The 72,089-nt window shown below is 37.8% G+C and overlaps 1 protein-coding gene across 2 annotated transcripts; it reads right to left on the reverse strand.

The window, feature by feature from the left end:
- Positions 1-12,487: 12,487 nt before the first annotated feature.
- On the reverse strand, positions 12,488-36,832 carry LOC131237362 (uncharacterized). 2 transcript variants are annotated; one of them, XM_058235080.1, is made up of 5 exons: positions 36,680-36,803; positions 35,617-35,732; positions 31,451-31,627; positions 14,925-16,328; positions 12,488-13,039 (listed from the first exon to the last, which is right to left on the reverse strand). In XM_058235080.1, the coding sequence occupies exons 3-5, from the start codon at positions 31,622-31,624 to the stop codon at positions 13,010-13,012; spliced, it is 1,608 nt and encodes a 535-aa protein (XP_058091063.1). In that variant the 5' UTR covers positions 31,625-31,627; positions 35,617-35,732; positions 36,680-36,803; the 3' UTR covers positions 12,488-13,009. The 2 variants fall into 2 exon arrangements, with proteins under 2 accessions (XP_058091063.1, XP_058091062.1); XM_058235079.1 differs by lacking the exon at positions 35,617-35,732 and having other exon boundaries at positions 36,680-36,832.
- Between the last annotated feature and the right edge of the window lie 35,257 nt (positions 36,833-72,089).

The following is a 72,089-nucleotide window of genomic DNA, read 5'->3' on the forward strand; positions in this document are numbered from 1 at the left end:
AGATCTAGCCCATTAAATTATCATTAAGTATGATAAAATAAATTTTAACTGTTAAAATAAAATTTTAATAGTTAAAAATCTTTTAAAAGCCCATTAAAACCTTGTAAGTGCTAATCTAGTCCTATATGTTCTTATTCAATATTACTCGCTTTCAATTGTATTTAAGTAGTATTATAAAGTGAGCCAAAGCTACCTAGTCAAGATCCAGGACCCATGCAGGCCCTCAAGTCTAACGTTTGATAATCTTTTGTGCACTATTAAGTCCTGAACTACGTGATGATAGTGCAAGCTAAAGGGCCCAAGCTAATTTGCACATGATAATCCTCCAATATAAATGTTCAAATATCCTTATCTATGAACTTAAATCCATATCACACCCACATCCACTTACACAATAAGAATAAAAGGCATAGTTGACGCTAACTTTTAGACTCATGTCCTACCATGAGCTTGCAATATTGATGTATAGAGTGGATGTTACACATAACCATTGTAAGCCCCATGTATCTTCCTCCAACAGGAACTTCAAGTTGCTGGTGGTGTCATATTTCAAAATCATAGCTATTAAACACCTCTATCCATCTGATACATCCAATGCATCACTAGATGGGTCAACCGATTGAGGTCCATCCACCAACATGAGGCACGTTGTATAAATAATTTTAATCATACAAATATGGATCCAATCCATCTTGACCATTCAATTTGTATAATGGTGGTATGGTTATACGGCACATTGTCCTTAATAGGAAATAATCACACAGGTTGCATGTGAACTTTCACGTACAATCTTTTTTTCCATAAAAAGGTGAGTCACATGATGATACACTCATTAGGTGAATCACACTAGCAGCTGTCCACCAATTCGGACATTTGGTCCTGCTTGATGAGTGGATATAACTGATATCCTTCATGTCATGATGATGCCGTTGAAATCTCTTTAAAATCACATCTACTGAATGGATTAGAGGGAATATAAGAAAAGGTGAGCCAGACACAATTAAAATGTTTTACAATGATGAGAGTAACCATCTAGCTATTCTTTGTGGTGTGGCCCACCTGTTTTCTAGATCAGCTTGATTCTCGGCTCCAACGATAAAACAGTGGGCCCACATGATAGATGGTTGAGATGCTATTAAAAACATCACAGTTAGCACCACATGTCAAATTGTAGATTGTACTTGTAGTGGATCCAGCATCATGTAACAAAAGGACTCACCGAAAGAGAAGAAAAAGAAAGAGTTTTTGACATATACCACCTTGCCTTTTTACAATAAGCCAAGAAACAGCACCCTTTCTTATGACTTGTCTTTGCAGAGTGGAAAATTCTCATTTTTGGCCAGGGCCCCAATATGGCCATGTGATCTAGACCACCCAATATCCATGAGTTGATTTAAATTGCCTAAATGGTGGATCAAATCCATCCAAACACTACACAAAATAGGTGGGAAATGCGCGCGCGCGCGCACACACACACACACACACATATATATATATATATATCTAGAGAGAGAGAGAGAGAGAGAGAGAGGAGGAGGATTAAAACCATAAAATCCAAACAAAAACCATTGGAATAGATCAGAAAACAAAAGCATAAATCCTACTACAGCCAAACCCCACTACTAAAACCCAAAAGCCATGCATGCACCGAAAAACAAAAGAAATAAGATCCTAAAACACCAACTGACGACACATCATCTCATCCAACACTTAAAAAACCAAAGACCCCACAAAAACAAAAGACTCCCATTTCAATCCTAGTAATTTCTAGAGCTTTTGTTATCATACTTCACGCTAGAATATTTCTTCTCCTCATAGTGGTGTCCAGAAAAACCACTCTGTTTGTTACCAAAGTTGTGTGTAAAAGTAAGCTTCTGCTCTTCTTTCAATCCTGACCATCTAGTGCTTTTGTCCACCACCTCCTTTGAACTCAAATTGGCCCTTGTGGTCACATGGCTGTAGTCACTTGTGATTTTTGTTGTATTTTGTTTTAAAATAATACTAAAATTTGATTTTCAAATTTTTGGTTTCCCTCCTCTATTTTTGGAATTGTTGATATTTTTGAGTTGTGGGTTTTTATCCCTCGGATTTGACAAAAAAATTCTTTTGTATATAAGATAGGCTTTTTGCCTTGGGCTTGAGCCCCTTTCAGGGGCATGTGAATTTGGTCCTGGGGAATTTATGCCAATAGCTGCCAAGCTGAGTCTTGCCGTGCCGAGCCGAGTCCGTGTGTGCGTGCCCGTCGGGACGGGCTGGGCGTGGGCGCGGGTGCGGTGTGAGTATACTCGCGTGGGTGTGTATGTGTATTGATACTCGCGGGACTTTATTTGCGAGAGTATACTCGCACTTACGCCTTTTCGTTTTAAACCAGAGATATGCATCAGTTCCGGTTGGTCGCACTTGTTGGGTTTAAACCTAACGGACCTAACCTTGTTTACGCACTACTTTGGAGTCTATATAAAGACTATCGATTCTATTTTCAAATATTCGAAAATATTATCTCTCTTATAAAACTCTCTCTGATACGGTTTTAAGAATTTTACTGAGTTTATCGCTGAATCAACTCAGTACTTTTGGGTTAAACTGCAAGTGGTTCGAGCCCTTGTATAGTGAGTGCACCGTTGGGACCGGGTCATAGTCGTTGTATCCTAGAGGTCGATTGCTCTGGAAACCTGTTACACTTGGGACGCTGTCGAAGGGGAGCAAATTCGATTTCAAGCTGAGTGACTCAGTCATGCTTTGACTCAATTCAATAAGTTCTCTTTCTCAAAAATTTTATTTTCTTTTTTGGTTCTTGATTTTAATAGTTTATTTAATTCAACCAAATATCCAACAATCTTGAAATCAAATTTGTTGAATTACATAGACTATGGTTACAGTAACAGTAAATGCTTCTATTGAGTTAGTCAAAATCGAACCATTCGCTGGACAATGCTTTAAATGCTAGAAACAGAAACTGATGTTCGCACTGACCACCCTTAAAGTTTCATACATTTTATCTGAATCATTTACTATAGATCCAGCAAATTAAACTGAAGTAACAGATGAAAATAATTGTAAAAACTATATTTTAAACTTTTTATCTAATGAACTATATGATGTGTATGCTTCTTACGTGTCTGCTAAATACATATGGTCTACTTTGAAAAAGAAATACATATTGGAAGATGCATGCATAAGAAACATGCAATCGCTAGTTTCCATCATTATGAAATGACAGACGATAAACCTGTCATAAATCAAATTCATGATTTTCAAAATCTAGTTCACGAACTGTCAACTGAAGGAATTAAGTTGGATGAAGTGTTTCTGTCAGGAGCACTAATAGAAAAGCTACCGCCCTCCTGGAAAGAATATAAGAATAGAATGAAACATAAAAAAGAACGGTGTTTCTTTGGAAACCACTATCGTACACATACGATAGAGGAAGCTAATAGAATTAGGGACCAAAAAGAAAATGGAAATGAGATAGATTCAAAGGCGAATCTTGTGGAATCAAGTTGGAAAAATAATAAGAAAAAGAAAAATTGCTACAACTGTGGAAAGCCTGGGCATCATGTTAAAACCTGCAGGCTTAAGAAAAACAAAGATAAACCGCAGGTTAATCTTACAGAAATAGGCAATGAGTCTGACATGGTAGTAGCTATAGTGTCAGAAGTCTTTCTTGTAAATAATTTGGAGTGGGTACTAGACATTGGTGCAACTAGGCACGTGTACAAGGATCGTAGTATGTTTATCTCCTACCAAGTATCAGGAGATGATGAACATGTATTCATAGGTAATGCTAGAACATCTCCAGTTGTAGGAAAAAAGAAAGTACTTCTGAAACTCACTTCTGGAAAGACTCTAATATTGAATGATGTCCTACATGTGCCCGACATTAGAAGAAACTTGGTCTCTGGTTCGCTCCTCAATAAGGCTAGTGTCAAGTTAGTATTTGATTCAGATAAGTTTGTAATGACTAAGAATAGAACTTTTGTTAATAAGGGATATTGTAGTGATGGTTTATTCATTGTAAATGTATCCAATGATAATAATAATAAGACATTTAATTCTGTTTATGTTGTTGAACCTTTTTATCTATAGCATAGTAGATTAGGTCATGTGAATATAATATTTTTGAAGAAAATGAAAAGATTAGGTTTATTACCTAATATATCTAATGAAGAATTCGATAAATGTGAAACATGTGTAGAATCAAAATTCATTAGAAAAACTTTTAAACGAATAGAACGATCCTCTGTTCTATTAAAATTGATACACATTGAGTGATTTTAGAAATCACATGTTTAGAGGTGGAAAAAGATATTACATAACTTTTGTAGATGACTACTCTAGGTTCACTGGGGTCTATCTGTTAAGAAACAAAGATAAAGCTTTAGATGCTTTTTCTAAATGCAAAATTGAATTTGAAAATTAATTAAATATAAAAATTAAAAGACTTAGAACAGATAGATGAGGTGAATATGAATATTCTCACTTTAGAGAATTATGTGAAAAGAGTGGAATAGTTCACGAAACTACAACTCCTTATACACCAGAACATAACAGAATAGCAGAACGTAAGAGTAGAACTCTAAAAGAGATGATGAATGCTATGTTAAATAGTTCAGGCTTACCCTCAAATATGTGGGGAGAAGCAATTCTGTCTGCTTGTTATATCCTAAATAGAATTCCTTCTAAATCTTCTAAACAAATATCTTATGAACTTTGGAAGAATCATGTTCCTAGTTATAAATATATTAAAGTGTGAGGATGTTTTGTTAAAGTAGGATTACTTAAAACTAAGGAAAGAAAATTAGGCCCTAAAACGACCGACTGTGTATTTATAGGATACGCACAAAACAGTGCCACTACAAAAAAAAGAGTTTTTACTGACGAAACTTTTAGCGACAAAATTTTTTTTCATCGGTAAAAGTTTACTTTTAGCAATGAATTTTTTTCCGTCACTAAAAGTAACTTTTAGCGATAAAAATTTTCATCGCTAAAGTGTGTTTTGAATTTTTGAAAAAAAAAAAGTCGAGAAGTTTCCTTTTAGCAACGAAATTAATTTCGTAGCTAAAAGTGGCTTTCAGCGATGAAAATATTCGTTGCTAAAAGCCACCTTTAGCGATGAAAATTTTCGTTACTAAAGGGTGTTTTGAAATTTCGAAAAGACAAAAATCGAGAAGTTTCCTTTTAGGGCCGAAATTAATTTCGTGGCTTTTAGCGACGAAAATATTCATCGCAAAAGGGTGTTTTGATTTTTTGAAAAGATAAAAAATCGAGAAGTTTCCTTTTAGCGACGAAATTAATTTCGTAGCTAAAGGTGGCTTTTAGCGATGAAAATATTCATCGCTAAAGGGTGTTATGAATTTTTGAAAAGATAAAAAAATCGAGAAGTTTCCTTTTGGCGACGAAATTAATTTCGTAGCTAAAGGTAGCTTTTAGCGACTAAAGGGTGTTTTAAATTTTTGAAAAAAGCAAAATAGTCGAGAAGTTTCCTTTTAGCGACGAAATTAATTTCATAGCTAAAAAACCACCTGTAGCGACGAAAACTTTCGTTGCCAAACGGTGTTTTGAATTTTAACAAAAAAAAATTCACGATGTCTTGGAAATGTTCGCGGTAAGACTTTTACCGATGAAAATTTTCGTCGATAAAAGTGTTTTTCCTAAATCTTTTTCCCGACGGCTAAAAACCGTCGGTAATAATGTAAAAATGTGTGTGTGTGTGTATATATATAGTTTTTATATCATATGAGTGGAAATTTTTTTGAAAAAATTAAAATATGAGAAATTTTTTGAGATTTTGAAAATAAAAATTCACAATTTGTATTTTAAATATTTTTTGAAATATTTTTTAATAAAAATAATATTTTGTTAAAAGAGAAAAAATATAAATTTTGGAAAAAAAATGTTATTTTTAAAAAGAAATTGAAATTTATCTGTGAAAAATAAAATTACTAAATTATTATGCACATCCACTAATTGAACGTTTAACTGTTTTTGGACAATCTGATTAATCTAGATTGAAGAGTAAATAACTTCAGATGTTTAAATCAAAATTCACTCAAATTGTTGATCAATTTTGTTTGCCCAATATCTTTCTCATATGTAGCATGATCGGGGCGAGTAACTAGTCAAATTGAGGGTAATGATCAATAAAATAGAGTGAATGGACCAGACATGTAAAATGGGTCAAATATTTTGGTCAAAATTGTAACCCAACTTATTGACCTCATGAGAACCTAAGAATTGATGTTAGTAAGTTTTGTGGGCCTCATCATGATGTGTATCAAACATCAACACCGTGAATTTGATGTGTCCCCTTTAGGTTATGAGATATCTCAAAAATCATCGGTAAACGAAACTCAAGTGGGCCATACCATCTAAAACTAATTGAAGACATCCTTAAAAATATATAAGCACTTGGTGGGGCCCACATGAGTCTTGGATGCAGTTGAAACTTGGTCTAACCCCTCAACCAAGTGGGACACATATAATGAGTGGGTTGGATATGTGAATTACATTTAGGCAGGCCCAATATATGATTATGAATGTTTTAAGGAAACCCCTCTCCATTATATTATGTGGTGTAGCCCACATTTAGGCTGATGTTTGTGTTTTCCTTTCATTCATATCTTTCTGATATTATGAACATGTTGGATGACAAATAAACATTACTATGGGCCCAAGGAAGGTATCAACAGTGGAAATTATTATTCCACACTGTTTTGTGTAGCATGGTCCACTTGAGTTTTGGATTTACCAAAAATGGGATAAACCCACACCGTTCATCCATTTTTCAAGATCATTTTATAGAATTATCCAAAAAATGAATCATATCCAAAGATTAAATGGACCACACCATAAATAAGGGGAACAGATCGGCTCTCCCCCCTACACCATCTAACGGCTGGTGGTTGGTGCTGTGTGGGCCCCACCATGATGTATGTGTTTAATCCATGCCATCCATCTATTTTTAAAGATTATTTTATGGCATGAGACAAAAAATAAAATTACGAAATTATTAGGCACATCCACTAATTGAACCTTTAATCATTTTTAGACAATCTAATCAGTTCTGATTGAAGAGTAAATAACTTAGATGTTTAAATCAAATTTCACTGAAATTGTTGATCAATCTTGTTTGCCCAATATCTTTCTCATATGTAGTATGATCGATGCGAGTAACTAGTCAAATTGAGGGTAATGATTAGTAAAATAGAGTGAATGGACCAGACATGTAAAATGGGCGAAATATTCTAGTCAAAATTGTGACCCAACTTATTGACACCCTGAGATCCTAAGAATTAATGTAAGTTTTGTGGGGCCCATCATGATGTGTGTCGAACATCAATATCGTGCATTTGTTGTCTCCCCTTTAGCTTATGAGATATGTTAAAAATCATCCGTCTACGAAACTCGGGTGGGCCATACCATCTAAAACTATGTGAAGACATCTAAAAATATATAAACAGTACAATATTGGATGTCATACCATTTTGGGGCCACAAAAGTTTTGGATCAAGCTGATTTTTGTTTTTTCCCTTCATCTGGCCCTATATGACCTAATCAACATATTGGATGTCAAATAAACAGTACAGTGAGTCTTAGGAGGATTTTAATGATGGATATCCAATTACTATTATTTTCATGTGGTGTAGTGCACCTGAGATTTCTATGGTGGGGTCTACTACAGATTTTTATCTGTCTCATTCTTTGGCTCATGACTTAAAATGATATCTCAAAATAGATGGACGGTGTGGATATAACAAATACATCATAGTGGGGCCCACAAAACTTGGTGTCGTTACCATATGGCGTCTAAGAGGGAAATGAATTGGCTACTCCCCTTGACACCAGACCCATGGCTGGTGCCGTGCTGAGCCGAGCTGAGTCCGAGTTTGAGTCCGTGCGTGCATGCGCGACGAGACGGGACGGGACAGGCTGGGCGCTGGCGCGAGCGCGGGTGCGGTGTGAGTATATTCGCGTGGGTGTGTGTATATGGATACTCACGGGACTTTATTTGTGAGAGTGTACTCACACTTGCGCCTTTTCGTTTTAAACCAGAGAGATGCATCCGTTCTGGTTGATCGCACCTGTTGGGTTTAAACTACCAACGGACCTAATATTATTTATGTACCACTTCGAAGTCTATATAAAGACTACCGATTCCAATTTCAAATATACGAAAATATTTTTTCTCTTATAAAACTCTCTCTAATATGGTTTTAAGAATTTTACTAAGTTCATCGCTGAGTCAACTCAGTACTTTCGGGTTAAACTGCAAGTGGTTCGAGCTCACATACAGTAAGTGCACCGCTGAGACCAAGTCATAGTCGTTGTATCTTGGAGGTCGATTGCTCTGGAAACCTGTTGCACTTGGGATGCTGTCCAAAGGGAGCAAATTCGATTTCAAGCCAAGTGACTCAGTTATGCCTGGACTCAATTCAATAAGTTCTCTTTCTCAAAAATTTAATTTTCTTTCTTGGTTCTTGATTTTAATAGTTTATTTAATTCAACCAAATATTCCAACAATTTTGTCCTCATAACGGCTCCTTTCTACCCACTTATTTTCACTATTATAGTTGGAGTTTTTACCTCCTGAGAAGAAGATGAGGTTAGCCTCTGGTTTCATAATTTCTACTGAAACTAGAAAGATGAACGAATGATAGAATGTGATGTTGCTTTACGTGGGTGCCCACATTTATTTATAGATTTCTAAGTGAGGAGATGGACCATCTTCACCGTACACGTGTCATTTATCTATGTATATAAATCAGCAGAGAGAGATGGGGGCCGTGGATTGATGTTTGTGAGAAATCCACCCCGTCCATCCGTTTTTTCAGATCTTGTTAGCATATGAGCTCGAAAACGAGGCAGATCCAAAGCTCAAGTGGGCCACACGACAGAAAAAGGTGGGGAGGGAAATGACTACCGTTGAAAACATTCATAGGGCTACGGAAGTTTTGGATTCCACTGGGAATGACCTTATGAACGTTTTGGATGGCATGAAAACATCACGGTGGACCCCCCAAAGGTTTCAACGGCAGACATTTCACTCGCTCAGATTAGGTGTTACCTACCGTAAGGGTAACAGATTAGTGGGAGTTACCCTGACCATAAGGCCCACCTTGATCATATGTTGTAGATCCACTCCGTCCATCCGTTTTTACTGCTCATTTTAAAACAAGGTCCCAAAAATAAAGCATACCCAAATCTCAGGTGGACCACACCACAAGAAAAAGTGATGATGGAATGCTCACCATTAAAAACTTCTCAAAACCTACCGTAAGCAGATCCGTAATTTTTATTTGCCATCCAACCCATTGATAAGGTCAACCATAACTTCTTTGGCCTAAAAAAGATTTTAACGGTCATTCACCACTTTTTCCAGTGGTGTGGTCCACCAGAGGTTTCGATATTCTTAACTTTTTGGATAACGTCTTTAAATGAGCTGAAAACCAGGATAGATGGCGTGGATATGAAATACATTTATCAAGGTGGGCCTCACACGGTAAAGTTAACACCCACGCCAAGCTATTACCCGGGTAACAACTAATCCGCAACGGATTCCGTGAGACCCGGTCTCACCCAAGACGTTACCCGCCCTTACCGTGGGGTTTCCGTTACCCTACCCGCAACGGATTAGGTGAGACCCGGCCTCACCCAAGATGGTGTGGCCCTTGGAATCGGATTGCGTAGTGAGTAACTCTGTGGGGTCCATAGATTCATCCACTCCTTTCATCCATTTTACCATATACTTTTAGGGACTAAATAAAAAACTGAAGGATATCCAAAGATTTAATGGACCACACCACAGGAAACAGTGTGAATTGGAAAATTTACCGTTGAGGGCCACAAAAGTTTTGGATCAAGCTTATATTTGTGTTTTACTTTCATCCATGTTTTTGTGATCTTATGAACAGGTGGGATGATAAATAAACATCACTGTAGGGCCTAGCAAGGTTTCAACGGTGGAAATCATTATTCCCACTGTTTCCTGTGGATTGATCGACTCGAAGCTTTTTATATGCTTCAATTTTGGGCTCAACCCCTTAAATGATCTGAAAGAACGGATGGACGGCGTGGATAAACCACATACATTCACGGTGGACGAGTTTACTCAGTACAAAAAGAGTGTAGACTGAGTAACTCAGTACGCAATCCGATTTCACTTACCGTGGGGTTACCGTTGGGCCCACCTTGATTTGGGTTCAAATAAAGGCACGTGCATAAATTGCAATGGGAGGTCCCTGCTAAAGCAAGGGGGTTTGCCACGTGTCGGGCAATAGTTAGACCGCCACTCAAGGCACAGGTTTCCTCCTATTTTGGAAGGTTGGGATCTTTGGGTATTGTGATGTTTAATTGTTATCTGAGCTGCGAATCTTTATTGGGCCTATGGGTTTGAACTTTTAAACTTGGTCTTGAGCTTGTTTAAGACTTTGGGTTGACTAGGTGAGTTGGCTGAGTTCTGGATCGACGAGTTGACTCGGAATGACTTAGTGAGTTGATTCAGTGGGTTAACTTAGTTAAACCTAGTTTCAGAAGTACTAGGGTTTGAGTCAAGGTTTAGGGCCCATTTGGCTGGGTGGATTGGATGGTATTGGAAGGGATTGGAAGTTAAATCCCGGAATTGGCCAGGCGTGCCAAACAGAGTGGGTGATCTGATCCCGGGATATAGCAATCCCATGGATCTTAAGACAATCCATTGACAACACCATCATTACCTTTAAATCCCATCCAATCCACCCTAATCCGTTCAAATTTGCCTGGGATGTGTTTGGTTCGAGGGATTGGAAGGGATGGGAAGGTTTAATCCCAGGATTGGCCGGGCGTGCCAAACAAACTCGATATAGCAATCCCATTGATCTTGAGACAATCCACTGACAACACCATCATTACCTTGAAATCCATGCCATCCACCCTAATACCATTCAATCCACCCGGCCAAACGGGCCCTTAGAGTTTGGATTGGGGTTTGGATTTGGGTTTGAATTTGTTAGTCCATCATGAGCGTCCAATTTCATCAGCTTGGGATGGGGTGCCTACACTAGGCAATTCCATTCAAGCCTGGGATGGGGCATCTACACTATAGGCAATTCCATTCAAAGTATTATCTCATGAAATCGGAATTCCTTAGGAATTTTGCCATAAAAATTCCTTTAAATAACTCTTGCCACGAAAACCTAAAACCCAACAAGATTTTGAGAATCTTAGTATTATCAAGTAGCATTGCTTGATCAATTTTCCATGAAAACATAGCAAGATAGTAAAAATAGAATCTCAGCCGTGTTTGTTAAGATGCCAGTAGCGCGGAGAACATATCAGGCACCTGCCCACTATCGAATTTAACCTGGTGCATGACTCGGTTCAAGTCATGTTGAGTTGACCGAGTAGTCCTATCATCTCGACGGGTTATACCAAGTCTGGATCGAGTCAAGCTCTGCAGTGAGTTTCATTGAGACCCTACCGATTTCTCATTGAGTCGAGTTGACTCAGCCAGGTTTCAAGTCAAGTCATCGAGTTTTAGAACCATGGTTGGGAGGTTGATGGGAAGTGGCACTGAATTCAAAGTGTGAGAGCAGGTAGCAACGGTTTCAAAATATTAGCAAGTGCAAACAACTAGGAAGCAGGAGGAGCAAGACTGCATGAATGCAAGTAGCCGGCAGAAGGCTCGCATTCTCAAGCTTAATTCTCTTCTACCACTGCTACATCTACAATGAATATGGAAACAAACCATCCAAATACTCAAAGGGCAAAGTAGCAACTCCAAAGCATAGTTTGCAAAAGACCATAAGTAATCCACTTTTTATTTATTTTATTTATTTATTTATTTTATTTTTAATGAAACATAAAAAGATGGGAACACCAAAAAGTGGGAAAATGAAAAGTTGCAGTTTAATATGGCTTTTGAGTTGAGGAAAGGAGTTAAGAACAGCTAATCACATACGTGCTAATGTCAATTGAAACGGGTACTATCTTGGGTGCATCCTAAGGTAAAGAAGTTAAAACATGACTACATCGAGCACACTAGGCAAGAAAGGGTTTGTATTGGAAGATCGGACCTGTTTTTTAATGGACAATTAGGATGAAAATAGTCAGATGTCCATCTGATTGTGGACCTATTACCCATCTAATGTGATTACCGCTGTTTGGTTTTTGGTACATGCAAGCCACATTACGGTGGTTTGAGTGCATGTTTATGACTCACATATTCCAGTAGCATATCTACCTTCAGAGGCCTTACTTTTTGGTAGAGAAGAAACAATAGATAGACAGTCCACACTTACCAGGAAAGGAAAACAGAGTGACAATCCACACAGCATACACTGTACAAGCTGTATACGCTTAATTGATGGAGGAACTCAGTTACTGAATCAAATCAGCAGTATATCGAGTCACCGAGTCTCAGAATAATGCATCAGACTCAGAAAGTCAGAGAGAATGTTGAAGGGAAAGATGTATATGGTGGGTCTGTAGAATACATGAAAAGCAGGAGCAATGGTCATCATGAAAGAAAGGAAAACTTGGAATGTAATGGAATCTTAATCCGCCGCCACAACATGCATGAAGTTTCTCATGTCAATGCTTGAAAATAGTAGGATCAGCCAGTTAAGAAACCAAAGTCTACAAGAAACACTCCTCAAAGGTTGAATAAAAAGAGCCACCTCTCGTAACTTCTTTGTGCATACATTACAGACGGAATAACTCAGCAAAATCATTGGATGAAAAGGATAAACAGTTTGACAACAACACATATGGGTGACGCGGATGATACCATGCATTATTTCTGAAGAAGTAACCAAGTTCTCGATCTCCACATCATAGTCCGAAGTCAGCTTTTATCGGGTATTGGAATGAACATGCGAACCTTGGCTGAAAGGATGGGTTGTCATTCATCAGGCTGTAGCAGTAGCAGTTGAAAGCAGAATGAGTTTTATGTCAATGAAAATCAAGTTCTAGAGTTGGTTGTCCTTCAAGTTCAACTTCACTTCCCATTCGATATAAGAAAGCCGAAAATCTCCTACCATCTTTTCCCAGAAAGAGAAATGAGCTGCAAAAAGAAAAGAACGTATAAGAAAATCATTCAAGATCTATTAGGAAAGGAAACTTCCATCCTGTGGCATAACAAGTCTCAACGGGCCAACATGTTCAAAGAATAGAATACTTAGGTAAAGTCATCAAACAAGCACGCAGCTCTGTACTATGGCACAGAGGTACAATATTCAGACCGCTTGTTTGTTAGGCCTGCTGTAGATGACCCCTGACCTAAAAAAATTCACAATGTTCAGCTCATCCTAACTGCTGATTGGCAAATCTTCAACCATGATGTCGACCATTATCTAGGTTATTTGTTTTCACAGTCCATTTCCAATCACCAAGGTTCTTCTAATTGGCAGATGGGAACATCCAGCTGGTGTGATCTTTGGGGTAGGTCCATCTATGACAGGGCCCAGCAGATGAACAATCAGGATCCTGTTTATGTATGCCACATATACAAAGATAAAAGAGCGCTCCATAACTAAGAGGCAGTGGTACTTGATACTCTCTTTTCATATGCAAGAACAAATAGAATGGCTATGTATTTCAATTCGGGGTCGCAATGGGTCAGGTTGGGCTAGGTTCGGGTCATAACAAGGATAAGTCCAACCCAAACCCAATCAATTTATTAAATGGGTTGAAAATCTCAACCCCACCCCAAACCACTTAACCCATTTAGTTTTAATTTTTTTAAAAAAAAAAATACATTGTCATTCTATATATATAATATCAACTTCATAAGTAGAACTCTTAATTAATATAAAATCAGACTTTTATTATGACCATTATAACCAAGTTCAAAAAAATTTAAACTTATAATATGTTATAATACAGTTATAATACACATGTAGTTTGCAATTTAGCGAGGCAAGGGGTAGACCATATTCATGACCCACCAGGTCTGGCATACCCATTGTTCGAATTATCACCGATATTATTGAAATATCCCTGATATTATCTCTATCTCTAGCTAAGCGATACCGATAACACTAGTGGCAATACCAATAACACCAGTAGTATAAAAAATTCCAGGTATCGGCGATGTATCACTAAGTATCGCCAATGTATCACCAATATTTTCAACTGTAAATTCCAGGTGTCGCTTGTATTGCCAATGTATCAATGTCTCCAATGTATTGTCAATATTTTTTACTATGTAAATTCTAGGTGTAGCTTGTATCGCCATGGTATCAGTGATATTTCAATAACATCGCCAATGCATCAATGTTGCCAAAAATCTATTTATTAAAAAAAATCCATTTCAATTTTTTATGGGCGATGTCGAGACTACATTCTTTAGTCTCCTTTTCAATTGTCGATGATTTCTCAACAAAATATTGTGTTGTCGATATTCTAAAATACCGATGGATGTTTGGATGGAAGGTATGATGGTTGGATGAATAGATGTGATTGATGGGATGGTTGGACTAATTTCTTACGTCAACACATGCTTTTAAGCCGGCCATCAAATGGAAACTTATTTTATATGAATTCCTCTGGCATTTTTTTGATTCCTAAGTATGCAAATATATGTATTTTAGCATCTCCTGAAGTTTCACTAAAAATTTTCATCGTTTTCCCATGTTTCCCTGCATTTCTAGTTATCAACGATATCGATATTGTTTCCTTATCCTCGGCAACAAAACTTGTAACGATATTGATACTTCAAACACTGGGCATACCAAACCCAAACACAACCAGTTTAAGTTCAGGTTCACAAAACACAACTCAAATCCAACCCATATGGGAAATGAGTTGGACCCAAACCCTAACTTTCCAGGTTGGGTCCAGGTCCAGTCAAGTTTTGCCGCCCCTAATCTCAATACTACAACTGTTTGCAGTTATATATCGATGATTGGCAAGAGTGTCAACAATAGGAATTATGAAAATACACTAACCTGGCGAGCAACCTGCACCAGTCGGCGACTGTCTCGTGATGAACCCATCACTTGGGTAGGTTTTTGTGTCTCCAGCACGGCAGTTCTCTTATCCGCTGTCCTTCTCTTCGAAGGGTTCTTCTTTTCAATGACAATCTCATCCTTGTGGATCCCCAAAGGTTCCCTCTTGCGCTTCCGCCGGAATGTATACTTGAGAAGCCTATCATTTGCAGCTTGAGTAGGAGCTCCAACTATTTTGCATAGTTTTTCATCTTTCAAATCAGAATTCATCAATGGCACATCAACCGTCTCAAGGTTCACTTTACAAACAGAAACATCTGAAGCATCTGCAACTTTGGAATCCTGTCTTGTTAACAAGGATTCCTCGGTCAATAATTTTAATTTATCTGTAGCATTCTCAACACTCCCTGTCACAATAATCTCACCATCACTTCTGTTTTGTGAGTTTTTGCTGTCTTCGGGAGCAAAATGGGAGTCAAAGCCATTATGGGCCTCTTCCCGAGTCATGCTCGATAGGTTTGCTTCAAATTCAGTCGCATTACCTTGTGAACATGGAGAACTTTCAGAACAAGAGTAAACATTTGACAGTTCACGGTTTTCCATGACCTGAGCAGGTAGAGTTCCCCAGGTGGTTGTAGCCTCAATTTGATTACATCTAGACCGTTGCTTTCTCAAAGAGGATCTGCGGAAGAACGTGACAACTCGGCCTCTGTCACTGCTGCTATCATGTTGCACCATTTCTTTCGACCCAGTTGAGTTCTCGACCAGAACCTCTGCATTCTCAACCTTAGGTGAATCCACGGTGCAAATCTTTTTGGCTGTTCCATCCTCTCCAACTACCGATTCACATCTATCATTGGTTTGCCCAGGAGGAGGTAGTTTCCCTGAAAGCAGGTTCTGTTCTGATGCATGAATTCTCTGGGTAAATCCATTTTTGTACGACTCAGCAGGTTCTTTGCTTCTCATAATTATGGATGGCAAATCAGGGTTGCTAGCACAATAATCCTTTGAGGGTGATGCAGCATTCGAGGGTTCAGTATGTGTTGTTGCATCTTCAAAAGGAGGCATGCGACGACAATCATCTGCACTTGACCAATTTTGCGATGTATCCCTGCTGTCGAAAGTTGACACAAGTTTGGGTCTTGAAACAAGACCACACATGATTGAATCATAAGTATACATTTTCTTCCCCCGGCATGCATTGTCGCGGACATCACAATGGCACTTCGCAGTTTCTTCGTCCATTGGCTTTGCCAGGTTATTTTTCATGCTCTCCAGTTCATCATGCACTATTTTTAGCTCGGTTCTGAGGTCTTTTACTGTCTCTTCTGCTTTGTTGAGGTGAACTTCAAGCTCTTGAACCTTTCTTTTCTGACATAAGCATTCCCTTTCCACCTCAGCAATCTAAAAAATGGTCAGTCAAACACGTTACTATATTCCACATGCCAAACTAAGGAACAGAAGCTTAACAAAACTAAAGAATAGAATCTTCACCACATTGAAAAAGACTAGATATAACCATTGTTCAGAGTATCCTTGCATGTATTGATGACCAAGGATACGGAATCATGTATCGGTATCGCCAATATTATTGCCGATACACAAAAAATAAAAAATAAAAAATAAAAAATAAAAAATAAAAAATAAAAAATAAAAAACAAAAAATAAAAAATAAAAATAAAAATAAAAATAGAAATCTTCGTCTGAGGGATACATTGGGAAAAAAGTGGAATTTTTCAGTGAAACTTCAGGAGATGTTAAAAGATCACATGTTTACACACTAACAAATCAAAATATTGCAAAGAACAATTACACGATAAGTTCCATTTTATAAGGGCCTAAACCATGTGTTGTCGAAGAAAATCAGTACAAAATAAATATATAAAATTTGTAGACAATCAATAGATTGGCCCACTCGTCAATATATAAAATTTCCATATTCATTAATAGAGAAAAACACATTTTCCAATAATTCGAAAAATAAATAAAAAGGATTTCCCTCATTTTTCACTTAATGTTAATTTTTTTAGCCACAAATCCATGTCAATGCATGAGAATCGTGTATTCATATGGATTTTCATTGTAGTCCATATTAACATTTAGTGGAAAAAAGAAAAAGGAAAAAAAAAAGATGTTTCTATAGATTTTCTATCACCTGAGTTCTGGTCTGTCTCCGCTTCAAGCCGAGATTTCTCTCCCAAATCCAAATTTTGATTCAATAAAAACCAAGAGTGATCAAAATCATCTAAAAAACAAAATTCTTTATATAAAAATAAATAAATAAATAAATAAAATAACCTTAACATGGAGATTTTTTGGATTTTTTCCCCAAATTCTGTCGATTTTTTGATAATATTGCCTATATTTGGAACACTGATTCATATTACAGACCGACTATTGAAAAGCAACCAAATTATATGGGAGATGATTCGGTGCTTTAAAGCCGTGGAGTATCATGCCTCTATGCCACCACTCCTTGTGGCATAAATGGACGAGATTGGAATGGTTCATGATACGTCCAAATGATTGCACATACAAAATAAATCACACTGTTTAGACAATCCTCACCATTTAATCTGTGAATTGACACTAAAAGATGAAAATCAGCAACAATTTACATTCAGTGAGAAAACTTTCATTTACTAGAAAGCAAGGATAGTCTGATCAAGGCAATTTTTTGGTGGTCACCAATCAATGGTAGATCATGCAGGATATATAGTTTAGATCATCATATGCGTGGGCCACTTAACGGTACACAATATCGCAGCACAAAAATTTCATGCCTAGAGCCATTGCGATCTCTTCCTTTATTATTTAGCTTATATAACATGACATACCAATAAAGATTCCAACCCAGTCTGAGCATGGAAAGCTCACCAGAAACTATTATCATTTATATACTAAACACCACAGAAAACTTGCAAAAACCAAAATTTGGAGGTTACTAGAATTTCTTGATGTACTTACAAAATCTCAAATTTGGATTTAAGAAATGCTCAGTGAAGGAATACTGTATACCATTCTCAAAGGAAATTGCATGCATATTTCAAGAACTATCCAGATCTATCATGAACTGTACCACACAACTGAATCATTTCTAGAGGGAACTGTTTCAATATTCCAGTGAAAGAATACTGTATACCATAAATGGATTGATATTATGCAACTTTATACTACCTAGTGAGATCAAAGGTCAGCCGAAACTATGCAAGCTACTGTATAGCAAATTATATGGGGACGCCAACATGAAATATACATGGACATGCCATGTAGCCAACCCAATACACCCACACCTAGGCATATGTATGAATGCATGTTACCATAATGAAAACAATCAAAATTCAAAGCGTAACAAAAGTCCTGAAAGTGCAACACGATTAAACCTGAGAAATGCCCACATCGAACCGGATGGATGATAAGCTACTATCCACCCAGCAGATAACTTCCAATTTATCATATGGGTGTGGCATCCACCATGTCCAATAGGTTGGCCCCAACATGAGGATCAGCTTTGTGAAAATCATCCTCATCAACACAACAGGCAGAACACACTTGTATTTGTTATTTATCAGTGGCTATACATTATTTTCAATGGTGTGACCCACCTGATGGGTAGATGGAAGTAATTTTTGCAGTGATCCTCATCATTGGATCAACCAATTGGACAGGGAGGATGTTGCACACACATGATAGGTTGGAAGTTAATCATTGGGTGTATGGTAACTTATCATCCAACTGGTTGGATGTGAGCATCTCTCACTAAACCTCGACTCATTGCCATAGCGTGGCAACCACGCACAAGTAAAAAAATATTAATCCTGAAAATTGAAGTTTAAGCAAGCAAAAGAGGGTCTACAAGCTTTTTAACATTTTTTTTTTCATCTGCCATTAATCAAAAGCTTTGGGTAATAAAAAGCTTTCGTAAAGCATCTCTATGGAAAACAAAGAATCTGAACCTATCGTTTCCCTCCAATATAACATGCTCGTTTCTCTGTCTAGCCATACGGGACTTTTAACGTGTATGTTTGTCAGAAAATCTTCCTAGAAACCCACCATTTACATATAGAGTCCAATCCTGCTGAGATTCACTATATATCTGCCGGAATTCCATATATATCACCTATAGGCCTCTATAGACACACATGATCTGCAATACAAATTCCTGACTAGAATATGGCTGCTACATATAGCCTGCACATCCCCCATAAAACATGAATCTTTGGCGATTATCTAATTAAGTTTCCTAATAGCAGGAATGATATTATACATCATGCATAATACTTGTCCCTACAATGGGCAGTATAATTCATGTAAATAACAAAATAATCATACATGGGTGTATAAACTGATTTGGAATTACTCCTGTCACATGAATGACCCATCTGGACCTCATGATGTCAACCAACTGATTTTGTCCATTAAATTTGGATTGCTGACCACTTTCCTTTCAACTGTCCATTTGATAGCCTCCCATTGGATGGTTAAGATCAGCTCAACAATATGATTTTCAAGCTATGCTCCATCCACAATGGGGGGACAATGTTTTATGTACCAGTATTGGACTAAGTGGACAATGTTTTATGTATCAGTATGGCAATATGTATTGCACCCTTGGATGTGGAAACATCACATGTACCACTTAATGTGAAACTTCAAAAGACACAAGACACACGATGGCACACTTGAGGGAGGGAGGGAGAGAGGGAGATGCCTAAAGATTTGTTTCCATTATTTAGGGGAAAGCTGTTTAGTCAGCCATAAATGATGCAAATATATCCAAAATGAGTTCATAACATTCCAATGCCATGCAATACAAGGAATGAGAGACAAACAATACAATCAAAGACTAAAAAGAACCAATAACCTAATCATTGAAACTAAGCGTGTTAAGGATGCCTGGTTGGAGTATTAAGGGCTGGATTTTATTGGTGACTGCGGACCTAAGATTTGAGTGTGAAAAGCTAGGATGTAGGATTGTTTTAGGCTTTATATGTGTACACATATGACTGAAGGGACATACAGTTGAGAAACATGGACAGATTTGACATAGGAGCCTATATCGAAGGTTTCGGCAACAGATGGTTTAGATTTTTGGGGTGAAGGGCAGCATCTAGGATTTTACAGGCTTAGGGTTGTGGGAAGGGAAACGAAAACGAAAAGAAAAGAAAATGAGGAAGGAGGAGAAGAGAAGAAATCAATACCCCAAGACCAGAACTTTCTCTGATACCAATTTAACACAAGGGGTACAGGCCATGGTTATCCAAGCCATGTTTTGTATAGATCTGGATCTGAAAGTGGTGTCAATAACCAAGATAGGTAAAACCAAGATTGTGGGAATGATTCCCAACAGTCTCTTGTCAAAACTAGTGATCAATTACCCCCTCTTATACCATATGCAATGCATTCCCAAAGGGAAAAATACATGCTCCAACCTAGGAAAAACTCCAACTCAATTTTCATTCAAACATAACAAAATGGACTATCAGAAGCAAGGAGGCCTTTACATAGACATGACAACTAAAAACCCTAATATAATATAAATGAACCAAAATGCCCTTGAATCTCGTGACAACTACTGTAAATTGGCCATAACTCACTCAAAAGACATTGTAATTGCATGATCTTAGACTTGTTTGAATGCTCACTCGAGAGGTTTTCAAATGGAATCAATTTTGCATCCCTCTTACATTGTTGCATGCCCAAAATGTGTCTCACTAAAAAAGTGATAAGATACCAAAGGGAAATTTGTTGAATCAATCATGATTTACTCTAACCCAAACAATTAATTAAAATAAATAAATCATACAAATTTGAGGAACAGTTGATTGATCCCATGTAATATGACTATTAATCTCAACAAATTTATCATCAAACCATAGATTTGGTCCAGATCATGGTTCTGAATATCAGTAGCATATCAGCCGATATGCCCATATCATATTGGTATCAGGCTAGTACAATGTGTGACACAAGGTTGTATGAGTATCAGCCCGATCTTTAAAATAAAAAATTTTAAAAATTTAAATAAATAAATTTTTTTTTTAAAAATTGCACCGTATCAGCTTGTATCAGTACTGATATTTGGTATACCTATCGGTCATACTGATACACATCTCTTCATGGGCTCCTCAAAACTCCCATTTTTCCTTCTTTTTTTGAGTTTTTTCCACCTGACTGTTGTAGGATCATTTTCAACTAAAACCCTTTAAGAATTGAAAATCAAAACATCTTTATTTGGATCAAATCAAGGAATGAAGCACCGGATGCAATTTTTAGAAACTCAAAAACAAAGTGAAAATCGCCATTTTTTTGATAAATCCTATTGTAAGGGTGTCGAATCAAGCTCATAACCCCAAATTGACCATTTCTTATTTGATTTGGGATTTTTCTTCATTTTTTAAATTTTCATACATTTTTTTTTTCAATTTTTCAGTGATATTCCTTAATTATTTTAGTTTTCTTCAATTTTTTTTACAAATCAAACATGAATAACATGTTCCAAGTCTAGATCTACAGATTCACACATATGAACAACAACAAAAAAGAAAAAAGAAGAAAAAAAAATCGCGTATTTTCAGGCCATTTTTTGCCATTTATTAGGCAAAATTTCCTTCTTTTTCCAGAATTTCTTTGGGGGATTGATAGATTTATATTGTTTAAACATAGATCTATGTTCTTTGAACAAAGATCTAAATTTCATATGCTGTAAATTTATTTTTAACGTATTTCTGGTCTTTTTTGCCATTAAAAAAAAAAAAAAAAATCCCCATTGAAGAAAATGATAATTTTATGTTGTTTGAACTTAGATTTATGCTCTTTAAACATGTATCTGTCATCCCATGTGCTGTAAAAAAAATAATGTATCTACTTCTAGTAATTTTCGAAAAATAAAAATAAAAAATCGAATAGGGGAAATGAGTTTGAACATAAATCTCCGTCGTTTGAACATGGATCCACCATCTATGAGCTATAATTTTTTAATGTAATTCCAACCATTTTTAAATTTTTTATATTTTCTTCAAAAATCAAGTTGGAAAACGGACATATGGACAAAATGGTAAGTCGATACATTCATTTTCACCTTTTTTTTATATCATCTTTTGAAATTTTTTGTTGTTTTCTAATTTTTATTTTAGTTGGATATTATCATTGTATTTATTTTATTTATTTTATTATTTTAATTCCTTTGTGAGCTTATGTGTTTAGTTAATTTGTTTATTAAGCAAATCTGTAACACACTATCTTTATTTGTCACTTCTAAACCTTGGTAACAGTAGAATCGTAAATTTGTAGTTGGTAGTACTCTTACATTCTTACTTTTGTCTCCTAATCTAAATCTAATAATCTTTGCCTAATTGTTGAACTGTATATGTTATTTATTCTACTAATTTTATGCACAAATTATTAAAGATAATCGCTTAATAGATGATAGATAATCATATTAATAATATACCATATCAATTTATGACATATCATGATATCAACAATTTATAGTCTAAAGACACACACACACACACACACACACACACACACAATGGTGCAGCATGTGAACAAGTTAGAGGTGATGTGGTAGACAAGTTCAAGAAACTTTGGAGGCGCCAACAGTTACCCACAACATTCATATAGTAACGTTAGGGAATAAGAGTCCAAGTCTTCTTGGCATGAAGAGCATGCATCTCCTCCATCATAGCTTGATGCCAATGAGGAGATCTAGAAGCAGTAGCGTATGAATAAGGTTCGGATTTATCTTGAAGAGAGATAAGAATAGCACAATGGGCCTTCAACGACGAAGAATGAGTGATAGGATGAATAGGAAGAGAAGACTGCATTTCAAGCACGCATGCGAGTGATCATGGGATGAAGTGAAGATGAGGAAGGTGGAAGGAAATAGTCTTGGGCTGGCAATGATATACTTTAAGAGGATAGGATGGAGAAGGCAAAGGACACTAAAGAAGGATCTCCACTGATCAGGGAGGAAGCAGGAGATTCTCCCCTTGAAGTGGAGGAAGAAGGAAGGGGCAATGAAGTTAAAAACAGGATAGAAACATGCTAACTAAAGTTGCAGTTCACCCTAAGATGCAAGAGTATGAAGAATAAAGACCATCAACATAATAGGAAAGCGGGCCTCATCAAACACAACATGAATTGAGATGAATAGTCACCCAGAGTTTGTAGAAGAAAATGATGAACTTTGTGGTAATCAATGTACCTGAAGAAAAACATAAGGAAGAGACTTAGGATTGAGTTTGGTTCATGGAAAAGGTGTTAGACTAGGTAAGCAAAGGCACCGCATAGGAATAATCAGTAACAATCACTTAAGAATAGGAAGTAATCCAAAGGAAAGAGGGAGCTTTAAGAAAAGCAAGTGTTAACCCCATCTTGGTGACATGCCGATGTTGGACTCTGAAATACCATTTTGTTGAGTATGGAGACATGGCACATGACAGAATCCCATGAGCAGATAGATGTTATAGAAAGGTTGTGGAAGATTACTCACCAGCACCATCACATCGAAAGATTTTAATGGGATTCTGATTCATGCTTCAAAGGATGAAATGTCTTTCCAGACAAATGCAATTAGTGGTCGCACGTGGGACCTTTTCGCACTTTATATTCCTCCCAATCCCTCATCTTTCGGAAGGCCGAAGGTCCCTGAAGGCGAGAGATCTCTCTGCTGCTGTGACTCACAAGCAGAGTTCGAAGCTTTCTCTGATGGTGTGAGCCCGAAAATCACTGAAGCAAGTGCAAGCCAAATTGATGAATCACACTATGGGGAAGATCACTGGGACAAGCAATCAGTCATTGATGGTGAATTGATTCTTGATGAAATGCTGTAAGAGGTTAACAAGGAGTCTCTAGGATGGAAGCTGTGAATCCTGAGGGTTGTCTATTGGAGGATGCTCTAAGAGTCACCCCACTGTGTGCAACAAAACGTTTGAACGAATCCAATGTTGTCTCTAAGACAAAAATAGCAGAGAACCTTCAGGAAATTTCAATCTCTCTGAGGCTCAGATTCAATGGTCCAAGGATGTCCTCGAGAGAGTTGGAGGGATGGTTTGCCTGTCTTTTAGTGCCAAAGAAGAAGATTACGATTTTCTCCATTTTACCAAGGGTAAAGGAGCTCAAAGGCTTCACAAAGATCACCTGTTGAAGATTAGAAAATCTCCCAAGAGCTGGAGAGAAATCTTCTGAGCTTAAGAGTGCTCGATTAATTATGATTCATTAAGCAAGTCAACCGGCAGCAAAAGGGTAAGAATCGGCAGAACAGGTGATCAATGTTAGTTCTTTCCTGGAACGTCAAAGGGTTGGGCTGCAAGCAGAAGACGCCCAAGTGCGAAAGATATGCAGGAAGTCAAGGCAAAAATTGTAGCTTTGCAAGAGACGAAGCTTTAGACAGTTGATAGAGGTATGTTGAATTCTATTTGGGGCATCTAGAATTCTGATTGGGTTGCTTTGGATGCTTCTGGTTCTGTGGGGGGAATTATCGTTGCCTAGAATACACATGTCTGGAAACTGGAGAACAGTATTTATGGCTCTTTTTCAGTGTTTGTTGTCCTTCAGGATTGTGTTTTTTATTTCTTTTGGGTTCTCTTCGGTCTATGGCCCTTGCTCACCTTCTTTGTGTGATCAGCTGTGGGCTAAGCTTTCCTCCGTTAGACAGAGGTGAGATCTTCCGTGGTGCATTGGACGTGACTTTAATGTTGTGCGTTTTCCTTACAAAAATCTAACGGGAGTCGGGTTACTAGCAGTATGCAGAAATTTTTGGATTGCGTTGCTTTTCATGACTTGATCGATCTTCCTTTAGGGGGTGCTAGATTCACCCGATCTAACAATCAGTCAGAAGTTATTCACTCGCGGCTTGACAGATTCCTTGTTTAGCAAGATTGAATTGAGAAATTCCCCCTACTTAACCAAAAGAGTCTGCCAAGGCTGATATCTGACCATATGCCATTGTTTTGGAAGCGAATGATGAAAATTGGGGCCCAAGACCATTCAAATTTGAGTTAGCATGGTTGGAAATAGAAGGTTTCAAGAATCTGGTTACAAAATGGTGTCCTCTTTCAAAGTAGTGAGAAATGCATGGTTTAGATTAGGCTGCAAGCTCAGGTTGTTAAAAGAAAAAAAATTAAAATCTAGAAGAAAGAAGGGTATATATTTATTTTTTTTTGAAAGGTAGAAGAAAGAGGTTTTGGGTGTTAGAGAAACAGAATTTGAGTCTATTCTGGCAAAGATTCATGATTTTGACATGAAAGAAGAAACAAGCCATTTGTCAGAGGAAGATAGGGTTGAAAGATTAGCTTTACCTACAAAGTACACCTCTTTTTCGAAAGAAGCAGAAACTAGGTGGCGTCAACATTCTAGAGCTTTGTGGTTGGGATAAGAACACGCGATTCTTTCATAATATGGCTAGTGCTCGAGCTCAGGTTAACAGAATTAGCAACTTGGTGGTAGACGGTGTTAGAACCTCGAAAAGGGGTCAAATTTGTGACTCCATTATCTAGGTTTACAAAATTTGTTATCTTGTGATCGATAGAGGAGGCTGAGACTAGATAGCCTTCATTTTCCTCGCCTATCTGTGGAGGAAGAAGACTCACTTGAGAAGCATTTTTCGAAAGAAGTTAAATTTGCCCTTGATTCAATGCGTGGAGATGTTCTTTTAGAAGTTTTGGTTGGTCAAGATTAGTAGATATGTGATGGACTTTATATATATATTCGCCTTTCTAACAACTTGGAGTCACCTTCGTAGCCCTTATTCCAAAAATTGAAGGAGCATAATTGTTGAAAGATTTTAGACCTATAAGCCTTATTGGAAGCCCATATAAGATCTTAGTCAAAGTGCTAGCCTTAATATTTAAAGGTGTTTTATCTAAGATCATATTGGAAAATCAAGGTGCCTTCATTGTAGACAGCATTTAAAGTATCGGTATCGCTACAAGTTTCGTTGGCCAGGGATACAGGAACAATATCGATATCGCTGATAATATCACTGATAACTAAAAATACGGAGAAACATGGGAAAAACGGTGGTATTTTCAACGAAACTTCAGAATATGTTAAAATGTATATATTTGCATATTTAGAAATTTAAAAAATGCAAAAAAATAAAAATAAAAATGCATATATAACAAGTTTCCATTTAATGGAGCCTCAAAAGAATGTGTTGTTGTTGTAAGAAATCAGTCCAACCATCCCATCCAGCCTATTTAACCATCCAACCTTTCATCCAAACATCCATCAATATTGCAAAATATCAACAACACCTGATATTCACGAAGAAATCATCAACAATTGGAAAGGAAACAAAATATTGTGGTCTCAATATCGCGCATATCGTGATATCAATAATATCGAGATATTATTAATATTATCAATGACAAATCGAACACTACATACAACAATGTGCCCATGAAAAAAAAAAATGAAATTAATTTTTTTCTAATAAATAAAATTCTGATTATATCAATACGTTATCAATATGTTGGCGATATCATTGAAAGATCGTTGATACATATTGACGATTACATTAGCGATATTGATACGTTGGCGAAACTTAGCGATACATTGCAAATACCAGGAATTTCTGATACTACCAGCGTTATCAGTATTGCTACCAGTGTTATCGGTATCGCTGAGCTGGAGATCAAGATAATATCGGAGATAATTCGAACACTGATTGTATGTAGTAGACAGATTGTGGATAGCACCCTCATAGCTCACGAATGCATCAACCTCAGGCATAGGGAAGGGAAGAGTGGATTAGTTTGCAATCTTAATATACAGAAGGCCTATGATCTCCTCCAACATCAAAGCATCCCACCTGGTGAATAACCTGGATCTCACATGCAAGTGCCACGAGGGTAAACTACGAAACTCAGCCATTAAATTTCTCTCCAAATTCAGATAAACTCTGAAACACAAGTAGTCATCCAAAATTGTGACCGAGCATGACTTTCGTGGCAAATGGAGTACAGCTATTAGCAATGCATCATATGAGCCCCAATGCAGATGGCCCACAGCGCAAAATAAGATGATTATGTGCAACGTTTGGAACCATTCATCGTCTGAGGCACTTCAACAGATAGTACTGAAAACATTCTGACAATATTAACAATCTGTTTTGTGGCCTGAAAATGGACCATTTAAACAATCATTTGCCATTGGGATTTTGGGTTCCCCTGATTCACAGCTTAATATCATATTGAGGACCTATAACACATGACTTGGTATCAACCATTATAATATGTATCCACTGATAAATGGAACTATGGTTAAGGCACTTCATAAACATGTACTAGGAAAAAAAAATGTAGACTGTAGAAGCATGGGTTAAAGAACTTCATAAACATATAAAGACAACTAGCTAATCCATGATATTTATTTATATTGTTACTGATGAAAACACCAACAAAACAAAATTTCCCTGGCCTATTCCTTTTTTCTTAGATTGGATTTAGATTAGAAAATTAATATCTTAGGCTAAGCATCATCCCCACCCACAACAATTTGGGACATTGGTATGAAGCAGCCCGACATGGTAATGATAATTTATTCAACAGAGACAAAAGACGTTATTTACAACATCGCCCAAGAGAAGGACAACAAATCAAAATCTTTAAAACCTTTTATATTTGCAGCCCAATCAATTACATCAAATTTGGCCCTCCAAAACACATCTATGGACCTCGAACTTCTATTCCATAAACATCCATTGTTCCACTCTCCCCGCAAAGCCCAAATTCTGGCCAAAAGCACTAATCTATTTTGCAGCTCAAAACATCTATTGTGCAGCCCTTCTTTTAATAATAGTATAGACAAAAAATAGCGAAAAACATAGAAACCACTTCTTTAGGAAATAAAATTATTTTTCCAAAAGAAAATCCTTTTAAATTTAGCAGTTTCAAAAAAAAAAAAAAAAAAACAAGACTAGACTCGGTCAAGTTTTTTTGAGTCACTTCAAGTCTTTCAAGTCGATTCGAGTCCTAACCAAGTAAAACTGAGTCTCTGCTAAAGTTGAGTTTTTGGTAGAGTTGACTCGGAGTATGACTATGATCATGTCGAGTTTTATTGAACTATGGAGACTATAAATATGGACCCTAGAGTTCACTCAACCATAAGATATCCAGAATTTCAGTATCCATAATATCAACTAACTTCAAATAAAATAGCTCTAGTTACTACCAAAAGAAAGGCCTAAAGTCATTAGTGCCTCAGTTTTGTCAATGACACGAGCTAGGGCGTCTTGAGTCGGTTGAACCTCCATAAGAAGACACTGAAGATTGAAAGACTTGAAGACTCGAAGATTTGAAACATCAAGGCTGAAGACAACAGGTAAAGCATGGGGTGCCTTGGTAAACCTAACCATAGACCACCTTAAGAACCAAAACAACCTACCTCTAGATGAATCATCCCATAGGTAAACATTTGACTCATTTAAACCAAGCCTAAAACACATAATGAACATGATAAGTTAGGCTTCTAAGAGGTGCAAAGCTACTGTAAAATGCGTTGCCCAAACAACAGTTTTTGAGTGAATCTCGATTCCATCGACAGACTTTCGATGGGTCTCAGCGATGCTTTGATAGATCGAAGTTCAACGCTCAATCAATCAAAGGAAGCTAAAAATGTGCAGCAAGCAAATTGAATTCTTCTGAAATTTATCGATCCCATCGAAGAGTCCTTCGATCGATCAAAGGTGCCATTTTCTACTCATTTTTTTACTGTTGGAACTTGATTTCTTTATACAGGGCATATGGACCTTGGGCATCCCGATGGGTTTTTGGTGCAAATGAAGCCTAGGTGTTTTCCCTTTGAATATCCATCTTCTAGACTTCATATCAAAGAGATCTAAGTAATCTTCCTTATGATTTATCAACTGAATGAGCATTCCAAGCTCCCTTTGAAGATGAACTCGATTTGCTCCATGTTCTAAAGATTAGACACGAAACCTATAGGCAAATCCTACTCTAAATTCTCTAGAACACCCATCTAAGAAAATACCTAACAGGAATCAACTAAACCTTTTAGCTGTAGGAGATTCAACCCAACTCCCACTGCCTTGATCGCCCCATTAGAGTATCATATGCAAGGTGGTTGATCGTAGGAGCTGAAGCATCCACATTAACGATCGTGGGAGCAATTGAGAAGCTGATTAAAGCAGGGGAGAGTATCAATCAAGCATCTCAAGCAAGTCGCTACTACGAGGCTCAATCCGACAAGGCGTCAATTGTAAAGTCCATACACTCCTTCCTTGTGTAGGATTGAGTATAGAGTTTGTGACATAAACTCAAATAGGTTCTTGTGTATGGTCAAATTCACCGAACATGAATGCGTACGTGTTAGTCTCCATAAGGAGCCTCCGGCAGGAGTGTATGTATGGCCTTAGATTAGGACTGCTAGTGGTTGTTGGTTAGCCAATAGAAAACCAATTAAGTTTCCGCAGGAGACATGGACATGAGAGTGTATGTGTAGGTTAGTGGTTAGCGTAAGAGAAATCATTGTAAAAGTGAGAGATGAAGCTAATTTAAAACCTACAATAGTGAAATACCGGTACACTCGAGGAGAGTGCATCTGCTAGGAGTGGAGTAGGCAAGTAGTCGAACCACTATACATCCTTGTATTAGCGATTGATGATGTTTGCAATCTATTCATGCTTATGTAGTTGATTAGTTGAATTATATGAATGCTTGAATTTGATTGCATGCTAGGCAAACTTTATGCACACACAAGATCATTATCTCTTTTATAGACTATTTGCTTATAGTGTTACATCGTTTGTAGTCTATGTGAATGGACCAACTTTGGCTTAGAAGCTTAAGTGTTAACTACCTTATTAGTTTAAATTGGTACATGTTTTGAATTGGCAAAATTTTAAGTGGTCCTATCCCCCCAGGACTCAGTTGTGATTCTAAGCTCCGCCAAGCTTCCACGTGTCGTGGTAGACAATTCACGTAATTTTAAAAGTAACTTTGAGACAATAATGGTAACGGTTTTATTTATCTCTAGAACGCTAATTTAATTAGAGTAGAGCTCGTTAGCTGATGATAACCAGAAAGGGGGGGGGAAGGACAATGCTTTAAACCATCTTTATAATTTCCTACTCATATCATCATTGAGGAACAAATCACAAACAAATGACATGGGCAAGTTCTTCCTAAATCCACCTGGAAATGATGCGCTTGTTAGTTCAAGGCCTGGAAAAAGGAGGATTGACATCAAGTGGGCATCCAGTCATAAACTTTTGCCAAGCAAATCATGGGAACAATTGACTCCAGATAGTTAAGATAATGCAGGGGCATTTTCACACCGGGCTCGAGTGGGGTTGCCCGTGGGATGCAGGTGCACACTCGGGGTGGGCGAGGCCCACGGGGGAGGTCTCGTATTCGAGACTCCTCACTAGGGGTGATTAATGGGCATTTCACACCGGGCTCAAGTGGGGTAGCCTGTGGGATGCGGGGACACACTCGGGGTGGGCGGCCCATGTGAGGCGGTACCCATGTGATTTGGGGCCCATAAGGGGAGTTCAGCTGAAGTCCTAACCCATGAGATATGGGGCCTGGCTATAAAATAAAGGGATTAATTCATCATACTCTAACAATTCGAGCTTTTAGAGCAAGTGGTTAATTGTCCTGCATCACAAGACAAGGCTATGATGTGAAAATAATTATGATGAATTGATATCAAATCACCAAAACCAAATGTTGCAAAGACAAGAGAGGACAAAAAGAAAGCCAATAGCTGATGCATTGAGGATAACTTGCCGAATCGTCTTGGAGTAGAACTATGGGTAGTTCACTCTATGAAAATCTGAAGAGCATAAAAGGGAAAAAAAAATGCGAGAATGAATAAACATGTGCATGCAGAATTGCAGTAATATAAGTTATGGAACCATCCACTAGGAGGGTGCGTCCGGCCGCACAATCAAACTGAACTGAAGGAAGCAATCGCAGAGTGGAAATAAGCAGATTACACCCTTCTAGGATTCATACCAAGGGCCTAATCCCTAAATCAAAATTACATTGCTTTAAAGTTGAACTTGAAATAAAATATACAATAAAGAATAATTGAACTTGAAATGAATGCAATTGCAATTTGAGGCCACTTCCTCGTTATGAATACATAGGAACATCATCAAAATTTGTCATCTCCTATTGACTAAACACAATTCTCAATTTGATTCTTCTGTAAATCCATATGCAGCCTTAGTTACAATCTTTTTTTCTTTTTCTTTTTTTTTTTTTGGGGGAAGTCATTTATTTTGTAATACAAATTGTAGTTTCATCTGTAATAAAAACATAAGTCTCATTGCCAACTTTGCATTCATACACCAGATGTAGATGATGACTATTATTATTGTTTCTTATTGCTATCAAATGAGCAAGGACACAATGGAAATCATGTGGTGAATCATCAAGAATCCAACTTCAAAAGATAACATTAGAAGTCGTAAACCATCTACGAAAAGAACAACTAATACAGTTCTAAGATCTAAAATTAGTGAGAAGCCAGTACGATAATTATCATATTACCTTGGAATCCATAACTTGCTTGAGACGTAGGAGCATGTTGAGAGCCTCTTCCTTGGCAGCAAAAAGTTCTTGCTGGAATCGAAGAGACTTGCGCTCTGAAACCAGAATACGGGTTGCTGCCTCTTTTGCTGTGTTGAGGATAATATCCGCATATGCCCTCTTTAAAGCAGCCATTTTCTGTAGCAGACATCATCAAAAAAGAAGGGAAAGGCCGAAAGGGTAAATGATACTAAGCACCTCCGCACCAATATTGAGAAATATGTCCATATTTTGAATTTCATGCAAAAAACTTATGAAATGAAAATATTGCCAGGTACTGAAAATGTTAGAAATTTTGAATATGCTTTCTTATTGTGATATCATCTTTTATTCAAAAGTTCTTTCTGCCCAAGAAAAATGCCCATGGAAACTGCAACACATCAATAACCCCCACCTCACTTACCATCACGAGGACATCTACATCATACTTTAGTTTTAGTTTGTTCAAATGGGTCCCATGGTTCGTGATCCATAACCTTAATCTATTGTCTTGTCCCCCATGGATGGGGGTGCAAATTGCTAACGGATCAGGTTAACCCAGTGGGTCATTGGACCCGACTGACAATTAGTGGATCTGGGTCCTATCAAAAACAACCCAACCCAACTCGACCTAAACGGCTAAACCCAGTTTTAAATGGGTCTGATTTTAGCAAATATTGAAATGAACTTGACTCAAACCCAGGAAAACTAGTTAATTTATACATAAGTCAAATAATTGATGAGTATTTAAAATTGTGTGAGTGCCCAAGTTCAAATTGTGTGGAGCCCACCATGATGTGTGAGTGTCATCCAAACAGTCTATTTACTTCGGCCCCCATGTCAGGCATAGATCCCAACATTCAACCTGATCTATAACTAAGGTAGGCCACACCAATGGGAACAATGAGGAAGACTATGGAGGCTGACACTCAATGTAGAAACTTCTATATGGAATGTGGGGTCCAACTTGTTGTGTATATGTCATCCAACCCAATCATCATGTGCAACCCACCAAAATGAAGGGGCACATCAAGACATAGGCCATTCCAAAACTCAAGTCGGCCAAACAACATGTATATGTAAATTTTAGGTGTGACTGTACATTGCTCCCTATGGTGTGCCCACACGTGTTTTTTATCATGATGATTCTTGGGATGTATGGTGAACATAAAGTTAGGACCATATCCACTTAAATCTCATTTTATTTAAACCTTGATATAGCTAACATTTTATCTGTTGAAAACTCAAATGGAATTTCTGAACTCAACATTTTATCTGTTGAAAACTCAAATGGAATTTCTGAACTCGACACAAACCTGGCCATGAGATTAATGGGTCGGGTCTGGGTCCTCCTAACCCAGACCCTACCCATTAAATAAACGGGTTAGCTATTTTTGCCTTGGATTCAACCCAGACCCGACCTGAATTTTGATGGGTTGGGTCTAAGTCCAAAATTTTGACCCGATTCTCAAATAGGTCAGGTCAAGACCTAACTTGACCCCAACCCATTTGCACCCGTAACCATGGATGGATCATGCCACAAAAATCTCCCATATTGGAAGATCCTAGCCACCTAAATTAGGCCTTGTTTAGTTGAATATGGAGCTTTGTTGTATTTTTGTTCATAACAGCTATTTACATGCCACAAAGTGAACGTGGGATTAGCTAATCAAGGAATTATTTTGAAAAGGGTCCATCCACAGTGCTGCACAACTAAGGGATTGGATCACTGAGCCATGGGTCCCACTTTACAAATGGTGGGAATAAAAGACCGGTGATTTTTAGCACTAAACAATGCGGCCCACTTTACAAATTGTGGAAATAAAAGACCGGTGATTTTAAGCACTAAACAATGTGACCCACTTTACAAATGGTGGGGCATAAAGGACATGATTTTGAGCACTAAATAATGGGGCCTACTTTACAAATGGTGGGGTAAAAGGTATGATTTTGAGCACCATACAAGGGGTCCCACTTGTATGAGAGAAATTATATTACCCATGATCCACATCACAGTAGGCTTTCAGTTCTGATGCGTGGGAACCATGTATAAATAATCTAGACAATCGGTCTATTCGCTGTAAATGGACTATGCCTCTAAAAGCCCCTTGTTAAGACAATATTAACCTTTCAAATTGTGGTCCATACATACATTGTTAAGTAGATAAATGCAACAACAGTCAACACTGAACTGAAAAAGAACCTCATATTGGTTCTTGGTGCATCTTCCAATCCAGGGGGTTTTGGGGGGGCAATTTCCATCATGGTGGGACTCAATAGACCAATCATCAGTATTACCAAACCATGGGCCTTAATTGTGAAAATTGAAAACCCATGTATACTTCACAAAGATCCAGGCCACATATCATATAAATTCCTCTTTGTACATTATGACAGCTCACATGTCCTTAGCTTAATGCTTGGCCTACGTGTTTGTACATTGGAGTTGGGTTCTCAATTTCTACCGCCGGGGCCCATGGTTCAGTGATCCAAGCCATTGATAACTTGATGGATTAGGCCCCACCATGGATGGCCCATGAACCGAAAAGTCTCCAAGATTTAAACAAGTAGCTAGTAAATAAACCATTAAGAAAGAAACACAACAACGATTCACAGTCAGCCAAAGAAGGCCAAATATTCAATTTCTAGGGGGGTCATTTTGATGCCCGCAAGTTTTAAGTTGCAAGCGAATTTCAGTTGTAAGTCACTTGAGGGTCTTTTGGATGACTATAAGTTGTTAAGTTTGTAAGTGACTTTCATCTATAAGTCACAAGGAAGTGACTTCTCACCCCTAGCCTCATGAAGTTTCCTGGCAGTTTTGCCTGTGACTTACAGGTTGTAAGTGACATGCATGTGAATTTCCTCCCCCAAACACCACCTATAAGTAACTACCTATAAGTCACTTCCCACTTGCAGAACTTACAGGCATCCAAACAACCTTACAAGGAAGCGACTTTCACCCCCAGCCCCATAAAGTTTCTTGGTAGTTTTTCCTATAAGGGCCTGTTTGGCATGGAAAAAATGACCATGAATGGATGGTAAATATATAATAAGCAAATTACTTGCCCCTAACATTGGCATAATTTGACCAAATAAATAACTTGTTCGGAGAGGGCGTATAGAACGCGCAAATTGGTGTGCTTAAGAAATACATCCATTTGGTGCGACTTTGGTAACAAAACAGAAATTGACCATTGGAGTTTTGGTGATCCTCCATACAAAGATTAGCATATCATTTCATCTACTTGGTAGCCCCCATTGGAACCCCACCTTTAAACCTAGTCAACGTTCAACGGTAATGAAGACAAGTTACATATGACCTCCTCTAACAATGAAACAGTGGCTACACTGACTAACCGAAGACCGTAGAACTTGCAAGAAGCATGGGTAGGCCACCTTGTACACTGCCAAAGATGTTTATAGCAAATAAGGCGGACCAAATGAGATACTCATCGAGCATTCAGAAGGCCACTATCATGACTACATATGGAGGAAGGAAGAAGATAATCATGCACACATTGGACAATTGGATTAATGACCGAGTGTTTTCTACGGCAGGATTACATAATGAGATTACTAGAATCATTCACAATCTGATAAGAAGAAGACAACAATATCAGAATTCACAAGATCACCAGTTAATCTACAACTGGGATCTATCGGCAGCTGCAATATGAGGTGGAGACACAAACTTTCGGACACATCCAATATATTTCCATAACATAGGCAGGCCTTAAAAAAAAGTATAACAACGACATGTCCAGAAACCATATTACAAATCCATAATATATAACTAAGGAAAGCTTAAGTCCAAAAATATTAACAGTCCAAAATATATAACCAACCAAAAAACTAAACACTAGACAATGTGACAACTGAGACAGGCAGCACTCGAAACAGGGCTTCAGACAGCCTCACGCACCACCAACCTACAGATTCCGCTCACCATACATGGTTATTTACAAACAGAGTTAATGAGCTGAAGACATTCAAACCCTATGGCATCCGTATGGATGGGTCCTCCAACCGGCATATACACTCTTCCTCTTCGGTGCCATTATTGAATAATGAACACCTGGCATTCAGGAGAACTGAACAAGCATGAACCCAGAAAAGGAAAACCGAAGGTCAAGGACAAAACCCATTACCGGAAAAGATGGAGAATTCCAGAAGTTGAATGACAGTGTTAGAGAGCGAGTGATTGTGCCTGGTGGTGATGGAGGATTGGTGAAGAACTGTCCCGCACAAAGAGGTGAGTTGAGACCTGGTAATGGAAACAGAAATCTCCTACATCATGTATTGGGAAAGAGAGAGAGAGAGGACGCAGTGTTAGACGCAGCTATATAACACCATAGGCCACCGAATGTAAGCCCAATAAGGTGTCCCACAAACCACCGAAATGTTTTCAGTCACATTACCAGCACTTCCCTCAGAAATCTCTCCCCCGCCGATTTTACATCAAAACGTGGCGATTTTCCTTGACAACTTGTCTGCCTATTTCAACGACTCGTAAATCCAACAGATACGCCAGCTCTTCAAACAACACATTTTGTTAATCATTACTTATTTACAGGTAAATACGGCTTAATTTATGATTCTAAACAGGCTGTAAGTGACTTACAGGTGAATTTCCTCCCCCCAAACACCACCTGTAAGTCACTTCCCAGTTACAGAACTTACAGAAATCCAAACAACCCCTCACAGGGAAGTGACTTCTCACTCCCAGCCCCATGAAGTTTCCTAGCAGTTTTGCCTGTGACTTACATGTGAATTTCCTCCCCAAACACCACCTTCCCACTTACAGAACATACAGGCATCCAAACGAGCTTTAGGATCTTCCAATCTGTGGGATTTTCAGTGCATTGTCAAAACAACAGTTTGGACCATTGAACCACGAGCCCCACTTGGGGCATTCTCCAAACAAAACACGAGCGCATCCTACAAGTTCCCAGCCCGAGAATCATCTAACACCTTGGATTGATAATTCCACTATGGAGTACAAAACACCCATTTTTCTAAATATTTCAATTTGGGATCATATCCGAAATTCCTCCAAATGTTAAAATCTCCCCAGAATTCCCATGTGGATAAATACGCAAGTTGTTTATGAGAGAGAGAGAGAGAAGAGGAGGGAGAGAGGGATAGGGTTTTGAATGAAGCTTGTGTATATAGAAATCTGCATATTGTTGTTTGGGTGTGTATGGTATTTACCTGAGCTTCTTCTCCTTCTTCCTGTCCATGCTCCATCGTCTATCTCGCCTCCAGAGAGAGAGAGAGAGAGAAAAGGGTGGGCGTTGGGGCGGGTGTTTTTCGGTTAGGTGGTTTTGCTTATTTCCTTTCCCTGCCAGCTGCTGACTATTATATGGGAATACCGGCCATTACATGATAGGACTTTGGTGTTGGTTGACCACCATTTCGCTGTGGTGACTTGTCTGCGTACTTTACAAAATGCAAACCAATCCAAACCATTCAAATGCTCAAGCCTCATATGAACAAATTCTGAAAACCACACTGATATAGCAATCCTCTTAGCAACGAATGGACGACTATAATAGAACCGCGATAGGCTAAAATCAACGAGAGAAGTGAGACGGGTCGGTTGTTGTAAGCAGTGTTGTTACGGGCAATGTCTCATTCACATGTACGCACATTGGGGCAGAAATCGCATATGCGACAGTGGCATATGAGATCTCCACACATGTGATTGCATATGTCATGCGTGCAAGAATATACGATTGCATATAGTATGTGTGATCGCGTATTAGCCAACGGTCAAAAATTTGACCGTTTTCTAGCCATTGGAAAAAATTTTAATTCTACTTGGCCGTTTTCTAACTGTTGGAATTTTTTTTAATTCTGCATTTTTTTTCCTATAAAAAAAGTCACTCAAACCCTCATATTTGCATACTACATGCATTCAAACTCTTTCTGTCTCTCTACACTAGTACAGTCTCAAAATCTCAAATCTCTTATTATCTCTTACATAATTTCAAAGCTCAAGCTTCATATTTCTTTTAAGTTTCAATTAAGGATTCAAGATTCAAAAAATTAATGCAAGCAATAAATAAATCATAATTATACTCCCACTCTCTTTATATATTGAATTCAAGTCAACTTAACTCTCACATTTCATTTTCTAATTCTACTTCAATCTCTTTCAAGTTTCTAGTAGATATCATTCCAATTTCTACATCTCATATTTCTCATTCATTTCAATTTCTATATTCTCTTATTTATTAATATTCATTCTCTTATTTATTAATATTCATTCTTACATTCATTCATAAATAAATCATAATTATACTCCCACTCTTTTTCTCTCTCTCTCTCTTTTTTTACATTCAAGAGTCAAGAGACTCAAAACATTTTTTTATATAGTTTGTTACAACTTAAACTTACAACTTACAATTTACAAGAATCAAGTAAGAGTTCAAACTCAAGTGTAAGAATTTGAGTTCTACAAGAGCAACAAGAGTAGAAGACTACAAGTCTACAACATTTAAGAGTCAAGACTCGAGAGTGAAGACAAGAAGTGAAGAATATATTTTCAAATTTTAGATTGTATAATTTGAGTTTTTTCTAATTGTGTAACTCTCTATCTCTCTCTCTTGATTATTTAGTCTTTAGTCTTTACTTTAGTTTTTAGTTTTTACTAGTTTATAACTTATAAGTTATAACAAGAATAATCAATACATACACCACATCATATCTTCTTTCCAATTTTTCTCTTTGAAACCCAAGTCGAATGACCCGGGTTGGAAGCATTGGCACTATCGTAGTGACACGGATAAGACTCACATAGTATGTGAGTTATGTGGGTATGTGGGTTCCAGTGGCATTGCGCGGCACAAGCAATATCTTGCACATTTACCGGGGTTAAATGCAAAAGCATGTGACAAAATTACTCCAGAAATCTGAATGGAGATCATTGAGTATATGGGCAAACAATCGAGAAAGAGATGCGATAGTGCCCTACGTCATGGGGAATATATGGAATACGACGCATATGGAAATATAAACATAGTTGATGTAGATGAAGTTAGTCATATTTCCCCTACTTCGACAGGTCAGTCTAGATCACAACCAACGGCCTCGAAAAGAGTTCAATGGCATGGGCTCATGGATAGATGGTATAGACCACAACTCGAGAATGTGGTCGATTAAATGGGTTGAGGTAAAGGATTGGTTCAAATAACTTTTAAAAACTGGTATTAAAAAAAAAAGTAGAAAAACCACTATTCAATATATTGCTAAGTGGTTTTAACAAACTGGCATTGTTTTCAATGTAATGAAATTGAGAAGCTTCAAAGTTTTGGTTAAGGTTATAGGTTAATTTGGACCTGGGCTTAAACCTCATTCATATCATGAAATGAGGGAGACGTGCCTTAAAGCCGAAATTGATTATACACGATCATTTATAACCGAATATAAGGAATCATGGAAAACGTATGAGTGCTTACTCATCGCCGATGGATGGAACGATAGATCTGGTCGTTCTTTCATTAACTTTCTAGTAAATTGTTCAGCTGAGACATATTCTTGAAGTCCGTAAATGCATCGAGTTATTCGAATATTGGAGAATACTTATTTAGCTTACTAAATAATGTAGTTGACGAAATAGGTGATAAATACGTTATACAAGTAATTACAGACAACACAACCTTATATGTAATCGTCAATCGTCTTCTTATGAAGAAGAGACGTCGTTTTATTTTGGACCCCCTGTGCAGCCCATTGTGTTGATATGATGTTAGAAGATATTGGTAGGTTATTTTTAAATGTGATTGCAATAGATAGAAGAATTACGATCTTTATGTATAAACACGCCCTTCTTCACAGTCGAATAAGAAAACACATTGGGAGTAACTTGTTACATCCAGCAGTCACTGTTCACAACCCCAAGTGTAGGGTCACGATGTAGTAATTACTCGGTGAGACTCAGGTCGAATCCACTGGGACTAAACTTGTACATATTTTGAAAATAACTAGAGCTAGAACTAAAAGAAGATCTAAATCTAAATTTGGAATAAAAGAGAGTAATTGTGAATGATATTGATTAAAACTATCAATTGAAAGGTGAGAACTAGAGCATCAAGGATCCACTTATAGCTATCAAGATGCTACCTTACTTTGATTCAAAAAACATAATTGGAATTGGAATCTTTTCCTATCCAATTAGAAGATGAAGCAATTAAACCAGATATGAACTTTTCATTGACGTAGCCACACATGAAGGAGTATTGTGACGATCGGAAGGGATTCCATCATCCTGCCATGACCAGGAGATGATGGTGAACAACAAGATTTATCAATCTTACAATCTTAAAACAGGGAAAAGAAGATATTCAAAGCTATCACAACATCTATTGTAATTTGAGTCATAATAAATCATAGAAAATTGAAAATATTTCTTAAATTCAAACTAGAAATTAATGAGGTTCAAGAAGAACAAGAATCAAAGCAAGAAAATCATCTCAACACACTACAAGCTTCACCGCTTAATACTAGCTAAGAGGTTTAGCTAACCATAGACATGATTGGATCTAAAACCCTAAAAGAAAGCATTGAAAATAAATAAGAAAAACTCTTAGGAGCCTTCTCTACACTTTGGCTCTGCTTCTTAAAACCTAATTCATGTTTAAAACTCCTTAAAGAATCCATATTTATAGCTTTTGTCCGACCGTCTTTGAAAACTGCCTCAAATTTACGCACTTTACGTAACGCCTTCAATGTCATCAAACAGCCTTCAATGTCATCGAACATAACTTAAATCCGGAAGTCGCGCATTTTCACACTGCATAATGCCTTTCGCATTACGTAACTCTTTATGTCATTGAACATATCTTCGATGTCATCAAACAGTCTTTCGATGTCATCGAAGAGTGTTCGAGTAATCGAGAATGTCTCCAGTTTATTCCAGCGAGTTGCTCCAGTAATCCATAAAAACCTTGATGTAATCGAATTGCCTTCGAGGTCATCGAGCAGGTCTTCGAGCAATTGAATAGGGCTTCGATGTCATCGAGAACTACAACCAATTTGTCTAGCAACCAAACTTGATTTTCATGTAATTCTTTGATGTCATCCAACCGTGCTAGATGTCATCGAACACTGGCTTCAATGTCATCAACCGATGGTCAATGACATAGACAGTGAAGTTCAGATTCTGTGAATTTTTGCACTTTGCACTTTTGACTTCCTTTCTTCTTCACTTGGTTTTCTTGAATCTTGGGGTCTTGAAATCTTCAATCTTGGTCTCCTAAGATCCAATCCTTGCCTTGGTGATTCTTATGTATTAAATCCATGCTTTTAACATTTTTTTTTCAATACAAGCTCTTAAATTTACCTTGCAACACAAACATGTATAAAATATACCCATTAAGCATTATCATGTTCATAAAACCAAGATATAAACTGGGGGAAATATGCAATATTTGACACTTAATAGTTACCCATTTTACTACAGCCTTCTTAACACTACAAAGATTACATGAAAAAAATAAGAACTTAAAAGCTTTGTAGTGTCTGCAGATTTTACATGTGGGTCTTGGTCAAAGAAGGCTGAAGGGAAACGTGTTCAACAAACAATCCTTTCATAAAATTTTTGGACACAAGTGATAAAAGCGCTAAAAGCATCCAAGCCATTAGTCACTATGTTGCGATTGGTGGACAGGGATGAGAAGTTTCCAATGGGTTACATATATGATGCGATGGAGAGGGCGAGAAATAAGATCATAGACCATTTTCATTATAGAAAGCGTAATTACAAGCCAATTATAAATATTATAGATAGAAGATGGGGCAGCCAAATGTCATCTCCATTTTATTCAGCTGCTTACATCCTTAACCTAGCTTTTTTATTCGCTTCTCTTAATCCAGCAGAAGCACTTACTATGCATATGGTTGGATTTATTAATGTGTTGGAAAGAATGATTCCATATAGAGAAGAACAGGACAAGATGTCATTTTTACTGGACTTCTATACAATGAGTGAGGGCATATTCTTAAGGGATATCATCATCAGGCATTGGACAATGAAATTGCCCGGTAAGTAGTATGAATGTTTCAACTCTCTTACAAATAGCTTTTTTTTATATATAATGTAATATACAAAGTCTAACCTACTTAAACAATTTTTCTCAACTTACTGGTAGGCTGCCTATGAAGTGGACTGGAACAAGAAGGATCCAGTTCTAAAGAAGGTAACTATGAGAATTCTTGGACTCACGTGTTCTTCCAGTAATTGTAAGCGCAACTGAAGCACATTCGAGGTGGTAAGTTTAGTAATTGTAACAAAATACTGTTTGTACGCACATTCGATTGTGTGATCGCAATACTGTTTACACCCATTTTTTCACCTTCATGGACCAATGAGATGCCACTGTGTTAATGATATCTTTTGCCCTTATCCTTCTCTCTAATATGTCGCTGGCCAAAAGTAATAGCGCCGAACCGTATGCACAATTTAAAAAAAAAAAAAAAGATATGAAACATCAAAGCATCGAATGACAAGGGTTTAGCTCCATGACTTAGTGGTAGGTCAACTCTATTTCAACACTAACATTAGGGATTGAGTGCCCATGTGGTTTGAGTGGGTGTGGGGTGTGTATGTAAAAATAAAAAAAATAAAAAAAAAAGCATGGAATGACACACGTAGCCCTAGTTTACAAGGAACGTGATTGATGTAGCTATTCAATACATCTATAAAAGACTCACTAAGGTAAGAATCCTATCACAAATTCGGATATGCTCGGTAAGACCGTCACTCACAATGCTTTTGAAATAGAAGATCTTTTCATAAACGTTTGGAGCTCTCATGATAATTATGAAGATTCGAAAATCAGACAACATTTGAGCGAATGGATCTAATAAATTAGGGCTCTATCTTGATCTAACAGGACTGGTTTCTAATATTATGAGATTTCTCGAGCAGGCTAGGATGATTAGAGAACAATTGAGCATCATGGTTACGAAGAATCCTGGATCAGCAAGGAAACTAAGTAAGGGTTTTGCCAACTCCAGAAGCTATAAAAGGAGAACACGATGAACAACTCGAGGCCCACTCCTAATATAATCTATCTTTATAGTCTCCATCTTTTATCTTAATTTAGTTTTTAGCCCCTCTGCTTTTTTCTAGCCATGCTGTAGAATGTTTAAGGTTTATATGGCTATTATTTAGTGTCATCACTGCAATACCATAGGAGTAGGATAAATATCCACAACCTTTCATTGTTGGATCCCAATCAACTGAGTCCTTACTTAGAAGATCAAACGTATTGGTCATGTCCTACCGACCATTTGCCTATATCATCTATCCATACGGGCAGTTCAAGTATTTATCTCTCCTTTTATTTATTTTCTCTAGTTTATTTGTTACTTTGTCAATTGTATTAAGCATCATTTATAAATCAATTGGCGTTGTTGTTTTAGCCCTTTTCTATTTTAATCTATCTATCTTTGTTCCATTGAGAAATACATTGGATGTAATTACTGGTGAAAGAACAAGTCCTTAGAACATGAGGCAAAAAAAATCCATCAGGAAGGACTAACCCCTACCCTTCTGCAAATTGCCTAATTGTTATTCCAACTAATGGTTGAGAGGGTGGGCCATCTCAACAGAGGGGGCACCATCGTTCAATCAAATATTGAGTCGAACATGACTTTGGCATACCCGCACATTGTTAATCACACATGAAAACCAAATGCAGGCCCTTACTAACATGTGTGGTCTCATGTTTGATTGAATTGTGCAAACATATTTTTTTGGCATGCCGATGGGACACAGTAAGCTACCATTGGTATTTCTCAGTAGAATAAGATGCCTCCTCAATAAAAAATGGCGACCTGGTCTAGCAGTTCGAGCCCATCATCGACATGGATGCATGATCATCTTCTTAGGCATTCTTTGATGACCTCACTGTACATTTCCTCTGATAGAAGAATATATGCAACAAATCGGTGGAGGAACTAAGGCACAACTAGAGATTTTTAAGAAATTAGTTGAGATTTCCCTCTAGAGACCCTCAACAAACAACAATACCCAGTCTGCCCCCAATCACCCAGTTGAACTGGAGGGAGAACGGTCATCTAAAATCCACACAAGAGCCAGCCACATCGAACCTCAAGGTCAACCTGTACCGCCACCATTGGTGACAACAAGGAACAATCAAAACGATCAGTCATGCGGCCAACCTGAATACTCTGACCTATGGAATCATTATGTACCAGAGGGGTAATTCTTGGGGGCAACTGACCATCTAGTCGATGCCTTATTTACATGGTTTCACACAAAAAAACTACGAGGGGCAACCTCCATTTGATCTAGTCGTTCAATAAGGCTTCCAGAGGGCCATGTATTAGGAGGGCAACCTCTGGTCAGCCTAGCCATTTATTAAGGATATCAAAAAACAGAAACGCTCCAGGGGCAACCTCTGGCCGACCCAATGATCTAAAACAACTACCATAGGGAAGAGATGCTTGGGGGCAACCACCTGTTGGCTTTCCTTTAGTGGCCATCAATCCTGCGGCGCAAAGAACATATCATGCACAACTACAGTGACACCTCGGTGGAGATGAACAGGTATGCCCACAATGGTCACTCGACTAGGACAATGTCATAAGACTCATCCAAGAGTACAAGGTTCAATCGAACAACAAACATATCACCTAGTCGATTTTCAGTAAGCCTTACCCCAAGTGGGTAGATCATTATTACGAATTGCACAGAGGGTTTAGGTTCCTCGAGTTCACCCTTTTCTCCAAAAGAAGGGGATACTTTCATGATAGAGCATATCAGTCACTTCACCGTGCAATGTGGTGAGGTGTCACATAATGATTTTTTGAAGCTCAGGTATTTCAGGAACTCCTTAACAGGAGTGGCTTTCACATGGTACATAAACCTCTTAGCCTACTCGGTCCAAACTTGATATGAGATGGAAGAGAGGTTTCACATGTAGTTCCACCAAACCAAACCTAGGATATTTGTAGCCGATCTATCTAGACTGCCACAGTTGCCTATAGAAATGGTCAAGTATTTCATTGCCTAGTTCAAGGGCGCTAAAAAATGTTGCCCAATGATCCTCCTTGTTAGACGTGAGAAAAAGACACGTGCATTTTCTTTGTTTGGGGAGAGGGTTTTCGTAGGCACTCATAAATGACACAAACAAGCATATAAAAGACATGGCACAAGAAAGATATTTTATTCCAAAGATTTTATGTTCTATGCATTCCAAGTTGTGATCTGGTACAAGCCCTTAATTACATCGTGCATAATATCCTTGACTAAAATGCAAAAGACTACTTCTGCAAGGGATCATGTCCTTTTTAGGAGGTCACTTGGACCAGTCAAAGGGCCACTCAAACATTGTTAAGACAATAGTCCAGACCACAACATTTTGGGAGTCAAGTGTTTGTACCATTTTGTTTCAGTCCTAAGGCAGATGATCGTTGAACTATTGACTGAGCAACATGACTCTGGGCCTGTGCCCGTCTCTGGGATGGGTGACCTTAAGAAGGCCTACTACGACTCTAAGCTCATCTAGTCCAACCTTTAGGTACCAATTTTGGATGGGTAGGGCACTGAACGACTCTTCGTGGTAGAAGTCCTTAATACCGATAGGCTCCTTACAAGGGAAAGTTACTTTTGGAGTTCGTTTTGACCTTTATCTGATGGTTTTTGTATGTATTTGAATGGAGAAGTCCCTTGTAGGCATAATAAGCACCATTATTCGGGTTTTAAAACATGTCATGTATGTATGTGATATGTGGATATAGAATCCAGACTATGATAACTTCGTGGTTAGCCTAAAGTATGAGAATGTATCCAAGATGCTAGCACGATCATTATGTCGTGGTGATTAACACGGGATTATCGCACCTTTGGCAAGTTGAATTAGAGAGCCAATATTACAACTTTACAGATGCTTGGAGATGCGCGCCATTCACAACCCGAGCAATCTGTGATTGCTTCGAGTTGTTGGGACCTCCTTTGTTGTCCAAGATGCTCCCAGGGAGGCCCAAAGTTTGGATCGAGCCTTGAAAATTCTTATGAAATAGCGAGATTAGCTATCTCATGGGGGTAGAAGGCCCGTTATGCCAGGATCATGTTTCTATGTAGGCCCACACGAGGGTCGCACTGCCACGCGGGCTTGCGTGAGGGTTTGTTTGCTGCACTGGCAACTCGGTTGACACACCAAGGTTACTTTGTTGCATGTTCCTACGCGGGGTCACGTGATCTTACGTGGGGGTCGTTCCTTCCTCATTTCTTCTTCTATTGAACAATTGTATTGATATGTCGAGGGGTCCCTCACCTTTTGGTGACTAGATTGTGGGATTTTAGTGACAGAATTGAGATTTCAACAACGAAATTCGGTTTCCAGCGACAAGTTAGGATTCCAATGATGTCCTTCTATCACCCTACAACTAAAGACCAAAGGTTCAAAAGTTGAAAGTCCCTTTTGAAATAACAAAGTGGGCTATTTATAGCCGAGGAAGTTGGAAAATCGGCGAATGGCGGGACACCATGTGGTGTGCTTTGCGCGGGGGGTTGGGTGAGCTGCCCGGCTAGTTGCATGGCTGCTTGAACTTTTACATGTTAATCAGGGCCTCCGCACTAGACTTTAGGGCCGTCACACAAGGCGTTTGGCTATCGTGCGGGGCATGCAGGTTGCCGCACCGGGGGTCACGCTGCCGCATTGAAGGCCCCTGTTCCCATTTTCTTTTTAAATTTGATGCCTTTGATTTGCTTTCTTTTCTTCCTTAAAGTAGTGTATCTTCACATAAACCATTATTCAAACTATTTTTTGCCCTAACAGATGCCCCTCGATGCGCGGTGCCAAACAATTCACATTCCAGTGCTGCACGGTAAGGTCCCTTACCCACTTGGGCATGAACCAAGCACATGAAACTATGTCCTACACCTAAACTTAAAAATAGAATCCTATAATGAAACTTACAAATCTTACAACAATTATAATCAACTAAAAAGTAATAAGAATAAGATGAGGGAACAGATTTACCGGTTTAGAAGAATTACGATTAAGGATGCTACAAAAAAAAAAAACAACCAAAATTATGTTAGTTTTCAAAAAAAATTGTAAAAGCACTTGAGTAGAACCAAACTTTCTAGAATTAAACCCTAAAAGAAAAACCCTAGGTTAGAATTAGAATTCAAAACCCTAAACCTAAACCTAATTATTCTCAGCACAAATCCTCGGCAACGACACCAAAAGCTTAATCGAACCCAAAGGTCGACAACCCCAAGTATAGGGCTGCGACGCAATAATAACTTAGTAAGACCAAAGTGATCCACATGAAATTTGGTGAGAATATATTAAGAACTTAAATTAAGAGAAATGGTTGGTCTAAGTTTTTAATCCATTGGAATAGAAAAGTTGTAAAAACAATTATAAAAAGGACTTGGATCCAGGAATCCCCAATTAATAGACTTTAAATTTAATTCATCTTCTCGAGTTGATAACTCAACTAGAACTAGATTCCAATCCATTTTAAATGGATGATGATACAGTAATATTAATAAAAAAAACATCCAACATAGATTAGAATCATGGTAGGCTTGATCTCTCGGGAAGATATAGGTAATCACATCTTAGGCAATTGAAAACATCTAATGTACCCAGAGACGATAATAGATCAAACAATTTTACAGATTGATTCATTCTCCAATCTAGGAATTCAATCACATCTAATTATAATTCAACATAAAAACCTTAACTTTCATTGAAAAATGAATTAACTATCAAGTATCCATTAAAAGATTCATCTCTTACTCCTAGTTAAGAGATTAGCCAAACATGACTAACATCTTAAACAAAATAAAAAGAAAAATAAGAAACTAAATTAGAACCAAAAGATTAAGAAGGAAGGATGATTTCAAAGAAGCTCCACCAATCCTAGGTCTCTCTTTCAAGCCCTAATTCGTACTTAGATCAGCATAAAACACCCATTTTAATAGGAAAAGTTCGCACTGACTTAGAACTGACTTGAAATTTACACACTTATATTATGCTTCAATCGCACTGACAGTCACATTCGGTCGCAATGAAATTGAACCGAGTCCAGTTGAATGTTAAAAAATTTTGACTAAAGTCTTTATCTCCATTAGGTTGCACCAAACTCTCATTCGGTGGCACCGAACATGGCTTCGGTCGGACCAAACCAACCACAGGTGGGACTGAACAGTTTGTTATTTCTGTTATTATACTTTATGATTTTTTAATCCTTTCTTCATCCTTTATACTTAGTTTTCTTAGATCTTTGACATGTGAATTCTTCATTAATGGCCTACAAATCTCTAATTCTTCTCATGATTACTCTTTTGAGCTTTTAATCTTCCTTCTTAAGCATGATTTCATCTTTATTTTCAAGCTTACCTCGCATGTACAAAATATATGTTAGTTAATTAATTAAGCACTTTTAATGCATGAAAACTAATATAATTGAGAGGATAAATATGCAATATTTAGATGTTATCACACCTATAACCAGCATTTTACTAGTCCTGAGCAAAACATGCGAAAAACTCTAAATTCAAAAATAATTACAAAAAGAGCTAATCCTATAATCTCAAACAATTTCAATTAAACCAATCTAGAGAGAACCAAAATCAAGTATATTATTTACCTAAGTTCCAGTACTTTAATAAATATCTCGATTAAACTCGAAGTAATAATCATATAATTGAAAATTTTCCAACATTGAGTTTCATGAATGTATTAGATAATATTGACTTAACACCACCACAGATCCAATTTTCCTACTTTCATGTATATAATAATAATCAAAGGAATGATCAAATCAACCAAGCCTAAACTAGAACCTGACTTACGACTCAATACTTCACCCTTCCAGCTTTCGACTTTTTTATTGATGACTTTCACTCTATTACCTTTATAAAAAAAAATAAATTATGTCCATTCATTCTCCTTTTTTATACCAAACAGTCTTTCCATGGGCAATTCAATAAGTAGCCCTTTTCGACAACTATTTTTTGTTGGGTAATACTCTTTCTTTTTCATTTTTCTTAATAAATATGATAGACAAATTCTATAGGCTTGGTTCTTAACATTCTCAATAATCATCACTTCAACAATTCAGTATCCAACTATGGTCTAATTTATAAGTTTAATATGACATTCTATATTCATGACTTAATCAATGTTCAAAACTTTTCAACTAAATATTATTAATTGACTTAATCTTATAATATATTAAGTAACTTGAATATAGGCTTCAAAAATATTCAATACTAAGTCTTGGATTTATCTCCTGAAACTACCTAAAATTATAAAAATCGTCTTTTAAAATTTTAAAAGAAATTCAGAATTTTTAACTTAAATTTTTTTTTAAAAAAATCCTATGAAAACCCACCCCAACCTAAATTCTACATTGTCCTCAATGTATAAAATATATGTAATAAGAGCAACAAAATAAAGAGGAGTAGGTGGAGATAAGTTCCTGAAGGAAGACATATACGGGAGAAAACTTCAAAGATTAGTGATTCAACAACTAAAAAGTACAAACAAAAATCCTATTTTACCAAAGGAAATTAAATCCTAAGAAAGCAAGGGAAGTGATCTCCATTATACTATGAGATCAATCTTAATACACATGATCTTCCAGAGATATGACAATTCTTCTAGAACTAAAATTTCCACAAATGGTTTCACTCTCTAACAATTTACCTTAAACACATTACCGTTTTTACAATTCACAACTTCCAGGGCCCAATAAGGATAAGCATTCTTTACTATAAATGGGTTGTTCCATTTGGATCGTAGTTTTTCAGGAAAGAGATGGAGATGAGAATTATCAAGGACTTTCTGATTTAGCTCAAATGTTTTCCTGAAAATGTTCTCGCCATGGAACACTTTCATCCTCTCCTTATATATTCTCACGTTGTCATACACATCTTTCCCAATCTCTTTCAATTCCACAAGCTGGAGTTTACACTGCATGCTAGCTTTGTCAATGTTGAAATTGAACTTCTTTATCGCCTAGTATACCTTATGTTCCAATTCTACTAATAAGGTACAAGCTTTCCCAAAGACAAGTCTATAATGAGACATTCGAATAGGAGTTTTAAAAGCAGTCATATAAGCCCATAACACGTCGATTAACCTTAGAGACCAATCCTTACCTTCTAGATTCATAGTTTTCTCTAATATCCATTTAATCTCCCTATTGAAAACTTTAGCTTAGCCACTTGTCTGTGGATGATAAGGTGTAACCACTTTGTGTGTAATACCATATTTCCTCATTAAGTTCTTAAATGGCCTATTACAAAAGTGTGAACCACCATCACTGATTATAGATCTCGACATTCCAAATCTTGATAAGATATTTTCTTTTAAAAATCGTAGAACTATTTTATGGTCATTAGTTATACAAGGAATCGCCTCTACCCATTTGGAAACATAATCCACAGGTAGGAGGATGTAAAGATGTCCAAAAGATAGGAAAAAGGTCCCATGAAATCGATACCCCAATAATTTTTTATTTTTTTTAACAATTAAGATCGAATTTTTGGGCATCATATTTCTTCATGACATTCTTCCCATTTTCTGACATTGCTCACATGCTTTGCAAAACTCATGGGTATCTTTCAACATCGCTGCCTAATAGAAACCACATTGAAGAATCTTAACGGTGGTTTTCTTTATCAAAAAATGACCTCCACAAGCTTATGAGTGACAAACGGACATGACGCTAGAGTGTTCATTGTTTGGAACACATCTCCTAATAATTTGATCTGGGCAATATTTAAACAAATAAGGATCGTCCAAGAAAAAGCTACGTACCTTGGCTAAAAATCTTTTCTTATCTTGTGATGTCCAATGGATCGGCAATTTACTTGTCACAAGATAATTTGTTATGTCAGCATACCAAGGTAATTGGGAGGTAGCAAATAATTGTTAATTTGGGAAAATGTACTCTTTGATTGGCGAACTCACAATGAAATTTGAAAGAACTAGTTGAGACAAGTGGTCCACTACTACATTCTTTACTCCTTTCTTGTCACATATCTCTAAGTCAAATTCTTAGAGTAGGAGAATCTATCTTAAAAGACGGGGCTTAGCATCATTCTTTGAGAGAAGATACTTGAGCATCGCATGGTTAGCGAAAATTATAATTTTTTATCCAATCAAGTAAGACTTGAATTTATCCAGAGCAAAGACTATAGTAAGGAGTTCTTTTTTCGTGGAGTAATTTATTTGGGTACCATCCAACATTCTACTTAGATAGTAGATAACACATGGTTTCTTGTCCTTCCTTTGGCCTAACACAGCCCTAATAACATAGTCACTAGCATTACACATGATTTCAAAATGAATGCTCTAATTGGGTGATTGTATGATTGGTGTGGTTATCAACACACCCTTTAGCTTTGTAAAAGCCTCTAGGAAAATATATAGTATGTGACCAAGATTGAATAAGATCGATCACCTATTCAGCCACTCGCACAATATGTTAAAATAATCAGGCGATAGTCGAGAGGGTAGGGTTTGTCCTCTGATAATGGGTTACACCTCTACCTTCCGTACAAAATGACTTTTTCAATATGGATAAAAGAGAAACAAGAAAGGAATTCTTATTGTCAGAAGCGGAGAACGGCTGTAAAACACCTTCCTAGATGGAAAACTCTTATTGATGCTCGAACTAAATCTAATGTATGAGTGTAGATCCAAATTATAGCTAAAATTAATAGCTAATTATTTAACGTTATAGATTATACTAAAGAATATAAATAGCAAGTAAAAGTAAAGGATTACACTATGAAATGTAATTAACTGGCAAAAAGTAAAAGGGTTGCACTAAGAAATGTAAATGACAGATAATTGAAAGGACAATAGAAAAATAGATTTGGTTTGCTTGGGTTGGTATGAGACACTTTGCTTTGCTGAATTCCTTTGCTATTTATAGCCTTAACCCGACCATCTGGATACTCCCCAAGTTATGATGGTTGCTATAACCGTTCAACACTACTTCACCCTCTCTTTATCTAAACTTTCCATTGTCCTATAACTGCTTTAGCACGATCACTCTTCACTCGACCGCTTAGTCGATGACGTGGCGTTGCTCGATGTACTCTAGTTGTATTACCGTAGAATTCTCTTTGTATATCCCAAAAATCTCCAAATACACCACACAAATCCATTCAGATTACACACAACCAACTCTGATTTGCTTTCGTAGGAATTGGCAACAATAGGGATGAACATTGGCCCCCACATTACTTCATCTTTAGAGAAAAAAGGTGAAAGCGACGTGTGACCCCTCATAAATGCACCTGTCCTTCGAGTATACGTGATAACTCCATAACAACCATTTATAACTGATATAGTCCCACACATCAGCTCTAAATACCCTTTTTCGAAATAAGAGTTAACCCAGTTGTGATGCATGTATACATATCGTACAAAATGAGAAATTAATGATGCCCTGATAAATGCTCTATATCCTCTACTGATATAAGTGTCGTTTCAAACATTCTTTTTCATTCCACGCTTCCTTCTCCATTATTCCTCCTTTGAATCCTCTCTCTCTCTCTCTGTGATCTTAGCAATGGCTACCTCATCGTCTTCTACTCCATCTTTCCATAGGATGATTTAGTCAATGTATTGGACACACTTTTCGATAAATGTTTCAATGAAATAGTTTTGAAATCGCCGATCGGAGACTAATACAGTATGAGACCAACGGTCTTCCCTGGAGTTGAACCTGAAGAAGCCAGTATGATGGACCCTCTGTTCCCCAAACGACCGAGTGAAACAATATTGATTCAATCTGAATCTGTCTTAGAGCCATCCAATGCTCTAAAGAATCCTCCTAGTCGAAACCTCTACTAGAATGGGATAATTGGTTCAATCGCGTTGTTGCCCAATATGAAACAACATGGAGGAATTCTGGCATCTTCGAGTACATTAATCTCTCCATATACGAATATCCATTAGACCCTTCTCTTCTTACAACATTGTTGATATTCTAGAGCCCATCCACCAACACATTCTTATTCGAATGCGAACCTATGAGTCTAACAATTTTGGATGTTTCAGCTTTGACACAACTCCTTCCTTTTGGCAAGGCAGTCTTCTCCGGCTTTGTTAAAAAAGAACCAAGGCACTTCATCAAGAAGGTCGGCAAGGCCTATTCACACTTCATGCAAGTGTACCATAAATATGAAGGCCTACCGAGTATGAAGAATTGTGGGGCCCGTATCCTAGCCCGTACTGTTCTATAGGCTTTCGTGGTCCTCTCAGTCGAATTCCAGCAACCCTCGACCTATAAGCGGTATTTGTGCACGACCTTGAATCGCATCCCGTAAATCTGAGTCAGCTTAACTTAAATCTTGTACCGTCACGACCACGTCGTCACCGCGGTTCGAATGCTGCGTCTTGTACGTTAATGCGACACTTAAATCATAAGTTATAGCCCGCACATTATAATGTTTGTGGACCGCACATTGCGGGACCTACCTACCCATATGGCACCATTCCCTAGGAGGGTGATGTCATGTCCTTACACAAGTAATAATGGCTCCTCTTCTTAAGTCAACACCTCCCCTTACCTAGACATTTATGATGGCCTTACATTATCATATCAAGCCATAACTTCTCTCTCTCTTATCTCTCTGCCTCCCTCTTTCTTCCTCATTCCCCATTGCAAGAGCCATGGACGTTTAACCCATCCCAAAAATCTACCCCTTTTCCACCTTGGATCCTCACCAATCAAGCCTTTATAACATCATCTCTATCGTTGAGGAAGCTGTAAGTGCTATAGTTTTTATCCCTGTTTGTTGTCAAATTTGTGGCGCCAAAATCACTGTTATGTTATATATAACTTGCATAAGTGAAGCTCTCTCAAGGATCAACATTCATGAACAAGCTAAGCTCACAACAAGCAAAGCTCCCAAGTACAAGGATCAATCTTGAATGAAAGAACTGCTCACAAGACAAGACTCAAGCTGCAAGACTTCAAGAAGAGTTCAAAGCAGTTTGTACACTTTCAAGATTGAGCTACATCAAGGTTTAAGCTACATCAAGGTTTAATCTACATCAAGGTTACAAAGCTCATACTTCAAGGACACAAGTTCCGAATGTTTCAATGTCCATACTTCTTGGTTGAAGTTTGATTGACCATAGGTTGACCTTAGAAGTAGGTCATTTCGGATACATAAACCGAATGTTTATTTTACATGTGATTGGTCTGTTCTTCGACTAGTCCTAGGCCTTCTTCGACTAGTCCTAGACTTGCTTCGACCAGTCTAAGAAAATCCTCGATCAGTCGTGAGTTTGTTACAAATTCTGGATAAAATCTGTTAGCCTTCGACTAGTCCAGGAATCTGTTCGACCAGTCGTAGGAACAGTGTCGACTGCATCTACGACCAGTCGAAAATCTTCGACTCGAATTCTAGCGAAGTTTTATAAGACCTACGACCAGTCGTAGGTGACCTACGACCAGTCGTAGGAAAGCTTTGACCAGTCGTAGAACGGTCAGAGCATATCCCGCCGGATTTTTCAAATATCTGTTAGTGCTTCGACTAGTCGAAGAGCACTCTAGACCAGTCAAATAGTGCACGAATCTCAGAAGAAATTATCGAATTAATTAAAGTATTCAAGCCAATCTTCGTCAAACTTCTGAGAGATAATTCTGTGCTCCATCTAAGCTAAGTGTGCTTATTTAATATTCTCTTTCCTTAGCTTTATTTTAATTGATTTTGTTTCTGCTATTCCAATCTGATTTGAAAAGAGGAATTATTATTCCCTTTCTTTGGAATCAAAATCAATTAAGGCAAGCCCTATTTGGTTTAATTTAAAATTTATTAGAATTAGAACCATTGTAATTGAGTACTGGACATTGAACTTGGACATTCAATCATCTACTTTGATTTGGTTCTATCGGGCTGCTACAATGAAGGAGATATTCAGGTATTTTACATATTGTAAATTCCTTTCTATTATTTTGGTTTCTTTCAAGATTTGCCAGAAAAATCTTGTTATATTGGTTATCTGAGGAGAGCCAGGAAAACTCAGAAGTGGGGTTTTTTTTAATTGTGTAAGCCCACATACAAAGACACAATTGTAAGGGTTTTGGGTGAACCTGGGAAAACCTATTTTTAGTGAACGCTAATATCCCCTGTGTGAGGATATTAGGAGTGGAGTAGCTTTTTGTGTGGCTGTTGTTTAATAGTTGGTGAACACACAGGCGAACCACTATAAACCCTTGTGTTTGATTGTTTTAATCTTCTAATTTTTTATTCTTCTTTTGTGGGATGTATGTATGGTGGTGAATGTTGTAATCATTTAATTCAAGCTTTGTGAGAATGTTGTAATAGTTTAGAATTTATTTTCTGCTATTCCTTTATCAGCTTGATTTTCAATTTCATTTGAAAGTTGTTCCAGCAAGGTTGCCCTGCCATTTTTATGGTGTATGGCTGTCCCTAGAACAATACATTTTTAATTACAAGTTATTTCAATTCAGTTTGTTTTTATTTTGGTATTCCTCTTCGATTTGAGACTTGATACAAAGATCTTTCTAGAAATAAGGTTGTCCTACCATAAACTCTGTTTTTGGTGTAAGGTTGTCCTTAGAACAACGTTTGTATCAATCTCTCAAGATCTGAATTTTGAGGTTTCTTTAATTTACTGCATTGTGATTTACTTTGGCTATATTTTCTTTTTATTTCCGCTGTTATTAGTTTTTATTTGGCATTGTCCTATTCACCCCCCTCTAGGACATATAGCTTGGCCTTTTCAGAAGCTTCATAAGGGCATTAGAGCATAAGGGTAGAAGTTGAAGGGGAAGATCTTGAAGTGGGTGCTTCTCTCTCTCTCTCTTTCCTTTTCTTTTATAATGAGTGGCCCACCTGATGATGTATGTAATATCCAGACCATCCATCAAGTGGGATTGGCCCACCTTGCTGCCCAGCATCCAACAGTCATGCTGCTTGATTTTTGGGCCAGCTTGGCTATGGAGAAAAATAAATATCAGTTTGATCCAAAACAGGTGGGCCACACTGCCATGGACACCACCAGATGTCCTTGTTTTATCCAGGGCATCTGTCTATTGCTGGACATGGTACCACTTTGGTGGCGTGCCCCATTCAGACCGTCCGCATGCTGGGAGCTCAGCACCCCTGAACGGAGTGAATACACAAATATCAGTTTGATCCAAAAATTCTGGTGGGCCACTCATGTGGACCCTACCTTGATGTATGGATCTAATCCCCACTGTTCATCCAATTTCCTAGCTTATTTTAGGCGTTGAGCCAAAAAATGAAGCCAATCCAAATCTCTGGCGGGCCATATTGTAGAAAACAGTAATATTTATGGTTAAAATCTACTAGGACCTACTGCGATGTTTCTATACGTCAATATATTTTGAATATGGGGCTTATTAGACCTATCACGAGCAGGAGAACCCAGTGGATGGACCGGATTATCTTGATGTGGGCCCCACCTATGAAAATCCCTAGAAAAACAAAAAAAGGCCAGTAGACGCTGTTGCTGTCAGCATCCAGAGGATGCTGCAGTAAACAGCGTTCGCAGCTTGGACGCAGGTCAGTGGGCCCCACCACTGGCCCCACCTTAATGCATGTTGAACATCAACACTGTCCATTTGATGGACCCCCTTTAATCATTGCAACATCCCAAAAATCAGCCGTTCACGGCATTCTAATGGACCACACCGTCATAAACAGTAGCGATTGAACGTCTACCATTGAAACCCTTTCTGGGTCCCAGAAGTTTTGGATATATATGAATTTTTTTGTCTTCTTAATCCAGGTCTTTGTGACCTTATAAATAGATTGAATGGAAATAAAACATTATGTTGGGCCCCACGTGGGACCCACCTCTGTGGAATGGACTAGCTAGTGTACCATACACTATCTATATAACTGTTATACATGCACAGCAAGTTCTATGAGTATGATCACGAGGTATGTGTTTCATCCCATCGTCCATCTAGACGGTGGGTACCACCTTGATGTATATGTTTTATCTACACCGTCCATTGTTTGGACGGTGGGGCCCACCATGAGGCAGTGTTATTTCCACCATCTATTCATTTGGTGATGTCAGTAAGTTTTATGGACCCCACTGTAATGTATATTTTGTATCCCATGCCATCCATTTGGCGGTGGGCCCCACCATGATGCGTGTGTTGTATCTATGTTGTCCAAACATTTGAGATATCATTTCATGGCATGGGTGAAAGAATGAGTTAGATCTAAAGTTCAAGTGGACCCTACCATTTGCAATAATAGTGTACAGTGATACACATATTACACCTACAACTATTGAAATGATTTTTGGTGTGGTCCAAGCCCATTTGAAGCCCATCATGATGTATGCCCATGTGATAGGGCCCACCTGCCTTGTATTCAAAGCCCACTGTGATGTATTCAAGGCCTGTGGACAAGGCCCATTGTGATGTATTCGTGGCTTATGGGCAAGGCCCATTGAGATATGTATTGGGCCCATGACGCATGGCTCATTTGATGTATTCAAGACCCATATACATGGCCCATTTGATGCATAGGAGACCCATGTGTAGGGCCCATGTGTTATGTATTTAAGGCCCATGAGTAGGGCCCCCCTATTGTGTATATGAGGTCCATTGGTGCTGCCCATTAATGTGGCCTACTTGATGTATTTGAGACCCACATGATGCAGCCCATTATAATGTATTTGAGGCCTATTGTGATATATTTGAGGCCCATTTGGTAAGGTCCATTGAGATGTATTAATGGCCCATGTGCAGGGCCCACTTGTCATGTATTTAAAGCCCATGCGATAAGGCCCATTGTGATGCATTTCCGACCCATAAGATGCGGCCCATTGTGATATATATATAGGCCCAGGTATGTGGCCCTTTGTAATGTATTTGTGGCCTATTGTAATGTATTTATGACCCATTTGGCGAGACCCGATGTGGTGTATATGTGGCCTTTGAGTGAGGCCCATTCGATGTATATTAGGCCTTTGTGTGAGGCTGTGGGCCGCTATATGTTTAGCTCTATGTAGGCCACTCCTTGGGAGAAATGTTGGTTAAATGTCCACCTTGATGGGTAATGATGGTTAAATGTCCACATTATGATCTTCCCTTAGGCCTTTTGTTAGGCCGATTCCGATTGTCGAGGCCGATTCCGATTTGTCGAGGCTGATTCCGTTTGTCGAGGCCAATTTCGATTTGTCGAGGCCGATTCTGATTGTCGAGGCCGATTATCGAGGCCAATTCTAATTGTCGTGGCCGACTTCGATTCCGATTATCGATACTGATTATGAGTATGTGACAGCATAGCATCATGATACATGCCCATATGTATCATTTACATGTTTGTTATGAGATGTGGTTGACCATTGCATATGTCATTGGGCAGGTTGTTATAAGACTCCCTGATAGGCGGAGGCTATCTCACATGAGCGCACGATATGCGTAGGATTGATGCATGACTGGATTGTATGACTCATGCATCTTGCATTGTGTGTTGTGATTACTGTATGCCCTAGCGACATCAGGGCCGTAGCCTCTATAGGCAGATCGTGGATGGCCAGATGGGACACCGAAAATATGTTATTAGCATCGGGCTGCCATAGATGGCCCTAAGTGAAAATTTCTAAACCCTCTTGGTACTAGAGGACGCCCCAACGTCGAGACCGAGTGGATATATATGAGCACATGAGGGCCGTAAACCAGTAGGCCGCGTCTCTCATTGTATCGTGGTCGGTTGGGAGGGGGTGTGGCCTTACTCGCCTGAGGGAGTTGTAAGTGCTATGGTTTTATGCTCCTTTGGTTGTCAAATTTTGTGGTGCCAAAACCTTAATCTATGTCTTATGTAGCTCATTGGTATATATGTTCAAGACATTGCATCACCTCTCTAAATACTTTGCTTCAAGTCAAGACGAAGAACTTCTCAAAATCATTTTAAGTAATGCAAGTACGAGCTATAACGGAAGAAGTGATCTTGTTCAAGACCCAAGTCAAGTGTAATTCAAGCTACAAGAAGTACAACTCAAGATTAAGTGTAATTCAAGCTCTAGAAGATCTCAAGCTCAATGTTACATCAAGTAGAGAGATCACAAGCTTCACAATCTTCAAAGGTTAACTATCATCTAAAGAAATGAAATCTCAATGTTCATACCTCACTTTCAAGGTATGATTGACCTTAGGGTAGGTCATTTTGTATACGTAATTCAAATTGATTTACTTTACATGTATTTGGACTGTTCTAAGACTAGTCTTAAACTCTATTCGACTAGTCCTAACTCTGGCTCGACCAGTCCAAGAAATTCCAAGACCAGTCCTAAGTTGTCGCAAATTTTCAAAATTTTTTGGTTGAGCTACGACCAGTCTTGGAATCTGTTTGACCGGTCCTATGAACAGTGCATGACTCGTCCTACGACTCAAATTTCAGCAACTGTTCCTGGTTTCTCACGACCAGTTGTAGGATGCTCACGACCAGTCGTGAACACCCTACGACCAGTCGCGAAACGGTTTTATCCGATCACGCTTAAAATTTCAAAAATCTGTTCGGTCTACGACCAGTCGTAGTGTCCTCAGGACCAGTCGTAGATGAGATTTCTACAATTATAAATAGAACACGAATTTCAGAGTTTTATATCGAATTTTAAGAAAAATCAAGGTATCACTCTGAGATAAGTTTGTATTCATTTTTAGGCTACATTGTGCTTATTTAATATTCTCTTTTGTTAGCTTTATTAATTTGATTTTATTTCTATATTCCAATATGAATTGTAAATTTCCTTCAATTTGGTTTTTGTTTAAGATTAAGCCAGAAAAATCTCAATCTAGTGGTTATCTGAGGAGAGCTAGGAAAACTCAGAAGTGGGGTTTTTGAATTGTGTAAGCCCATTTGAAAGACACAATTATGAAGGTTTTAGGTGAACCTATGAAACTTATTTTCATAGTGAACGGTAATATCCCTTGTGTGAGGATATTAGGAGTGGAGTAGCAAGCTGTGTGGCTGTTGTTTAACAGTTGGTGTACACACAGGCGAACCACTATAACTCTTTGTGTTTTGTGGATGTGTGATTTATATTTCCTATCTTTAATCATTCAAGTTTGTGGAATGTATGTGTGGATGTGAATATTGTAATATTTACATTTCAAGCACTGTGGGGAATGTTATAATAATTTAGATTTAAATTCTTACAATTTATTTCAATTCCTTGCTATTTATTTATTCCTATTTGATTTGAGTTTTTGATATGAAGAACGTTCTAGAAATAAGGTTGTCCTACCATAAACCCTTAGTTTTTATGGTGTAAGGTTGTCCTTAGAACAACATTTGTATCAACCTCTCAATACTTGTTTATTGAGGTTGCCTTTAATTTCAACATTGTGAATTGATTTCCTTTATTTGGCTATTTCATTATTTAATTCCGCTGTTATTATTTTAAATTTGGCATTATCCTATTTACCCCCCCCCCCCCTCTAGGACATATAGCTTGGCCTTTGCAAGTGGTATCAGAGCCTAATAGCTCGTTTTAATTCTTTATATTTGGATTTATTTCCTGAGCTAATCGATCTAAGTTATTAATAAGATGTCAAATTTTGATAGCCTTTTAGTCACTAGGCCTCCACCATTTGATGGCTCCAATTATGCCTATTGGAAAGCCAGGATGATGATTTTCCTTAAATCTATGGATGAGAGTGTGTGGCAAGCCACAGTGACTGAATGGAACCCCCTACCACTGAAGTGACTCGTATCGATGGTTCAAAATCAATAAAAGTTTCACCATATTTCACTTGGACCACAGTTCAGAAAAGTGAAAGTAGTGTCAATGCAAAAGCACTAAATGCAATCACTTGTGCACTATCACCGGATGAGTTCAAAAGAATTATATCCTGTGATACTGCAAAGCAAGCTTGGGATATTTTAGAAATGACATACGAGGGTACTTCAATTGTCAAGAAATCTAAATTTCAACTCCTCACAACCAAATTTGAGGAAATTCATATGGAAGAAAATGAAATGTTTATGGAATTTTATACAAGATTAAATGACGTTGTAAACTCTATGTGGGGTCTTGGCGATAAAATCTTAGAAAGTAAAGTGTGTGCAAAAATACTACGCTCACTTCCTGAACGGTTCAATTCTAAGGTAACCACGATCTAGGAACTTCGTGATACGGACAATATGAGGGTAGAAGAAATGTTAGGTCTTTACAAATCTATGAGTTAAACTTTAAAGCTCCTAAAGGTAAATTTATCGCTCTTAAATCTTCTAACTGTATTTCTCAAGAAAATTCTGATTTAGAAAATTCTGAAAACGATATGGCTCTTTTAGCGAAAAAGTTTTACAAGATTTTCAAAAGTAAAAAGAGGGTTGACTTTCAAAAATCAAACGATAAGAAAAGATCTAAAACCTGAACTTGGAAATCTTTAAAAGATAGTCAATGTTACAACTGCCAAGAATATTGGCATTTAGCAAACAAGTGTCCTAAAAAGGACAAACCCAAAAAGAAGAGTATGTTGGCTACTTGGGATGAATCCTCTGATTCTAAAGCCTCTTCTGAATCAGAAGATTCTGAAACCGAGTTGGGCAACGAAATCAAAGCCCTTATGACTCTAGCCAAGTTCACTTTTTCAGATCATGATGATTCTACTAGTGAAGAAAATCTGAATAGTGATCATGAAAATGAAGAAGATCTTCATGATGCTTATAATGCCCTATACAAGGAAAGTTCTAAAATTATCGTAAAACTAAAACTTCAAAAAGAAAAGTTTTTAAAACTTAAAGGAAATTTTGAATCACTTGTTTTAGAAAAATCTCAAATTTCAGATTGTTTTGAAAAATCAAAATGTGATTTAGAGTTCAAAACTTCCCTGATTGAAAACCTAAAATTTGAAAATAAAAAACTTAAACTTGAAGTCTCTTCTCTTTTGAGTTTAAAGGATACATGGAGATATGCCTAAGGTGATCCAAAGTTAGAAAAACTTTTATCTAGATCAAGAAAATGTGGTGACCGATTTGGTTTGGGATACGATAAAAGTGTTCCTCCTAAACAGAAGAATACTTTTCCTAAGTTTGTGAAAGGATAATCTTCAAACTCAAAAGGAAATAGTTCTAATCAAAAGTTTTCAAAAAATATTAAAACTTTTCAATCTTTCAAAGCTAAAAGTAATTATATCAACTATAAAAATCAGAATCAAAACCCTTTAGCTGAGAAAATAGTTGATCTACTTAAGGAGCTCTTAAAATCTAACTCAGTGGGTCATTCCTACAACAATTACAAATACAAGAAGACTAACTATACTCCTAAACCCAAAACAGTTATGAAATGGGTTCCTAAGGTTACCTGCTTGGTTGCCCATACTGCTTTCAAAGCTACAAGCCATTTAAAGTGGTACCTAGATAGTGGATGCTCAAGGCATATGACTGGTGATAAAGGTCTATTCACCGATCTCAAAGACATGACCGATGGGTCAGTCACATTCGGTGATGCCAGCAATTACAAGATTATTGGCCAAGGTACGATTTAAGCCTATAACCTCCCTTTGTTTAAAAATATTTTATACGTTGAAGGATTAAAACACAATCTGTTAAACATATATCAAATATACGATAACAATCATAGTGTAAGATTTTTTAACCAAGGTTGTGAAATTCTAAATAATAAGGGTTCAGTAATATTAACTGGTCGCAGAACTTCTGAAAACTGCTATATTGTTAGTGAATCCAGCTCATCTAGTCAAACATGTTACATGGTCCACATCTCGAGCTTCTCCATATGGATTTAATAGGACTAACCAGGACAGAGAGTCGAGGTGGCAAAAAATACATACTGGTGATCATGGATGATTATACCAGATTCACTTGGGTAGTTTTTTTAAGGGATAAATCAAAAACCCTTGATGAAGTAAAAAGAATTGTTCTCAAGTCTGTAAGATCCGTAGTGATCATAAATTTGAATTTGAGAATAACATTTTTGAGAAATTCTGTAGCGATCAGGGAATATCGCATGAATTCTCTGCGCCCAAAACTCCACAACAAAATGGAATTGTAGAAAGGAAAAATAGAGTGCTTCAAGAAATGGCTAATGTAATGTTGAATAGTATGAAGCTATCTAAAAATCTTTGGGCTGAAGCTGTAAATACTGCATGCTATATAATCAACTGGGTCTATATGAGAAAGTTAAACTGTAAGACAGCTTATGAGATGTGGTTCCATAAGAAGGCTACTGTCAAATACTTTCAAGTTTTTGGCAGCAAGTGCTATATTCTACGTGTCTATGAAAATTTGGGAAAGTTTGACACTAAAAGTGATGAAGGGATCTTTTTAGGTTATTCTTTAAACAGTCGCGCATATCACGTACTAAACAAAAGGACCAGTGTTATTCAGGAATCTATTAATGTAGTCAAAGATGATCACTTGAATACACCTCCCCCAAGTTTAGATAATGATGAAGTTCTTTTAATTGACAAACCAGATACTTCATCAAGTCAAAACAATTCTGAATTGAGGACTGTTAAAGATCATCCAACCAATCAGATTCTTGGAAACCCTCTCACTGGTATGCGCACTCGTAAACAACTTGAAGACATATGTAACTATGTATGCTTTACATCTCAGATAGAGCCGGCAAACGTAAAAGAAGCTCTTACTGACGAAAACTGGACAGTTGCGATGCAAGAAGAGCTTAACCAATTTGTGAGAAATGATGTTTGGTATCTTGTTCCTAGACCTAAAGATAAACATATTATTGGAACTAAGTAGATTTTTAAAAATAAGTTTGATGAACTTGGTAATATTATTCGAAACAAGGCTAGACTGGTTGTACAAGGGTACACTCAAATTGAAGGCATTGATTATGATGAAACCTTTGCCCCAGTAGCTCGTCTTGAATCAATCAGACTATTTATATCCATTGCTTGCTTTAGAAAATTCAAAATTTATCAAATGGATGTAAAAAATGCCTTTTTAAATGGTGATCTACATGAAGAAGTATATGTTGAACAACCAATGGGTTTTGAAGACCCTAAGAACACTAATCATGTCTATCGCCTTAAAAAGGCTCTCTACGATTTAAAACAAGCTCCTAGGGCATGGTACAAAAAGTTGACTAAGTTTTTACTAAGTCATAATTTTCACATGGGGAGTGTTGATAAAACTTTGTTTATTAAGAAACATAACGATCACATCTTAATAGTGCAGATCTATGTTGATGATATTATTTATGGATCTACCTATTCTAACATGACTATTGAGTTTGCAAATTTAATGAAGTCTATGTTTAAAATGAGCATGGTTGGGGAATTGAATTATTTCCTAGGGCTATAAGTAAAACAACCTGATGGTATTTTCATTTCTCAAACCAAATATGCTTTGAACTTGATTAAAAAGTTCAGATTTGAGAATGGTAAGAATTTTAATACTCCTATGAGTACAACTTTCAGACTCTCAAAGGACTCTACAGGTAAAAATGTTGATCCTAAATTATATCGTAGTATGATTGACAGTTTACTTTATTTAACCGCTAGTAGACCTGATATTGCTTTTAGTGTTGGTATTTACACTAGATATCAGTCTAATCCTAAAGAGTCACATCTAACTACTGTTAAGCGGATAATGCGATATGTCGCAAGTACTGCTAAATTGGGTCTCTGGTATCCTTATGATACTAGTGTTCAATTGGCTGGGTACTCAGAAGCTGATTGGGCTGGTAATATTGATGATAGGAAATCAACCAGTGGTGGATGTTTCTATATTGAAAATTGTTTGGTTTCTTGGTTTAGCAAGAAACAAAGTTCTATATCGCTCTCAAATGCTGAGACTGAATACATTGTAGCAAGAAATGCATGTACTCAGCATGTTTGGATGAAACATATGCTAAGCGATTATGGAATTGCACAGGAATCAATGATATTATTTTGTGATAATTCCAGTGCTATAAATATTTCGAACAATCCAATCCAGCATTCATGTACCAAGCACATTGACATTAGGTATCATTACATCGTGAATTTGTGGAAGAAAAAATAATATTTTTGGAATACATTCCTACTGAGACTCAACTTGCTGACATTTTCACTAAACCGCTCAACAAAAGCAGGTTTAATAAATTAAAATTTAATCTTGGTATGTGTAATTTAAATTGATTATTCATGCATGTATGTATCATAGTGTATATATATTTGATAATTTATCTATTTAAATTTTAAATTTTCATGAAAAATGAATGTTTTTGTTTGTACACGACCAGTCGCGGAGGTGCTCGACCGATCATGGTACGACCAATCGAGGACATCTCAGGACCGGTCGAGGACAGCTCAAGACCGATCGTGGAGCATGCTGGTCATTTTAAAAATTGGGGAAAAACGTTTTCTTCTTCATTTCTTCCTTCTTGTCCAACAGGTGTGGCACGACTAGTTGTACCCAACTGCTTTATTCTTCAAGGTAAGTGCATCATTTCAGTTTTTCTTGTAGATTTATGCTCTAATCACTTCATTTTTTTCCTTGGAGTGGTTGATTTCAAGTTCTCTTGAAGATTTTGGAGTTTTCTAAACCCAAATCTGATCTTTGTAAACCCCACTCTATCTTATTTGCATCTTCTTGATTCTTTGAGTTTCTTCATGTAAATGGATGCTAAAGGAAAAAAGAAAACTTCCCATGGTCCATCATCTTCTAGATCAACTCCTATCTCTCGGCACCATCTTCGATAACCCGAAGATGATCCCTCACATGTGTGGGATTTGTGCATGCGCAATGATATGAGCCATCTGAACTTGAATCTGATTCTACTAATGATCCTGACTATGAGCCATCTGATTTTGATGCTCGTCTTCGTGCTCTTGAGGAGAAAGTTGAGAACATGAATGTTACCCATGATTTACGATTCAAATATATGCGCAAGTATCTTAGGCGCATAAACAAGGGGCTTCATCAACTTGATCTTACCATACTTGCTCCTTCATCGGGATCTGATTAAGTGTTTTATCCTTTGGTCTGTATTAACTCTAATACTATTTTACCTTTGTTGGTATGTGAACCTTGATTTTACTTCAATTTGGTTGACTGACCTTTGTTTGTGGATTTGAATTGGTTAATAGTTTGTGGACTTTAATTTGCTTAAATCTTGTCTAGTTAATCCTTTTCTTACTCCTGTTTATTATCATTTTCTATTTCTTTTTTGCTTCCTTTGTCATATTGTGACAAAAAGGGAGAGAAGATTTTAAGTAGTTTGGATTGATTGGAATGGATATGGATTGAAGGGTAGTAAGGGTAGTAACATATGTGTGTGCTACTCAGAGGGAGTAAGAATTTGTGCTAGTTAATGACAACTAGTGCATGATTCTTTAACTAGGCTGTAACTGGTTCTCTTATATAACTGGTGCATGATTCGTTATTAAGCATGTTGTGCTTCTCTTATTTTTTTTGAGTGTGTTTTGTCACAAATTTGACAAAGGGGGAGATTGTAAGTTCTATGGTTTTATGCTCCTTTGGTTGTCAAATTTTGTGGTGCCAAAACTTCAATCTATGTCTTGTGTAGCTCATTGGTATATATGTTCAAGACATTGCATCACCTCTTTAAACACTTTGCTTCAATTCAAGAACAAAGAACTTCTTAAAATCATTTCAAGTAATGCTTGTACAAGCTACAACGGAAAAGTGATCTTGTTCAAGACCCAAGTTAAGTGTAATTCAAGCTACAAGAAGTACAACTCAAGATTAAGTGTAATTCAAGCTTTAGAAGATCTCAAGCTCAATGTTACATCAAGTAGAGAGATCTCAAGCTTTACAATCTTCAAAGGTCAACTATCATCTGAAGAAATGAAGTTTTAATGTTCATACCTCACTTTCAAGGTATGATTGACCTTAGATTGAATTTAGGGTAGGTCATTTTGCATACATAATTAAATTGAATTACTTTACATGTATTTGGACTGTTCTAAGACTAGTCCTGAACTCTGTTCGACTAGTCCTAGCTCTGGCTCGACCAATCCGAGAAATTCCAAGACTAGTCCTAAGTTGTTACAAATTTTCAGAATTTTTTGGTTGAGCTACAAGTAGTCCTAGACTCTGTTCGACCGGTCATGTGAACAGTGCATGACTCGTTCTACAACTAGTCCTGGACCTACTACTCAAATTCTATCAACTGTTCCTGGTTTCTCACAACCAGTCGTAGGATGCTCATGACTAGTCGTGGAGGGCTCACGACCAGTCATGGACACCCTACGACCAGTCGTGAAATGGTTTTTTTCGATCGCGCTTAAAATTTCAAAAATCTGTTCGGTTTACGACTAGTCGTAGTGTCCTTAGGACCAGTCGTAGATGAGATTTCTACAACTATAAATAGAACACGAATTTCAGAGTTTTATATTGAATTTCAAGAAAAATCAAGGCATCACTCTGAGATAAGTTTGTGTTCATTTTTAGGCTACATTATGCTTATTTAATATTCTCTTTTGTTAGCTTTATTAATTTGATTTTGATTCTATATTCTAATCTGAATTGAAAAGAGGAATTGTTGTATTCCTTCTTCTTAGAATCAAAATCAAATATAGCTAGCCCAACTAGTTTAATTTAAAATCAATTAGAACCTAGAACCATTTCAAAGTGAGTATTGGACATTGAACTTCCACATTCGAACTTCTACTCCGATTGGTTCTTCTGGGCTGCTACAAAAGGAGAAATCCAGGTATTTTACTGTATTGTAAATTTCTTTCATTTTGGTTTTTGTTTGAGATTAAGCCAAAAAAATCTCAATCTAGTGGTTATCTGAGGAGAGCCAGGAAAACTCAGAAGTGGGGTTTTTAAATTGTGTAAGACCATTTGAAAGATACAATTGTGAAGGTTTTAGGTGAACCTGTGAAACCTATTTTCATAGTGAACGGTAATATCCCCTGTGTGAGGATATTAGGAGTGGCGTAGCAAGCTGTGTGGCTGTTGTTTAACAGTTGGTGTACACACAGGCGAACCACTATAACTCTTTGTGTTTTGTGGATGTGTGATTTATATTTCCTATCTTTTATCATTCAAGTTTGTGGAATGTATGTGTGGATGTGAATGTTGTAATATTTACATTTCAAACATTGTGGGGAATGTTGTAATAATTTAGATTTAAATTCTTACAATTTATTTCAATTCCTTGCTATTTATTCCTCTTCAGTTTGAGTTTTTGATATGAAGAACAATCTAGAAGTAAGGTTGTCCTACCATAAACCCTTAGTTTTTATGGTGTAAGGTTGTCCTTAGAACAACATTTGTATCAACCTCTCAATACTTGTTTATTAAGGTTGCCTTTCATTTCAGCATTGTGAATTGATTTCCTTTATTTGGTTATCTCATTATTTAATTCCATTGTTATTATTTTAAATTTGGCATTGTCCTATTCACCCCCCCTCTAGGACATATAGCTTGGCCTTTTCAGGAGTAAGCATAGCTAGGGTGAGTTTGACCAGCTCGTGAATGGGTCTGCTATCGATGTGCCGGGTAGATATTGGCTGACTACTGGCCAAGCAGATAGTGAGGTCTCTTCCATTTACCCAGTTGTGCACTTAATGGGGCGGCAAGCTGCCGTAGAGTGTATTAGACCCCGATGATGATCTCAGAGATGAACAGTACTGATATGTAGACTTATTGGGTAGGAGTTGCATATTCATTCATTCATTCATTCACTATCCACTTGGGCTGGTGGTGCATAACTATTTGTTACACGTGCCTTCACAATGGCCAGGATTTCGATTGGGGCGCGCAACTAACTTGAGATCAGGAGTTTACCACATTGAGTCTGGCTATCCAATTTTAAGTATGAGACTAGTTTGGATAGAAGTCCTTTGTGATGGACCCCATAGCCTGCAATACTACGCACTATCATCCTGACTTCACACTCCAGCATGGTCATTCCATTCGCGTCGCATATTGCATTACATCCACAGCATATGACATTTTGGGTTACTGTGTTTCTGTATTTATATGGTCTAGATATGGCTGACGGTATTCGTGAACTCATTAGGAATTGTATATTACATTGCTTTCTCAGCATTTGATATTTGACTCTTTATGAATCCTCATTTGCATATCTGATCTGTATTTCGTACTCTGATATTGTTTGACTCATGGACTTGTTAGTATTTCCATTTACTCTGATATCGTATGATTCATGATCTTACTAGTATTACTGATATTGTATGATTATGACATTATATTGAATACTTGACACTTACCTTGTACACACACTTACACCACCATCTAAGCTTTCTGTAAGCTTATGCACGATAGATGCATGCAGGTGATGTTAGGCTACAACAGCATTGGACTTGGAGCATGCAGCGGTCTTCTGGAGCATTGTTTTTGACATATGTATTTCCCTTTTAGTACTGTATTCAAATGTTTATATTAGTGGATATGTGATGATGATGTTGTTCTTGTGATTTGGGTATACTTGTGGTTATGCTTCTTACGAGATAAATGTAAGTGGGAAAATCCTCCTTGTAGGATCCCAGGATCAGAATCTGACATATAGGCGCTAGGAGCCGAGAATGGGGTACTACGGAGGCTGTCAGCACTGGGTTCGGCAATCGGGATTCCTGTGAATCCGATTTCCTTGTTTGGGGCATGACAGAAGTTGGTATCAGAGCATAACTTGGGAATACCTGAAGATAACATCACATATTTGCTGATAGCTACCATGCACTCTATGATTGTTGAGAACTTAGAATAGTTATATCCCCGAGTTCGAATAACTTAGAAACTTTTTGATATAGATCCCTAACATTGAGGTTGTAAGGCTGCATAGTATCCTAGTTTCGATTGTTTCCGATCTGAGGTTCAGTAGAGGTCACCATAGTGTTGATGATGCATCTTAGGAGTGCGAGGTAGGGAATAGAGAGTGCTATCTTCATCCTTTTGTAAAATGATTGTGCCTTGACATATGTATATGACAATGCTTCCTCTTCTTTTGCCTTATCGTGCATGATAGTAAATTTCAAGGACAATTTTTATTAGGAGGGGAGAGCTGTGAGGTCCGTATCCTAGCCCATACTATTCCGTAGGCTTTCGTGGTCCTCTCGGTCGAATTTCGGCAACCCTCGACCTGTAATCGGTATTTGTGCACGGCCCTGAATCGCATCCCGTAAATCTGAGTCGGCTTAGCTCAAATCTTGTACCATCATGACCGCGTCGTCGCCGCGGTTCAAATGCCGCGTCTCGTGCGTCAATGCGATGCTTAGATCATAAGTTGTGGCCCGCACATTATAGTGGCCGTGGACCACACATTGCGGGACCTACCTACCCATATGGCACCATTCCCTAGATGGGTGATATCATGTCCTTACACAAGTAATAATGGCTCCTCTTCTTAATTTAACACCTCCCCTTACCTAGACATTTGTGATGGCCTTACATTATCATGTCAAGCCATAACTTCTCTCTCTCTCTCTCTTATCTCTCTCCCTCCCTCTTTCTTCCTCATTCCTCATTGCAAGAGCCATGAATGTTTAACCCATCCCAAAAATCTACCCCTCTTCCACCTTGGATCCTTACTAATCCAACATTTATAGCATCATCTCTACCGTTGAGGAAGCTTCGTAAGGGCATTGGAGCATAAGGGTAGAAGTTGAAGGGGAAGATCTTGAAGTGGTGCTTCTCTCTCTCTTTCCTTTTCTTTTATGATGAGTGGCCCACCTGATGATGCATGTAATATCCAGACCGTCCATCCAGTGGGATTGGCCCACCTTACTGCCCACCATCCAACAGCCACGCTGCCTGATTTTTGGGCTAGCCTGGCTACGGAGAAAAATAAATATCGGTTTGATCCAAAGCAGGTGGGCCAAGCTGCCATGGACCCCATCAGATGTCCTTGTTTCATCCAGGGCGTCTGTCCATTGCTGGATATGGGGCCACTTTGGTGGCGTGCCCTATTCAGACCGTCCGCATGCTGGGAGCTCAGCACCCTTGGACGGAGTGAATACACAAATATCAGTTTGATCCAAAAATTCTGGTGGGCTACTCATGTGGACCCTACCTTGATGTATGGATCTAATCCCCACCGTTCATCCAATTTTCCAGCTTATTTTAGGTGTTGAGCTGAAAAACGAAGCCAATCCAAATCTCTGACGGGCCATATTGTAGAAAACAATAATATTAATGGTTAAAATCTGCTAGGACCTACTGCGATGTTTCTATACGTCAATATATGTTGAATATGGGGCTTATTAGACCCACCATGAGCAGGAGAACCCAGTGGACGGACCGGATTATCTCGATGTGGGCCCCACCTATGAAAATCCTTAGAAAAATAAAAAAAGAAGCCAGCAGACGCTGTTGCTGTCAGCGTCCGCAGCTAGGACGCAGGTTAGTGGGCCTCACCACGGGCCCCACTTAATGCGTATTGAACATCAACACTGTCCATTTGATGGACCCCCTTTAATCATTACAACATCCCAAAAATCAGCCGTTCATGATATTCTAGTGGACTACACCGTCATAAATAGCAGTGATTGAATGTCTACCATTGAAACCCTTTCTGAGTCCCAGAAGTTTTGAATATATATGAATTTTATTTTTCTTCTTAATCCAGGTCTTTGTGACCTTATAAACAGATTGAATGGAAATAAAACGTTGTGGTGGGCCCTACGTGGGACCCACTTGTAAGACCTGTATCCTAGCCCGTACTGTTTCGGAGGCTTCAGCGATCCTCCCAGTCGAATTCCGGCGACCTGCGACGCGTAGACTGTATTTGTGCACAACCCTAAGTCGTATCCCGTATTCCAGAGTTGACTCGACCTGAGACTTGTACTCTAGTGACAGTGCCATCACCACGGTTCTGATGCCGCGTCTTGCACACTGATTCAATACCCTATCCAAGAGATGTGGGCCCACGTTCAGTTCGAGGAAAACACTGCGCGTTTGCAATTCCAAGAGAATCTCTACAACATGTCCCATCAATCAATTACTCAATCAATCAATACAAGAGCAACCCCAAAGTAAACTCTCTCTCACCCTCTCTCTTACACACCCATACGTGTCAAGTACACTTATCAACTCACATCCATCACCTCTCCCTTATAACCACCATTTCTCTCTCTTTCTCAACACAAATTTCAAGCAAAAGTGGTGGACGTCCAAGCTCTTCCAAGGTGAGAAAAAGTGAGTGTGTGTGGCCCACTTCCCACCCCAAGATCCACCATCCTAGCCCTTCATTTCTCATCACCTTCCATCAAAGTGAAACACAAGGAGCTCGGCGTTTCATCAGACCAAGAAGATCAAACGGTTGGTGTTTCTAGAGGCCTAGATTTTATTTTTTTAAATGATGGGCCAAGTGAGGCCTACCGATTGATGGTATGGATCTCACTTTGGACCCTAGATGTGATCAATGGCCCACCTTAATTCTCATGATCATTCCATGATGGGGCCATTATCCATAGACCCTATCATGATGTTTACTTTTCTAGATTTAAAGAGGTCATCTAGACCTTCCATTTTGGTGGAGAAGTAATCTCCACCATTGATTTTTGATTTGGTGGGCCCACATGTATTAGGACTCACTTGATGTACAATTGAATGTAGGGAAGGGAGGCCCGTAGTGTCGGGGTCCCTCCATCGCACGTGTGTGTCTCTCTCTCTCTCCCTCTCTTT

Source organism: Magnolia sinica, chromosome 2 (assembly GCF_029962835.1).
Source record: "Magnolia sinica isolate HGM2019 chromosome 2, MsV1, whole genome shotgun sequence".
NCBI classification, from domain to species: domain Eukaryota; kingdom Viridiplantae; phylum Streptophyta; class Magnoliopsida; order Magnoliales; family Magnoliaceae; genus Magnolia; species Magnolia sinica.

Bases quoted from the DNA above. Each gene is read 5' to 3' on its own strand.
- LOC131237362 (XM_058235079.1), bottom strand. From the start codon at position 36,715: ATGGAGCATGGACAGGAAGAAGGAGAAGAAGCTCAG. The intron at 16,329-31,450 runs GTAATATGATAA...ACCATTTTTTAG, and splicing joins AGCAAGTTATGGATTCCAAG to ATTGCTGAGGTGGAAAGGGA. The intron at 13,040-14,924 runs GTTAGTGTATTT...TTCTTTTTGCAG, and splicing joins TGGTGCAGGTTGCTCGCCAG to CTCATTTCTCTTTCTGGGAA.